The sequence below is a fragment of the Heptranchias perlo genome, chromosome 9 (assembly GCF_035084215.1).
Source record: "Heptranchias perlo isolate sHepPer1 chromosome 9, sHepPer1.hap1, whole genome shotgun sequence".
Taxonomy (NCBI): Eukaryota; Metazoa; Chordata; class Chondrichthyes; order Hexanchiformes; family Hexanchidae; genus Heptranchias; species Heptranchias perlo.
The window spans coordinates 30,756,819-30,828,907 of NC_090333.1; positions in this window are offsets into that span (position 1 = coordinate 30,756,819).

The following is a 72,089-nucleotide window of genomic DNA, read 5'->3' on the forward strand; positions in this document are numbered from 1 at the left end:
TTTATCCCCTTCTATATCTCATGTGAAAACCCTGTAACCAGGAACATTGAGTTGCCATTCTTGCCCCTCTTTAAGCCATGTTTCTGCATTAGCTAAGATATCGTACTGCCACATGTCTATCTGTGCCCTCAGCTCATCTGCCTTATTCACTATACTCCTTGCATTGAGGTATATACCTTTAAGCACTGCTAATCTCCCTTGCTGTTTATTTTCTAACCTTTGTTTCTTCTGCCTTCCTAAGTCACTTACTAATTTTCTGCCTTCTATCTCCAGCTCTGATTCTGTCCCATCTGAATCTACACTTAGGTTCCCATTCCCCCTCCCAAGCTAGTTTAAACCCTCCCTAACAGCATTAGCAAACCTCCCTCCAGGGATATTGGTCCCGGCCCTGTTGAGGTGCAACCCGTCCAGCTTGTACAGGTCCCACCTCCCCCAGAACGGTCCTGTGATGGTGGTGCGTAAGGAATTCCAGGTTATTGGCCCAGCAACAATGAAAGAACGGTGATGTATGTCCAAGTCAGGATGGTGTGAATAACTTGGAGGGCAACTTGGAGGTGATGGGGTTCATGAGATATTACTGTTCCTGTCCTCTTCGGTGATGGAGGTTGCAGGGGAATGAGTAATTAGCAGACCAAAAGTAACATTTAAATACAAGTTAATAACAGCTGGGATTTAAGAGTGCTTCACTGAGAGTCACAACTGGTCGATGAAGGGTTTAAGCAAATTAGATTTAATTTGAACAGAGATTTAAAATAATTAAAACTTTCTAAAGGAATAAGCTTCACAAATGCCAAGACTCAAATTTATCGGTTCTGACAACAAATTACCGAGTCATTATCAGAGCTTTTACCCTTGGGATTCCTGGGGTATTTTGTTTTGACTCACACTCCATTTTTTAATTTAATATTGAAAATAATTGGGTTTAATATTGTTTCCAAATGAGTTACATTTGCTTTATTTCCCCCTCTTGTTTACTTTGGTAACCATAAATGATTTGTTTTCTTTCTACATCTGTGTGCATGAATGTGCAGACTCATCTGTAGAAGTTGGGAGGGGAGCAGATGGTGATTAAGGGTAAGAGAATGAGAGGCCGCCTAGAGATAATTAGCTGACATATTCACAAACTAGTTCAACAACTCTTAATATGCCATTGGGAGCTGAATGAGCAGTTAATGATGCTTTTTTTTTACAGAGATCTGTTTTTTTAAAAAAGGTGATTATAAACATCACATTTCATTGCAAGAATACAATGTGACCAAAACAAAATTTATCTGTAATGTTTGTCTCGTTTTAACCATCAAATGTGAAATTTTTGTAACTCTTATGCTTTTTTAAATAGAAAATTAAATTTGTGCATCGAAAAATAAGGTCATGAAACCGTATTTTAGGCACATTAACACATTTCTAATGTTGGTTTAGCAGATCAGAATTAGAATCACAAAAGCTTGAAACTACATTTTCACAAGAGAATGAAGCTGGGAAATTTGCTAAAAGAGACAAACAAAGCAAAGTTTGACTTTTTAATCTTCAATTTTTCCCCTTTACTCATCTTCTCCGGCATGCAGTGATGTAGTTGGGCTCAGTTACATGGGTGCAGCAGCCTCTGGTACATTATCCAAGCGATTATTGTTTATGTTTGAACTTAGACAATGAGTGCCAGTTTATTATTCAGTCGCAAGGGACGTCTTAGTCTATCCCAGTACCGTCCTTACCTGATGTCCACACACATTCACAGCAGATCACATGATAATGATTAGGAACCGGGTTGCTGGCCAATTATTCCTTCCTTAAGCCTGGGAATACTGAAGCTGAATTTTCTGTATGTGGACATCAGGTCAGGACAGAATGAGGATCAGCTGTGATACCATTGCTGTGTAACCAGCTCAAATTCACTGTCTAAGCTTGCACATGAAAACTGAGTCACTGGGATAAGGTACCAGATGACTGTTGCCTCCCGCACCCCCCCCCCCCAACAGAACTGAGTCCAACATAAGTCACTCTCATTGCTGTCTCAGCTGAGATTCAGCACAGACCAGCAATAGAATCTGGAACTATCCTGTGCGTGCGGCTCAGTAGTGGACCATATGTTGCTGGGCCATGCAAAATCATAATTGCCGAGTTATGCAAGGCAAATGATATCTATATAATTATAAGTTTGATATTTGGCATGCTGCCATTGAGCCGAAAGTGTCCATGGGGCAAAAAAGGGCATTTTTTAGGCTAGTAATAGGAATGGCATAAATGTCCCTTGTCAAAAAAAAGACAATTCACTAAAAGTCACCACTGGTTAAGCAAAGTATGTTAAGTGGCTCCCATTAACTAAAAACTAACTGATCAAAAAACACTATCTGTTAATAAAAAAATGACAGGGCTGGAATTCTGATGGCCCCACTCCATTGGTGGAAGTGTGACGGAATGGGACTTAAGTCTGCCCACTTCAAGGGATACAGCCACATCCCAAATTGTCAGATGCGGTGATTGGCATGTTCAGAGTGGATGCATCAGCGACATCTGCCCTGATGGAGGCCCAGAATGTCAAAGCAGCGCCATGCTGTTGTCCAATGTAGCAGAGGAAGCGCCTAACAGAAAAAAAAAGCTGTACAACTCTTCAGCTCCCAGAAGAACCATTGGACCATCTCTGTAGCAGCAGCAGCAACAGGCATTTACATAGCACATTTAACATGGAAAAACATCCCAAGGTACTTCACAGAGACATAATCAGAAAAGCATGGGTGGCGAGCTAAAGAAGGAGCATCAAAGAGGTGCGTTTTAAGGAGGTTTTTGAAAAGGAAGAGAAGGAGATGCAGATGCGGAGAGATTCAGGCAGGAAATTCTAGAGTGTGAGGCTTAAATGGCTGAAGGCACAGACGTCAATGGTGTGGCAAAGTGAGGGGGCATACACAGGAGGCCAGGGCCAGGGGATTGGACAGTTCTGGGGCAGCATTGCAGGACTGGAGGAGGTTACAGAGATAGGGAGAAGTAAGGCCATGTAGGGATTTATACACAAGGGTGAAACTTTTAAATTGGAGGCACTGGGAGACCGGGAACCAATGTAGGTCAGCAAGGGCAGGACTGATGGGTGAGTGGACTTTCGTGTGTAATAGGATATGGGCAGCAGAGGTTCGGATGAGCTAAAGTTTACAGAGCATTAAGGTTGGGAGGCCAGCCAGTAGACCACTGGAATAGTCACGTCTGGAGGTGACAGAGGCATGGATGAAAGTTTCAGCAGCAGATGGGCTGAGGCAGAGGTGGAGGCAGGTGGTGTTAGGGAGATGAAAGTAGGTGGTGTTTGTGATGGAGAGGATATACTGTTGAAAGGGTGGAACAGAGTGCTGAGGTTGCAATCAATGTGGTTCAAGCTTAGACAGTGGTCAGGGAGGGATCAATTACTTTTTCCCTCTGGCATTTTGCAGCCATTGGCAGGTTCATAACAGAACATATGCCTGCTCTTATTTAGACATGGATTTTGTTGGGCCCATCAGGTGGTGTACAGGATGTAATTTCCCATAGAAGTCCGGGAACTCACCCAGACTTGCCCACTTGATGTAACGGGAGTGGGTAAGAGATTTTCTGTAACTTCCAGACTTCCTTTCCAAGGTACAGAATCTCTGCAGAAATAGGTTCTGCCCTATTCCCTCCTTCACCACCCCCCTCCCCTACCCCATTCCAGTTCTAGTAACAATCCACACAGGTCCCAAGTGGAATTTTGGCCCTTCTTGTTATTAAATAAAGTCAATTCATTTAAATACACCCAACGAGCAATCAGCAAATACCATGATAGCAACCAATCAAATCACTGAGAAAAATATTGCAGCTCCTTAGACTCCACCCCCGCCCTACTATCTACTTTTAAAAAATAATTTTGTAACATAATGAACACCCATATTTCTGCCACTCTGTAACTAACTGCTAGGTACATCTGAAAATTCTCCCTCCTGTGAGGTGAATATATAATCTGTTCATCATCTCCAAAGATTTAACTAAGACCTGAAACTCACAACTGTGCAGAATCATGAACATGAACTTGTGGAACAGTGTGTTAGATTGGCAGACTGGCAGATTGGTGTACTGACTATGTGCCTTAGTAATATTGACTATTGTAATAAAAAGGTTGGGGAACATTTGCATAGAAATAATGATAAGCATGCGCAATATCCTGACCAATGCGAGAGCCAGGCAGGCTGTTCTGGCTGGTGGAGCACGATAGAAAGTTCATCAGCAGCAGATAGAGGGAAGACAAGAAGAGATTCTTACTGTGGATGGAAAAGCACTGCATGAAATGTGCCCTGATTGACAAGTAGTTGTAGCTTGAATGAAATAGAAAACCTTCCGCCAATGAGTGCAGAACTATGGGCAGTTTTATGCTATGGGCTTGCTAGGAATTGGGAACAGATTTACAAACTCACTTCACATAGGGCCCCTCTCTTCTGGATTTTAACACCGGTTTCAGAGGCAAAAGACAGTGTGGAAGCTTGTTATGCCTCCCCATCCAGCAGTGATGAATATTAGCCAGCAGCTCATGGGCGTTTCTTTCATCGAGTATGTATGAATATATATAAATAATAATTTTCATATGACAAGTGAACAAAAGTAAAAAAGGAATCAAAAAGAATACGATACTAGGCAGATGTTAAAAAATTAGTCACACAAGGTTTGAATGCAATGGTTTAACCAACAATCACATGTAGGTGTGCACTATTTGTGATTAATTTATGCCAACAGTTATAAAAACATAGAATCATAGAATTATACAACATTGAAGGAGGCCATTTGGCCCATCGTGCCTGTGTCGGCTCTTTGAGAACACCTTTATCAAATCTCCCCTTAACCTTCTCTGCTCTAAGGAGAACAACTCCAGTTTTGCTAGTCTCTCCACGTAACTGAAGTCTTTCATCCCTGGTATCATTCTAGTAAATCTCCTCTGCACCCTCTCAAAGGCTTTGACATCCTTCCTAAAGTGTGGTGCCCAGAATTGGACACAATGGGGGTGATTTTAAACCCCATGAACAGGTGTGTTGGGGACGGGTAGAAGTTGAAAATTGTTTTTTTTTTAGGTCGCAACCGCAAGATTTTCGGACTTTGCATTCCCAGAAATAAAGCCGGGTTGCGGTCGCGACCCAAAAAACAACTATTTTCAACTCCCACCCGCCCCCAAACCCACCCTTTCTTGGGGTTTAAAATCGCCCCCAACACTCCTACTGGGGCCTAACCAGTGTTATATAAAGGTTTAGCATAACTTCCTTGCTTTTATGCCTCTATTTATAAAGCCAAGGATCCCATATGCCTTTTTAACAGCCTTCTCAACTTGTCCTGCCGTCTTCAAAGACTTGTGTACATACACCCCCAGGTCACTCTGTTCCTGGACCCCCTTTAAATTGTACCATTTTGTTTATATTGCCTCCCCTCATTCTTCCTACCAAAATGAATCAAACAAATCGAGTTTTCTTTATTAGCATGAATTTAGATTTCTACTGAATTGGCTTATTTCATGCTTTATTTGGCTGGAAACTGAAACCAGGAGGAGAGTCAAGCTTTCATTTTGCCGTGGAGTTCAGTGATGAGAGAGCAATATTTAATAGATTTGGCTTTTAGATCAGTGGCTATGGGTTGGTTTGGATGAGACTGGATTGAAGGAAACTAAGTACAGAAACTTTTGCTGTCTCAGTGATGATGAACATCTAGCTGTCCATACAGAAAGGATAAATGAAGTAGCAACAATTTGGTTGCTGCTTTTGTGTCAGTATATCAATGGAACTTGTATTAGCCACATTTTGTATAATGATTAAAGGGTATGCCATCATTGCAACCTATTTCATAAGATGCATTACTATGTTTGTGTCAGTGCACCGTGATGTTATTATGCTGATGATCATTGTTGACAATTGTAAACAATTTTACAACACCTCCCGCCCTCACCATTCAGAATCCTAACACTCTCCCTGCTCCCCCCACCCTCACCATTCAGAATCCTAACACTCTCCCTGCTCCCCCCACCCTCACCATTCAGAATTGTAACACTCTCCCTGCTCCCCCACCCTCACCATTCAGAATCCTAACACTCTCCCTGCTCCCCCCACTCTCACCATTCAGAATCCTAACACTCTCCCCGCTCCCCCCACCCTCACCATTCAGAATCCTAACACTCTCCCTGCTCCCCTCACTCTCACCATTCAGAATCCTAACACTCTCCCTGCTCCCCCCACTCTCACCATTCAGAAGCCTAACACTCTCCCTGCTCCCCCCACTCTCACCATTCGGAATCCTAACATCCTCCCTGCTCCCCCCCACCCTCACCATTCAGAATCCTAACACTCTCCCTGCTCCCCCCACCCTCACCATTCAGAATCCTAACACTCTCCCTGCTCCCCCCACCCTCACCATTCAGAATTGTAACACTCTCCCTGCTCCCCCACCCTCACCATTCAGAATCCTAACACTCTCCCTGCTCCCCCCACTCTCACCATTCAGAATCCTAACACTCTCCCTGCTCCCCCCACCCTCACCATTCAGAATCCTAACACTCTCCCTGCTCCCCCCACCCTCACCATTCGGAATCCTAACACCCTCCCTGCTCCCCCCACCCTCACCATTCAGAATCCTAACACCCTCCCTGCTCCCCCCACCCTCACCATTCAGAATCCTAACACCCTCCCTGCTCCCCCCACCCTCACCATTCAGAATTGTAGCTGTGACTCTGTGGGCAGTGAATTTACTTGTCAAAATCATAGAAAGAGATGTTTCCTCCTGGATATTTAGACATTGCTTAGATTGTAACAGGAAACACCGGTACAAATATAGCGTGTATACAATACATCACTGAGTCAATTGTAGATTATAATTGTGGAAAAATATTTTTAAGTCAACTGAGGAATCTTTAGCAAATTGGCACAACACTCTATGTTCAGAATGCACTGGCTTTCATCATTTTAGCAAAAACTTCAAAAGTACCCATACTTCATAATCCTCTCCTCTAGTCTGTCCCTACACTCAAACTCAGGTATGAATATCAAAACATATAATTCAAGGTTCTAAAATCAGGGCCTGGCTTTTAACTGCCAGTGAGTTTTTGGAGGGAAACCGTGTTGGTGAGTCAATTTTCCACCTCCCTGTGGCAGAATGAGACCCAGCTGGTTTTCTAATGACAGGGTAGGATTGTCAACCCTCCCAGACTGTGAGGGAAGCACCTCACAGGCACTACTGCCCTGGGAGAACGGAGCCCGTTAAATTTCTCACAGCAGCAGCTGCCCCCCTGCTCCATGACATAAGAACATCAGAACACAAGAAATAGGAGCAGGAGGAGGCTATATGGCCCCTCATGCCTGCTCCACCATTCAATCAGATCATAGCTGATCTTTGACCTCAACTCCACTTTCCCGCCCTATCCCCACATCCCTTGATTCCCTTAGAGTCCAAAAATCTATCAATCTCAGTCTTGAATATACTCAACGACTCAGCATCCACAGCCCTCAGGGGTAGAGAATTCCAAAGATTCACAACTCTCTGAGTGAAGAAATGTCTCCTTATCTCGGTCCTAAATGGCCGACATCTTATCCTGAGACTATGCCCCCTAGTTCTAGACTCTCCAGCCAGGGGAAACAGCCTCTCGGCATCTACCCTGTCAAGCCCTCTCAGAATCTTATATGTTTCAATGAGATCCCCTCTCATTCTTCTAAACTCCAGAGAGTATGGGCCCGTTCTACTCAATCTCTCCTCATAGGATAGCCCTCTCGTTCCAGAAATCAATCTAGTGAACCTCCATTGCACCCCCTCTAAAGCAAGTATATCTTTCCTTAGGTAAGGAGCCCAAAACTGTACACAGTACTCCAGATGTGATTGCACCAGAGCCCGATATAATTGCAGCAAGACCTCCTTACTCTCATACTCCAACCCCCTTGCAATAAAGGCTAACATACTATTTTCCTTCCTAATTGCTTGCTGTACCTGCATGTTAACTTGGTGACATCACCTACTGCCACCACAAAGAAGCCGCCAGCTCGGTGACGTCACTCCCAACCCCTCCCTGCACCCCGCCGTGGCAAAAAGCCAAACCCCACTTAGGCTGGAAACGGGACCGGCTGGTGGAGAAACAGTCAGGAATCTGGGGGTGGGGGGGGTCAGAGAGAGAGATGGAGTTGGGAGAGGTGAGGCGATGGGTTGGAAGAGGGTGAACAGAAACTAGGGGTCAGGATATTGGGGCTTGGGTGGGGAAATGGGTGACCATGGATGGGGGAGTGGGGATGGGGTCGGGAGATTGGAGCTTGGGGTGGGGTGGGGGGGGGGGGGAGAGAGTGATGGCGGACCTAGGGTCAGGGGAGAGGGAGACAGGGGTCTGGGGATTGGTGTTTGGCGTACGGAGACTTGGGGGGAGCGAGGGATGCTATAGAATGGGAGTTGAGGGATGGGGTTTAAGAGGGGAGAGAGGGAAACTGGGCACTGGGGGTTGGGAGATTGGGTCTCGGCCGGGGGGAAGAGAGGGAGACTGGGGAATAGGGTGGGCATGGGTCCGAGCATTTCCTGCAGAGCCAGGAGCAACAGCAGCAGCTATGTGGTGACACCGAGAAAGCAGAAGCCATTAAGGGGGTGAGTGAAACCTGGCGACCTTACTTTGCGTAAACACGAAAGATTGTTTCCACAGGTGGGCTAATAGGAACAAGGGAAGAACCAATGGGGAAGGGAGAAGGAAGGTTTTTGAACTGAGGGCTATTAGACAATGGGATGCTTCACCACAAGTGGCTTTGGTTTCCCCTCTTCCCCGCCCTCGGTTTCCCTTCTTTGCCTGCTCACGAGGGGCCACCCGGTTCTTGGAATTTCTCACCCAACAGTTGCTGGCGCAAAATCACGAGTGAAGATACTCAACTACAGGGGACCCTACCTTTAAAAGGTAAATGCAGTGACATTTGCAGATGTCACGTGGTCAGATGTCACATGGTTAGACACCACGTGATCAGGAGTCACGTGATCAATCCTCCATGAATACGACCAACCAGAGTTGGCAACACTATGGCTGGGCTTCATTCAAATCCTGCTGGTCGAGTGCCTGCCCAGAATGGCAGGAAGCATTGGAGAATCACGCAGCCCAGAGGCCGTCCACCGACACCAGGTAGGTGGTGGAATTGGCTTTGGGGGCCGTCTCACAGGGGTCTCACCTTCAGGAACTGGGTGGGGGTGGGGGGAGTCCACGGTAGGGAATGCCTAAGTTTTCCTTGTGGCTCCTCCTGGCCCCACAAGGAAAGTAAAAAAAACTTACCTGTTTGGGCCCCTTCTGGCCCCGACTCTCCTTCCCTGCTGTCTTCACCCAGCAGGAAAGCCGCAATTGGGACTAATTGGATAGCTCTTTCAAAGAGCCAGCACAGGCATGATGGGCCAAATGGCCTCCTCCTGTGCTGTAATTACGTGGCTTTCTGCTTGGGCCATCCAGTTAAATTTGCAGTCGGGTCCTGATGATATTCTTGGGACATTGCACAGTAATATTGCACAGTCCCATTCTTAGGTTATAATCATAGAATCATAGGAAGGTTACAACACGGAAGGAGGCCATTCGGCCCATCGAGTCCACGCCGGCTCTATGCAAGAGCAATCCAGCTAGACCCACTCCTCCGTCCTTTCCCCGTAGCCCTGCAGATTTTTTCCTTTCAAGTGCTTATCCAGTTCCCTTTTGATGGCCATGATTGAATCTGCCTCCACCACCCCCTCGGGCAGTGCAGTCCAGATCCTAATCACTCGCTGTGTAAAAAAGCTTTTCCTCATGTCACCTTTGGTTCTTTTGCCAATCATCTTAAATCTATGTCCTCTGGTCCTTGACCCTTCCACTAATGGGAACAGTTTCTCTTTATCTACTCTGTCCAGACCCTTCATGATTTTGAATACTTCTATCAAATCTCCTCGCAACCGTCTCTGTTCCAAGGAGAACAACCCCAACTTTTAGCCTTTAGCTTTTCTATAAACAGAAGAAATGGATTTTCATTTCAGGTTAGATTTCCTATCTATTCAGCACTGGTTCCATAAATTTACATCAGATCTAGATAATGCAAAGCAGCTTTCATCATCACAGTACCATAGTAGGTACTGCACAGGAGGAGGCCATTCGGCCCATCATGCCTGTGCTGGCTCTTTGAAAGAGTTATCCAATTAGTCCCAATCCCCTGCTCTTTCCCCATAGCCCTGTAATTTTTTTCCCTTCAAGTATTTATCCAATTCCCTTTTGAAAGTTATTATTGAATCTGCTTCCATCACCCTTTCAGACAGCGCCTTCCAAATCATAACAACTCGCTGCTTTGTTTGTTTGAACTGAGCGGAAAAGGATAATAATTGCAACTGTAATGTCAAATGTGCTATCTGTTTAAATTGATAAAACTTACCACAAACTTTGCAATGAAGGCTAGGAACTTGAATTTAAAATTTAAGGTATTGTCCAAACTGCTGAATATTTAGAAATTGTTATGCTGATTAAGTACTTCAAGGTTACCAGTTATTCCACATGTAAACCATCTGATTAATACGATAACACAGAACTGACAGGGCAGGTATTAGGTCAGGTATTGCTCTAATTTATGGTGGGGAGGTGACAGCTATCACAGTGATTGACAGTATTATGGGGCCACTACTATGATTAACAAAGCAGGTAGTTTTGAGTCCTGGGGCGACGGCCTAGAACTTGCTGTTGGTACAGTGTTCATAGGTAAACTGTGGGTTACTAAATGCTTCTGGAAGAACTTACTCCTTCTGGTTTATCCACATTATTGGGTCTGAAAATCTATGGCTGTTCCTGCGTACTCCTGCCGTAACTTTGGCAAAATAATATGCCAGAATGGCCAGAATCTAGGCCGGGACCTACATATATCGGCCTCACATTGGTGGGGGGGTGCGGTTAAACCGTCAAATGCACGAGACGCAACCCTAACCCACCGCACATGTGCCTGTTGCTGTTTTTACGACTGTGGATATAGACTCCGACAGTGAACTTGCGAGTCCAATTTAAAATTGACTGCTGCTGTGCGGGTTTCATGAGGTCAGGAAATCCAGCCGTGAAAGGGAGACGGGAGCTGCCGGCTCCACCAGATAAGTGACTTTTCCAGCATTCCTCATGGGCCAGGAGGAGCAGGAGTGCTCCCCCCACCCCTCAAGGAAGCCTTCGGCCTCCCCACTGCCAATAAAGGCCTCTCTCTTAACCTCCTCCCCCACCCCCCACAAGGTCGTCGACATCCCCCCTGCCACAATGTCTGATCTTCCTCCCCACTGCGATGTCCTCTCTTCCACCCCCTCAAGCCACCGTCACCTACCTTCCACCATCTCGATTACCGGAGATTGTAACCAAGGTTCCCCTGCTGCGGCCTTCTGCCGCTGGCCAGGCTGTCAATTTGGCCAGCTGCTGGATGGGAAATGCACCCAAAAAATGATAATGAGATCCTGCTGTTAAGATCAGCAAGACCTCCGTGTCCCATCCTTTGGCCATTTTCGGCCTCCCCTGCACCTTCCCGGCCTCCCCGTAAGTATCTGGCTCATCAAGTCCCCCACCTTGAAGCAAATTTTCTTCCACCCACCCCTTGCCAAGCCAGGGCTGGGATTGGGACTTTCCCATGTCAGGAATTCTTGTCATCTCGGCCCTTAATGTGACCCAGTGTATGTTCGATGCTGAGACCAGGCATACAGGCCGACCCAGCAGTGGATTCAGGGATTACCTGAGCGTTCTGGCTGGGATCATAGCCTCGATCCATGAAGATTTAGTGCCACTTTAAGTAGTTTTTTTGAAGCAACCCCCTTACAAAGGGTTGCCGGGGACAGCCATACTTTGATTCACGAAGAAGTGGGGAGCTTCCCCGACAACCTCTGCCTGGGTCACCCATTCCAGACTTTCCAACCTTGCTGTAATGGCGGGCACCCTGGTTGCATCCCTAGTGGTGCTAGTGCTCACTAATGGTAGGTTTATGAAGGCACCTTCCCTAACCCTGTGAACTTTAGCAGGGGTAGCCATGGAGGTCCAGGGTGGTCGTATTTTAGCACTTACACTGACATGCACAACCCCATGGATTTTCATGGCCCTGCTCTCGGTTTGTGGGCTAAAATATGGACTCTCTCTCCCACAGAGTGGGCCAGCCAACTAAAAGGGAGCAGTATTAATCCAATAAATCAATTGTGAATTGCATTTAGGAGCCATTTAAGGGTTTCTACAACGGGTGGGCGATCCAATCCGCCGGACTACCACCCAGCTGGTCAAAATTAAAATGTACCCTACCAATTTACAATTGTACGTGTTGACGCAAAAGTGTGACCAAAATTCATGATAACAGGAAATAAGTTTTGTGGGCAGTAAGTGTGTGCCCTACACAAGATTGTTAATATACTACCCACAGGGTCAGCTGTAGCTCAGTGGGTAGCTCTCTTGCTTTTAGGTATAAAGATGTGGGTTCAAGTCCCACTCTAATCTAGGCTGACACTTTAGTGCAGAACTGAGGGAGTGTTGCACTGTTAGAGGTGCCATCTTTCAGATGAGATGTTAAACTGAGGCCCTGTCTGCTCTCTCAGGTGGATGTAAAAGATACCACTATTTGAATAAGAGCTGGGGAGTTCTTCCCTGGCCAACATTTATCCCTCAACCAACATCACTAAAACTGTTACCTGGTCATTATCACATTAATGTTTGTGGGATCTTGCTGTGTGCAAATTGGCTGCTACATTACAACAGTGATTAAACTTCAAAAAGTACTTCATTGGCTGTAACACGCTTTGGGATGTCCTGAGGTTGTAAAAATTGCTGTATAAATGTAAGTCTTTCTTTTTCTTTTAATACATATATAATGGTCTCATGTCACTGTGTTCTCCAGTTGCAGTATATTATAAATATATTAGTATAATAGCTAACATTACCTGTCTCTGTGCTCACCTTGTCTCTGCAGCCCTGATTAGACTCTTCCTCCATTTGACCAAGCTCCAGCTGAACATGACCTTTAGAGGGTGAGAAGCAACAGCATTGGGATTAGTTCATTTTTGTGAGTGGCACTACATGTCACCACAGCTCACCAGAGCATGGCAAGCTTGCCACTGACAACAGCTCTGCTCTCATCATTGCTACCGCTCCCCACTCTTTAACCAACAATAGTGCATTGGTTCTTCAGCTGAGGCTGGAGCCAGGCTAAGGCTGCAAGGCTGAGACTTACTCTTGGGGATTTGGGCTGAGGCTGAAGCTGTGATGGCAGCCAGAGGGGAGGCTATGTGGGTAGTGGCAGAGTCTCAAGGCTGAGAGCACAGAACCAGATTTTGGGTAATGAAGGGCAGGTTTATATTTGCTCCTGCACATGCATGATTTGCAATTGGTGAGTTTGCAACTGTGCATGTAACACAGCTTGTGATTCAGATAATACTGATGGGATGCATGAGCATTACTTTCATCATCTGAGTCCATTGATGTGTTATTGCTTTGTAATACATTTCCACCTATATCTTATGCTATATGTAACATACACAGTGCTCTATTTCTCTCTAAATTCAGGGAAATAAAACTCCCTTTGCAGTTTTGCAGGTGGAACAACAGCATTGCAGTTTGAGTCTGGTGATGGAGTCACCATTGAAGAGCTTACTGCTTTCTGCACTGCTGGTCTTTGTGAATTAATCAGTTTTGTATCCGTTATATAGACTGATGCACGCCGGACTGGATTTTCAAGTAGAAAGGAATCTCAAGGGTCAGATGCTGCTGATCAGCTGCTCTAGCTTTGCTTTTGCAGTTCACAACTTCATCTGAACTCCTTTGATTATCATTTCAAACACAGAGAATATTGGAGAATTCTGAATCAAATTCATTTCTAGAGCGACAGAAAATTGTTCTGTCAAACTGGCATGATAAAAAGTTTGATGCATACAAGAAATGCAATAAGAGCTGTTTCGGTGGAGAATGCTGACTGGTTGTTGTCAGGCTTTCGGAATGAACGGTAGGGAAAGTGGTTGAAAGTCTTTATAAATAGGAATGCATGACAATCAGTCATTAAAGAATAATTACAGAGAAGGAATGTGTTTAATTGTAGTTTGACTAAACTATTCACAAGATAACCCATGCGATAAGCACCTCAAACCTTTAAATTCAAGGTTTTTACGCTACAGGTTATATGACAGGTGGGATAAATTCATGATTTATTAATGGTTGATTAAAGCAATCTAATGATTTTTCTATGTTTGTGTTGTGGATATAAATCACAAGCAATCTAAAAATCAGATCAAAAATGAGTTATATTTGAATATGCAAACCATTTGTATGACACTGCTAAAATAGTGATACTTTTGATAAAGTACTAACCAAGATTAATGTAAAGTCTGTGAAGGACTGCAAATGGATGATGACACACAATCATGTTACTGTATTATAATCATGACTACTATTAGTAATTTGTTATTTTTATCCTAGTGTTTTTTAATAACATCTGCTGCAGTGTGAACATGTAGTGGCAGTCACTATGCTGACATGGAAGTGAAATCTGTTCCAGGAATTGAGCCTATCCAAAACTCCCTATTGAAGCAACAGATACCCCCTTTAATATTGAATTATCATACAAATGCTTGACATTGCTCTTATCATATTCCTCTCTATTTTACTTAGAGGTATTAACCTGATTGTTTTAAAATGGTTATTGCCTTTGTAAAAATAGCAGAGAGAGGAATGTAATGAATGTGTTATGCACTTGTATGATAAATTTGTTCTATAGTAATTTCTAAACTAGTACCAGGCTAGACAGTCATCAATTTTTAAAAATGAAAAACATTGAACTTTCAAAGAGATTTGCATTTACAACAACGTTTAATGATATAAATAATATAAAAACACAAAAAAAATAATTTTGGAAGGTCTTAGGATCATATTGCTTCTGAGGTTCTCATTACTGCCCCAGGGAAAGGGAAAATTTCCCTTTGAATATTTGTCATAAGAAAGCAATACTATCATCAGTCATTTTTTTCTCTTTTAAATTTTTGGTGCAATTTTTTGTACTTATTAAAATGGGCGATGTCAGTGCTGAGCAAAGGAGCATGCTTTCATTTTTTATTCCCAGAGTTGGCATCTCATCGGTCAGTTTTATGAAAAGTCAAAGATGGAGTTACCCGCCTTCTATTCTGCCCCTACAATGTAGCTTAGCCCCAATCTGAGAAGAGCATTAATGTAACATTTCCATTTCTTACACTAGCCATTCCTTTGGTTGTCTGATTGGCATTGACACCTTAGTGCTAGCTGGAGTTGAATTATGGATAGTTTGGCAGCTTTGTGCTGTGGACTTGGATTCAGACGGCTCCAACTCATTTCAGGACTCTTGTGCTGCTGCTATAATGGATTATTGGTCTGAAACTGCAACTGCGCAGTTTGATTTGTATCCGACAACACCCATATGCATGCACAGAGTCCGGCTCCTAAATGGGGAGCTTTGAATGTTTAATACTGTGTGGGGGTGTCACTTTCTCAAAACATTCGAAAAAGCTCTTTAATGTTATGAAGGACCCGTGAGGTTCAGTAGATCCCCGACTTTTTAATCTTGATTTGACACTACACTGCATGTAGTATCAAGCCCAAGCATTGAGAAATGGTCTCCACAAAGCAGTTTCCTACTGGAATCAGATCTGGATCTTCTTTGCAGTGATGCACCTTACAGAGAGGAAAAGAAAAATGTCAGATGCTTTTATATTGCTGTACAGATTTCAGAACAATAGCACTACCCCAGTCTCCTGGTCCATTCTCCTCTATGTTATATTTCTCCCCAGTGCCATTCTCCATTAGAACCTGGGCAGTGGTTTCTAAGGTCCACAAAAAGTGAGTCTCCACAGATGCCAGAACAAGATATGTCTGGCAATTTATCCTTCTAACTGCAGCTGATAGTCAGAGAACCACACATTTGTCATTAACTGTGGCTTTTAATTCCATCATTTACTTCTCCATCTGTGCCAATAGCCAGACCAGGAAGATATTTGACAGAATTTGCTGTTTGCAGGTGAGACTCAGACAAGCAGGATTAAAATGTTGGATTTCTACTAGTGGAAGCCAGCAGAGAAATAGTTAATTAACCAAATATTTTCTTCATCATGTGAAGCATCTGATGATTCATGGCTCAAGATTTATATGGTCTGAGTAACAACAAGATAGCATCTGTATTCGTTGATAACTGCAGGTTTACACATGCAGAAAATTGCCATGAATAAGCAGTACAATTATGTTCTCAGAAGATTTTATTATTGACATGGTTTTTAAAAATCATTCAAATAACTGAATCTTTGATCCCTTCCTTATCTGTTTCCTCCTCACAAGTTAATCTACAGACCACTGCATTGCCATGTTTCTTGCCCACTTTTAAAATAACTACCTGAGACTATTTTCCCAGAGGTTGTCAGAGAATCGCAGGTAAGAAACTAGGTAGCAAGTCTTGGTTGGTATGGTAGAGTGGAGTGGAGAGAGGCAGTTAGTAGGCTCGGAGAAAGGAAAGTAGAATGAGAGAAAAGCAATGACAAGAGGTAAAATAAAAGACAGAGAAAGGCAAAATAATCCCTGGGACTTGAATCCAAAAATCTGAATAGTTTCATAGGAGTGATTCTATGAGCCGCTGCTTCTAATAGGGAACAGCACTCCAGGAAAAAAATTTTGGGAAATCATGGGCATACCGCCCACAATTCTACATCCATTGAAACCAATGGAGAATCGCAGGCTGGACGATTATGGTTTTTCAAAATGCTCTTCCCGCGAGAGCTGCTTACCACTGGGAGTACTGGACCTCAGAGACACTCCTTACTTCTCTACTTTTGGTGCATTTGAAGAACTCATCGAGGAGATGCAGGGAAAATAAGACTAGAAATGACTATTGACGATATCAGCAGGTGAACCTTAATTTGTTCATGTGACATTCCTTTGTCTGCTATTGTCTTTGGTCCCCGCCACAAACTCCATTCCCTAGCCATTGACTCCATCCTCTCCCTGGCCACTGTCTAAGGCTGAACCAGACCGTTCGCAACCTTAGCGTCCTATTTGACTCTGAGATGGCTTCCGACCATATACCCACTCCATCACCAAGACTGCCTACTTCCACCTCCGTAACATTGCCCGTCTCCACCCTTGCCTCAGCTCATCTGCTGCTGAAACCCTCATCCAAGCCTTTGTTAGCTCTAGACTTAACTATTCCAATGCTCTCCTGGCCGGCCTCCCATCTTCCACCCTCCGTAAACTTGAGCTCATCAAAAACTCTGCTGCCCGTAACCTAATTTGCACCAAGTCCCGTTCATCCATCACCCCTGTGCTCGCTGACCTGCATTGGCTTCCGGTCCGGGAATGCCTCGATTTTAAAATTCTCATCCCTGTTTTCAAATCCCTTCATGGCCTCCCCCCTCCCTATCTCTGTAACCTCCTCCAGTCCTACAACCCTCCGAGATCTCTGTGCTCCTCCAATTCTTGCCACTTACACATCCCTGATTTTAATCGCACCACCATTAGCGGCCGTGCCTTCAGCTGGCTAGGCCCTAAGCTCTGGGATTCCCTCCTTAAACCTCTCTACCTTTCTCTCCTCCTTTAAGACGCACTTTAAAACCTACCTCTTTGACCAAGCTTTTGGTCACCTGTCCTAATGTCTCGTTATGTGGCTTGCTGTCAAATGTTGTTTGATAATCACTCCCGTGAAGCGCCTTGGGACATTTTACCAAGTTAAAGGCAGTATATGAATGCAAGTTTATTTTAATGGAGGCGATAAGCCATTTAAAATAAACAGGTTACACCTATATTGAAACAACATACCTAGGAATCTGTTAAGTGTGTGTCCACTAATAACATCAACACTAATTTCTACACATTTATATCATTGGGTTCAAAGACATAAGAAACAAAAACAAAGAAAATGTCATTAGGCAGCTGACAGTTAGATACCTCGAAGGGCAATGATTTCATTGTCGAATGATTGTGGTAAAATTGTAAATGCATTTATCATTTTATTACAAATAGCAAATAGAGGAAATGTGTCCTCCTCATTGGGAAGCCCTAAGCCTATCAATGCATGCAATATGACACATTGGGGTCAATTTTAACTGGGGGCATGTCCGAGGTCGGCAGGGTTGTGGGATGGGAGACAAACTGCCACGGGGAGCTCGGTGGGGCCATTTCAACTCCTTGACCTCATTTAAATCCAGGACAGTCTCTTGCCTAAAACTTGGCGGAAGTGACGTCAGGGCCGGCGGGCGGGAGCAAACGTCAGGACGGGAGCCCGAGGACACCAGAGACCCAAGTGAAGTGTCCCCAGCATAAAGTTAACGCTCAGCAGAGTGTTCAGCTGCTGATGCCGACGGAGGGAGGGAGAGGCAAGGCCTAGGCCGGGGAGGCCCAAGGACACCGTACGGGGCTCGGAGTAGCATTCTTGCTCCTCCTGGCCCACATGAATGCCACAGAAAAGTCATTTTTAAAACTTACCTTGGCCTCATTTCCACGACTCTCGCCATGGTTCGACTGCCACGATTGCCCCATGCAGGCCTCCCGAATCTGGAAATTCAAATGCCGCCACAGTGCCAATGATGTCATCGGGCCATGGCTTTTCAATGTAAAGTAGGACCCCAACTGCCGGGGACAGGTGGCACTCCCGTGCCTGAATTAACGCAAGTAAAAATGTTGGGGGAGGGTAGGAACGTCTTGAGAATATGGTGCGAACCCCCTTCCACCATCTTAACCCCCTTGCCCGCACCGTTCCCACCAGGTGGGGAGGCTTCTAAAATCTACCCCATCATCTTAGTGTTGTCTTTTGTGAATAGACCTAGTAGCCTGTGGATTTTGTTGCCTGACACTGTTTAATTAGTGAGTAATTAATGGAGCCAACTCAGCATCTGTTCAAAATGATTAATGTTTTCCAAAGAATACAGTCAGAAGTTTCGGCCCCTCCCTGATCCTGGATTAGAAAAAAAAGATGCAAAATCGCCTCTCAATCCAAAGCAATGAATGGAGAGACTTGGTTCACCAATAAAAATAACTTATGGGGCTTCATTTTAGCACCCGCTATCTGGTGCGTTCCTGGAGGAGGGGCTCTGAAAATCGGGGAATCCCGGAGCAGGTCGGGAGCCCGGCTCCAACCCGCCCACTTCCGGGTTCCCCACAGACGCGCCAACATGCACGCGCAGCCCCCGCATGTGGGACTCCCGCAGGCAATTAAAGCCGGCGGGGTGCCACTTGACAATATTTATCTAGCTATTTCAGGTCATTAACTGACCTGATTAAGGGATTATGTGAGGAGGGGTGGGATTTTACAGACAACTGGGACTGTTTCCCATACTGGGGGAAACACTCCCAGTTGAAATGGACGTGTTGCAGCCATCAGCCTGTGGCAGCTGCAAAGGTCCATTTGACAGGTGGGGGGGGGAGACCCTCACCCATTGCAGGAGGCCACTCTGTCACTTGGGACAAAGTTTGGCCTCCACCACCCTCCACCTGACAAGAAAATTCACCAACTTGCACACTTACCCCGGGGTCCGGAGACATGTACCTACCTTGCGGACCCCCTCAGATGTACATCTTCTGGACGGGGGCCGCCGTAGCTGCAGTCATGCCCTCCTCAGAGGGCGAACAGCATCACCAGCCTCACCAGCCTCGCCGGCCACGCCGTCCACCTCTGACACGTGGAGCTCCACAACACAGTGCTGTGACACATCCACCTGCACAGCAGGAGGGAGGACAACTGCAGAGAGAGATGCGTCGCAGAGGGCACGACCCTTGCCGCAGGGTCCACAGACTGAGGCTCAGCTTCCTGGACCTCTCTGAGCAGCAGTGCACACGGAGGCTCAGAGTCACTCGACATGTAGTCGTGGACATCTGCAGCCTCCTTCATGCCGAGCTGCTCCCTGTTGGCCCGAGCACCATCTTCTTACCTGTCGCTGTCAAAGTCACCACTGCCCTCAACAACTTCTCCTCCGTATCCTTCCAGGGTGCCACCGGGGACATCGCCGACGTCTCTCAGTCGTCTGCACAAAAGAGCCCTGCAAATACACCTACACCCACTCTGCAGTGACACAATGGGTGGCATCAGGTGTGGGTCTTCATTGTGATCCTCAGGAAAGGGCATTATTGCACAAACCAGACAAGATTCGCAAAGACGTGGCAGTAGTGGTGACAATATAATATGTAATGTGAGTTGGTCAGAAATTCAATATAAGTAAAAACCATGACAAACCCTCAAACACCCTTGTGCATCCCCTTCATGCTCACGACACGTTTGCCTTACGCTTCCTACTGCACATATGATATGCATGCCCTGTGGCTGCAGCACAGGTAGTGGCAGGTTGAGTGAGGCTGACTGTGAAAGAGATGCACGAAAGGGTGAGTATGAGATAGAGCCATGAGATTGTATGAGGATTGGGTTGAGTGGTAGTGGCGGGATGAGTACTGGCGAGGTGAGTAAGTGCAGGTAAGATGAGGATGAGCTTTGAGTGGGTGTGAGGGGTGATGTAACAGAGTAGTGTTGGCAGTGCAGAAGGAGATGTGGGGTGGGGGTGGTGATGTGGCAGATGGAGTGTAGGGGAATGAGTAAGTGTACTCACTTTGGCTGACCTACTTGGGTCATTGGAGCGCCTCCTGCACTGTATGCAGGTGGGCGATATGTTTCTGGTGCAGGTGACCCCCTCTGCCACCTCGAGCCAGGCCTTCCTGGTGGCAGAGGCAGGCCGCTTCCTCCCGCCCGCCGGGGGGAAGATCTCTGTCCTCCCCCTCCTCCTCACCCCATCTAATGATACCTGGAGTGAGGCATCATTAAACTGGGAGCAGCCTTCCCCCTGGGCTGCTCCCTGGTGTAATTTTTGCTATTTGTTGCAGCATCTGTCAGTGGAGGACTGCCCCTTTAAATAGAGCTCCTCCAGCTGACAGAGCTTACTGCGCATGCGCAGCCCGCCCGACGCGCAGATCAGCAGTGGGGAACCCGGAAGACCAGATAAGTGGATCCAATTAGGCTGCGATCCCGCGCGGGGCAGACTGATTTCACCGGGCGCGTTACCCAGGCGCCCAGTAGCCCCCCCGCCGTGAACCCGCAGCATTGGTAACATCGAGCCCATGGTGTATGCCACTATTTTCTTTCTTCAATTTCCCAAGTCTCTGCCAAGGATATTCTGTAACTGGTTGATAGGAAGCGCACAAGATTGGTACAGAATTAACCTCTTAATTTGCCTGCTTCCCTCTGGGGAAGTTAACCTGGTTCTTGTGTTACACCGTCTGAGCTTGCTACGGTTGGGAACTCACTATAAATGGAACTGCAGAGACAAATCCACATCCTATGGCTCTGCAGTTTAATAATTTAGTTCACCAACATACTAAGCCTCCTCCTGTGGCCTGTTTTGAAGTGACGATAAATGGTGTGTTGGACAACTAAAAACACGAAAACTGATGGTTTCTTTTGTGCATTATTCCGTACGAAACAGCTCTTAGATTGGGGCTGTAAAATGATCATGCATTCCAAATAATTAAAATCCTTGCTATAGTGCATTATATATTAAATGTGTATGTTCAAACATTAAGTCTGTCCATTGATGAAAAAAAAATCAAATGACATGCTTTTTTGATTTGCTCACATAAGCAACGTAACCATACTGATTTATTAAACTTAGCAGGCCACCTATGACTGCAGTGAAACTGTTTCGAAGGCAGCCAAAAGCAATGCAGCACCACCAAACACTTCTTAGCAGAAGTCAGAAATCAGTTGTAGAAGTCGGAAGATCGGCCAAAAAATGTCCAGAAGTTAACCAGCAGTTTAAAAGGACAAACGAACCTGTATGTAGTGGATAAGCCCTTTAAATAGTGCTGCTGAAAGATCCTTGCTGACTGTTAGTGTCCCAAATTGCTGAGCGAATTTATCACCTGCCGAATCAGGTGCTGGAACAGACCAATTTCACAAATGGATCCTACAACAAGTGTATAGGAAATCTTATTTAAAAATTTGAATGAGCTTTTTAAATGATTCCGGCACGCGGCCTGGAGGCCTACCGAGCAGCCCAAACCAATATGGTGGGCAATGCACTTCCGGAGCGGAATGAACACGGCACGTCAACTCCCATATTGTATGCGTAGGCGCCCATTTTATGCCTGTAAAAGGGGCATGGCACCAACAAATATCTAGGCCACAGTCTCTAAGTACTGGGTTGACATCCAGCAGGATACTCACATCTGGACAGAGCGACCACTGGCTCAGTGCTACTATTCACACCTCTGAGTCAGAAGGGTTGCAATCCGGCCCCACTCCAGACAGCCCTGGCAAGCAGAGACTAGAGCGCTGGCTCTGAGTACTTGATTGATGACCAACGTGGGTACTTGCATTCAATGGGTCCAATTGTAAAAGATAGGTGAAGCTCTTTAGTCTTGGTTACAGCCCTAGGTGACGTAGAAGAAGGTACTCCAAAAAAAAACCATGAGGGAGGCAGTGAAAGACCATCTCAGCTACTATTCCCCAGAAAGTGGCTCAAGAATCTCATGTTTAAGATGTGAGGAAGGATCTGCCCTAGAGCAGAACACAGATAGTCTAGGGTGTTTGTCCCATTTAAATTCTGTTTTAGAACTTCAATATAATTCCCTCCTTATACTCCTAATAGGTTGGCAGAATACTTAAGGAGATGCCTTTGCATTGACACAAGTTATAAAAACTGTCCCCAAAATTAGAACTTGGATTGGGAAGCTAATATTAACCACAGGACCGTCTGCCAAGATAATAACAACCTACACCTTTTTAATATTAAATTCTTTACTGAGGTACGTCAATTAATATAATTACACTCATATTATTCGTAAATACAAGCATGTCTGAAAAGTACATACAGCTTACTTCATGCTTGAGTGTATTTTTCAATAAACATACAAATAAGATGTATAACATAAAATGGTGAATCAATTCAAAATTTTGCTTTTAAAAATATTGTTACCCAGTGGGTGCAAAAACTTTTTAGTGTGAGGTTTGACACTTCATTTTGAACACCAAATAGCCCATATTGATTGAAATATATGATGCACCAGTTGAAGTGATTTTGTGTGGTGAGATTCAGTCACCTGGCCACATATGGTCCAATGCTGCCATGGAGCATAAGTTTCTTCAGCCTTCGATAAAAGGGATTGAAGTTCCTTTCACTGTTCACCTTTGATTCTTGAGTTGACCAGGAACAAACAATGATAGTGCTGGGAAAGTCCACAGCCTGGATCCTCTCAGTCTACCAGATGAAGAGATTAGCACAGGCAAACTTTGAAGGCAAGGAAGTAAGGAAATGTTTTTATCAAAATAGTGCCAAAATGAACATCCTGTTTCAAATTATTCCAAATTTACAGTTGTCCAATTAGATAAATTGATTTAATTCATCCTTTTGTATTCATTAAGTTAAAAGATATGATTTGGGATGAAACACTTTCGTAGTCCATGGTCCCTCTAATTGTAACAATCCTAAGTGAAACAAGCTTGGGTAGTCTAAATAACTACTTATAATTCACTACTAATTAACAGCCTCACTCAGAGATGATAGGGTGGTTAACATGGGAAATGGAAATGCCACACTGGTGAAGTTTGAATTGTCTTCTGAAGTTGATTGGAGGTTTGAGACACATTGGTGAGGCAGAGTAAATGGAGCTTTACCCTGAATTGAAACCATACAGTACTTGCCCATGGAGTTTTATGGTAATGTTAGCTACAGAAAGTGTAGAAGTGTTTCAACTCTAATCATATCTTTTAACTTAATGAATACTAAAGGATTTTCCAAAAACTGTAACAAAAAAGGGTAAAGTTTTACCAGTTGGTACAAAGATTGATTAGAATGTGTACAGTAGGGTAGTGGTTATGTTACTGGTCTAGTAATCCGGAGGATCTGGACTAATAATCTAGGGAACATGAGTAAAAATACCACCATGGTGGTTTCAGAATTTGAATTCAGTTTTTAAAATCTGGAAATAAAAAGCTGGTATTGGTAAGAGTGACCATGAAGCTGTCAGATTGTCGTAAAAACCCAACTGCCACAACGGAACTATGATATCCTAGCTATTACTGAAACATGGCTTAAAGAGGGGCAGGAATGGCAGATCAACATTCCTGATTACAGGGTTTTCAGACGAGTTAGAGAGGGGGATAAAAAGGGGGGGGGGGTTGGCGGCAATATTGGTTAAAGAAACAATTACGGCTGTAAGGAGGGATGGTATGTTAGAAGGATCATCAAATGAGGCTATATGGGTTGAGCTAAAGAACAAAAAAGGGGCAGTCACACTACTGGGAGTGTACTATAGACCGCCAAACAGTCAGAGGGAGATAGAAGAACAAATAAGAAGGCAAATTTCTGAGAAGTGCAAAAACAGTAGGGCAGTAATAGTAGGGGATTTCAACTACCCTAATATTAACTGGGATACAATCAGTGTAAAAGGTATAGAGGGCACAGAATTCTTAAATTGCATTCAAGGGAACCTTTTTAGCCGGTACGTAGCAAGCCCACCAAGAGTCGGGGCAGTTCTGGATTTAGTTTTAGGAAATGAAGCTGGGCAGGTGGAAGGAGTATCAGTGGGAGAGCATTTTGGTGGTAGTGATCATAATTCAGTTAGATTTAGCATAGTTATGGAAAAGGACAAAGATAGAACAGGTGTAAAAGTTCTAAATTGGTGAAAGGACAATTTTACTAAGCTAAGAAATGATTTAGCAAAAGTGAATTGGAAAAAGCTACTTGAAGGTAAGTCATTGTCAGAGCAGTGGGAGGCATTCAAAGGTGAGATTCAAGGGGTTCAGAGTAAACATGTTCCCACAAAGAAAAAGCGTGGGAGTGTCAAATCTAGAGTCCCCTGGATGACAAGGAGCATACAGGGTAAGATAAGGAAAAAAAATGGAAGCTTATGTCAGACACTGAGGGGGTGATTTTAAACCCCAAGAACGGGTGGGTTGGGCGCCGGTGGGAGTTGAAAATAGTTGTTTTTTGGGTCGCGACCGCAACCCGGCTTAATTTCCAGGTTTAACGTCGATGCATAAAAGTACAGGCTTCCCACTGGAAATGCGAAGTCCGAAAATTTTGCGGTTGCAACCCAAAAAAACAAATATTTTGAACTCCCACCCACCCCCAACCCACCCGTTCTTGAGGTTTAAAATCACCACCTGGGAGCTCAATACTGCAGAAAGCCTAGAGGAGTATACAAAGTACAGGGGTGAAATTAAAAAGGAAATTAGGAAAGCAAAGAGAGGGCATGAAAAAATACTGACAAGTAAAATTAAGGAAAACCCAAAAATGTTTTGTAAATACATAAACAGCAAGAGGATAACTAAGGAAAGAGTAGGACCTATTAGAGACCAAAAAGATAACCTATGTGTGGAGGCAGAATATGTGGGTGTGGTTCTTAATGAATACTTTGTGTCTGCCTTCACAAAAGAGGGGGACAGTGCAGAGATTGTAGTTAAGGAGGGGGAGTAATATTGGATGGGATAAACATAGTGAGAGAGGAAGTATTAAGGGGTTTAGCATCTTTGAAAGAAAGTAAATCGCCAGGCCCAGATGAAATGTATCCCAGGCTGTTAAGAGAAGCAAGGGAGGAAGTATCAGAAGCTCTGACCATCATTTTCCAATCCTCCCTAGCTACAGGCGTGGTGCCGGAGGATTGGATGGCTGGTAGCATTGTACCGTTGTTTAAAAAGAGAGAAAAGGATAATTACAATTAATAATAGTAATTACAGGCCAGTCAGTCTAAAGTCTAAAGTTTAAGGGAAGATTAAGGGAAGTTGTGGAACAGATTGCCGGCATCAGTGGTGGAATAAGAAACCTTAATGGGTTTCAAGAGGGAACTAGGTGGGTTCTTTTCAACAAATGGGATTCAGGGTTATTAGAAATGTACCACGGGAATACTGTGGATAGGTGGGCTAGATGGACCAATGGTCTTCTCTTGCCTGAAACTGTTATTATGTTACTATAGACAGCCAGATTATGGGAGTAAATCTCCTAGCAAAAAGTACAGAAAGGGATGATGCAGACATTGTAGTTAAGGAGGAGGAGTGTGAAATATTGGATGGGATAAACTTAGTGAGAGAGGAATATTAAGGGGATTAGCATCTTTGAAACTTAGATGAATCACCAGGACCAGGCTGTTAAAAGAAGCAAGGGAGGAAAAAGTGGAGGCTCTGACCATCATTTTCCAATCCTCACTGGCTACAGGCGGGTGCTGGAGGATTGGAGGACTGCTAACGTTGTTTCAAAAGGGAGCGAGGGATAGACTGAGTAATTACAGGCCAGTCAGTCTAACCGCGGTGGTGGGCAAATTATTGGAATCAATTCTAAGGGACAGGATAAACTGTCACTTCGAAAGGCACAGATTAATCAAGGACAGCCAGCATGGATTTGTTAAGGGAAGGTCGTGTCTGACTAACTTGATTGAATTTTTTGAGCAGGTAACAAGGCAGGTGGATGAGGGTAACGCATTTGATGTAGTCTACATGAATTTTAGCAAGGCTTTAGACAAGCTCCCACATGGCAGGCTGGTCAAAAAAGTAAAAGCCCATGGGATCCAAGGGAAAATGGCTAATTGGATCCAAAATTGGCTCAGTGGCAAGAAGCAAAGAGTAATAGCTGACGGGTATTTTTAGAACTGGAAGGCTTTTTCCAGTGGGGTTCTGCAAGGCTCAGTTCTAGGTCCCTTGCTTTTTGTGGTATATATTAATGATTTGGACTTGAATGTGGGGAGTTTGATCAAGAAGTTTGCAGCTGATACAAAAATTGGCTGTGTGGTTGATAGTGAGGAGGAAAGCTGTAGTCTGTAGGAAGATATCAATGAACTGATCAGGTGGGCAGAAAAGTGGCAAATGGAATTCAATCCAGAGAAGTGTGAGGTAATACATTTGGGGAGGGCAAACAAGGCAAGAGAGTACACAATAAAAGGGAGGATACTGAGAGGTGTAGAGGAACAAAGGGACCATGGAGTGCATGTCCACAGGTCCCTGAAGGTAGTAGGACAGGTAGATAAGGTGGTTAAAAAGGCATATGGGATACATTGCTTTATTAGCCGAGGCATAGAATATAAGAGCAGGGAGGTTATGCTAGAACTGTATAAAACACTGGTTAGGCCACAGCTTGAGTACTGCATACAGTTCTGGTCACCACATTACAGGAAAGATGTGATTGCACTAGAGAGGGTACAGAGAAGATTTATGAGGATGTTGCCAGGGCTGGAGAATTTTAGCTATGAGAAAAGATTGGATAGGCTGGGGTTTTTTCTTTGGAACAAAGGAGGCTGAGGGGAGATTTAATTGAGGTATATAAAATTATGATGGGACAAGATAGAGGGGATAGGGAGGATCTATTTCCCTTAGCAGAGGGGTCAGTGACCAGGGGCATAGATTCAAAGTAATTGGTAGAAGGATTAGAGGGGAGCTGAGGAGTAATTTTTTCACCCAGAGGGCGGTGGGTGTCTGGAGCTCACTTCCTGAAAGGGTAGCAGAGGCAGAAACCCTCAATTCATTTGAAAAATACATGGATGTGCACTTGAAGTGCCGTAACCTACAGGGCTATGGACCAAATGCAGGAAAGTGGAATTAAACTGGATAGCTCTTTTTTGGCCGGTGTGGACACGATGGGCCGAATGGCCTCCTTCTGTGCTGTAACTTTCTATGATTCTATGATTCTATGATTCTAATGTCCTTTAGTGAAGGAAACCTGCCATTCTTACCCAGTCTGGCCTATATGTGACTCCAGTCCCACTGCAACGTGGTTGACACTTAACTGCCGACTGAAGTGAGCTAGCAAGCTATTCAGTTGTATCAAACCGTTAGAAAGAAAGCTAAGAATAAAACTGGACAAACCACTCGGCTGTGACCTAAGCATCAACTCAGGACATGACAAAGTAACACCCAGCCCAATCGACCCTGCAAAGTCTTCCACACTAACACCTGGGGACTAGTGCCAAAGTCGAGAAAATTGTCCCATAAACGGGTCAAGCAACAGCCTAGCATAGTTTTACTCACAGAATCACACCTCTCAGCCAACGCCCTAGACTCCTCCATCATCATCCCTGACTATATCTTATCCCACTAACAGACCCACCAGAGGAGGGGGCACGGTGGTATACAGTCAGGTGGGAGTGGCCCTGGAAGTTCTCAACATTGACTCCGTACCTCGTGATGTTTCATGGCTTCAAGTCAAACGTGGGCAGGGAAACCTCCTTGCTGATTATCATCTATCGCCCTCCTGCAGCTGATGAATCAGTACTCCTCCATGTTGAACACCACTTGGAGGAAGCACAAAGGGTAGCAACGACGTCAATGTCCATTACCAAGAGTGGCTTGGTAGTGCCACCACTGACTGAGCTGGCCGAGTCCTGAAGGGCCTACCTGGCAGACTGGGCGTGCGGCAGGTGCTGAGAGAACCAACACTAGGGAATAGCCTACTTGACCTCACCCACACCAATCCACCTGTTGCAGATGCATCTGTCCATGATAGCATTGGTAGGTACAACAGTCCTTGTGGAGACCAAGTTCCATTTTCACACTGAGGATACCCTCCGTCATGGCACGTGGCACTTCCACCATGCTAAGTGGGATAGATTAAGGACAGATTTGGCAGCTCAAAACTGGGCATCCATAAAGTGCAACTCGAAAAGGATTCTTCGGCAGAACCTCCCAAACCCATGACCTCCACCACCTGGAAGGACAAGGGCAGAAGGTGTGTGGGAACGCCATCACCTCCAACTTCCCTTCCAAGTCACACACCATCCTGACTTAGACATATATCACCGTTCCTTCATTGTCACTAGTTCAAAATCCTGGAACTCCCTACCTAACAGCAATGTTGGAGTACCTTCATTACATGGACTGCAGTGGTTCAAGAAGAAGGCTCACCACCACCTTCTCAAGGGCAACTAGGGATGAGTAATAAATGCCGGCCTTGCCGCTGATGCCCTCATCCCTAAGAATGACAAAAAAGGTAGTCTGCTTCCTAGATTGAACAAAGCACACAGTAAGAATGTAAACATTAAACAGATGGCTCAGTTTATCAGCAGTTTGTATTACTCATAGACACGCCTGCATTATCTACTACTGGGAGGGCTGTAGGGATTTCTGTACTTTCCAGATCTAATAGTCAGTAGTTTTTCTCTGTTCTTTTCCTTTAATGCATGCTTTAAATATTTGTCTTTAGAGAAGTTAGTCTTTAATAGACATTTCTAGATCAAAGCTATTTGCAGCCAGAGCAAAATTGTTAAACAACCACAAATTAATTGTGAAATGCATATCTACATTTATAAAAAGTAGAAAATTGTAAAATAGCGTGAATAATGAAACTTCTAACAAATAAATCTGGAAAAACACCAAAAAAGTAATGAATGAATGCAATTAATGACAAAGCAGTTAATCCTTTAACCCAGTAGAGTATCTTTGGATGTCTCCCACCTTACTGCTGTTACAAGTTTGGTCGTGCAATACACTTCTATTAACAGTAGATTTGATTTTTTTTTCAAAAATATACTTTATTCATAAAATTTGTAAAGGTACAAGCAATACAATTCAAGTTATACTTCAAACAATACAATACAGGTCATACAATTTGTAACGGTACATACAGTACAATTCAAAGGTCCCAATACAATCAATACAGTTTCGCACGATACATTGTACATACAGTTCATGACACCCTAGGTTGCCTCATTGCATTACAGTCATTACAGATTACAGATACAGTACATTGCGTTGCATACATTTGTCATTTGACATTCAGCCTGAGGGGGTTTTTACTCTGATTCCAGCCCCTCGGTATACAATGGTGGGAGGGCCCTAAACTATTGCCTTTCCCCATATAGCCTTTGCAACGGGCGCACCCAGCTTCAGTGCGTCCCTCAGCACATAGTCCTGGACCTTGCAATGTGCCAGTCTGCAACACTCAGTCAAGGATAGCTCCTTGCACTGGAAGACCAGCAAGTTTCGGGCAGACCAAAGGGCTCGAGTCGATGGTCTTCCGGCAGCAGTTGATGTTTGTCTCAGTGTGTGTCCCTGGGAACAGTCCGTAGAGCAAAGAGTCCTGTGTTATGGAGCTGCTAGGGATGAACGTGGGCAAATACCACTATATTTCTCTCCAGACCTTCTTTGCAAAGGCACATTCCAGAAGGAGATGGGTGACGGTCTCAACCCCACCGCAACCTCCATAGATCTGATTTTTTTTTGCCACCGTTACACTTAAGAGGAGGAAACTCAATGCTTAATTTTCACTTACGACACCAACAATTGTCCCCATTACAAATGCAATAACTTTGTATTTGCTACGGTGTAAAAATGACTTTCCTTTCCCCAACTGCTAGCCCTCACTCTGTACAGCCTTGCATATTCAGATTGCAAGGTTGTACAGAAACAAAAGTCTCATCCTGCCATGACGGTCATCTTACAGCAAAGGTAAAAATAGCATCAGGCTCAGACCAGAGCTAAGCCCCTAAATATCCATAACAGCAACAGTGATCACAATGTCTTTTCACCTCTACACTTTTCACATAGTAAAAGAATAAATAAGAGCCAAAGTTAAATAAATGATATGTGAAAAACACAATGTAAACGGTATCAGATGAATAAGTATTAGAATCAGAAACTGTACATTCTCCCCTCCCTTCATCCCACCATTGGCAGCCATGCCTTCAGCTGTCAAGGCCTCACACTTTGGAATCCCCCCAAATCCCTGTATCTCTCCATATTCCTCACCTCCTTGAAGACGCTTGTAAAAAGCTTCCTTTTTGACCAAGTCGTCCCTCCTAACATCTTCTTTGGCTTGACATCCATTTTTGTCTGATTACGCCTCTGTGAAGCATCTTGGGACATTTTTCTATGTCAAAAACACTATACAACTGCAGCTAGGAGGAGAAGTGGTGGTAGCAGTAGCAATAGTACTTGAGGTTGTCCCCACTCTCCCACCTGGCAGGTCACCAGAGGACTTCAAGAATGACTGACTTGCACTGTGTGGATCAGGACAGCCAGCTGTACACCAGTACAGTTAATAGATTGACTATAGACCAACCTGTTGAATCAACTATGTCCAGATATTTACATACTTCAGTCAAGGCTGCTACATCTGGGAAGTGGTATAACTCAGACTACACACATCACGAATACATTCTGTACCCTGAGTTCTTGGAGTACACTTGGTTTCCTGCTATCTCAAATTGTGTGGCACAAGGGCATGATTTAAGGGGAGAACTCTTGACTCTTGTGACTATGGCTGATGTGGCAATTTATTTTAATTGGCTCCTCACATTACATCAGTCTTTTGAGAGATAGCCCTGTGAAGGAACCTGAAAGTGGGCTGATGTCTCTGTGCATTTCTTTCCCATTGTGTTGTGTGCTTTGGACGTTGAATCCCTGATGGCAGATTGCTTACCTTCTTTTTCCTCTATCTTTTCCAAAGCATTCTTTATTTGCTGATCAGCTATTGGGGTGTAGATGAATCATCAGTGCAGATATGAATGTAGATGTTATGAATTGTGATTTTTTTTTAACATGCATCATCCAACGATGATATTTTCAAAAGATCGGGGAGTTCAAATTTTCGGGCTACTCCTGGTTATAATTTAGCAAAAAGGCCAATGCGTATAAAACAGGAAATCCTGTTTTGTACTCACGATGATTTTTCACTAAATTTATTAACAGGAGGAATTTCCCCGTTTGCCTTAAAAAAAATAGTGATCTTCTAAGGGCAAGTTTAGGGCAGAAGTCAGGAAGTATTTTTTTATACAGTGAGTGATCAAGAGTTTGAACAGGTTGCCAGGAAAATGAGATTGAGGCCAGGATACTGAACTCTTTTAAGAAACATCTATAATCGGAATGCAGTGGGGTCTGTTTTTTGGAAGGATGAAATCAAATAGGCCAAAGGGCTGTCTTTATCCAAAATGAATTTGGTCTTGTCAGGAATTCAGATATGTGAGTACAATAAACATTATGTATGTGATCCAATACACATCCAATTCAGGTTTGCCTGCAATATTATCACTATTCACCCTAATGCAATCCTTCATAATCTTGAAGACCTCTATTGGTCACCTCTCAACCTTCTCAGGTTGAGTGAAAAAAGTCCCAACGTCTCAAGTCTCTCTTCATAACTGTAAAGCCCCCGGGCCTTGTAACTTCATAGTGAATCTATGCAGTACATTTTCCATTGCTTTTATGTCCTTCCTACAAAGGTGTGGCCAAAACTGTACACAGCACTCGGGAAAACTAAACCTACATGCGGCCTAACAGGCGATCCTTCTCCCGGCTCCACATTCAGTTAAGTATATTTTTAAAACTTACTCTGTTGGACTGGTTTTCCCGAGTGCAGAGAAAAAAGGTCATAAAAGCTGCAAGATTGTCATACAATTCCAACTAGTTCACCATCCTACAGGGAAGGGAACTTGGGTTGGTCTTCATGTGACTCTAAACCACACTGTATGATTGACTCTTAATGCCCTCTAAAGTGTCCTCGCAAGCCACACAGTTATTAGAATAATTATGAATGGGCAATAAATTTGAGCATTCCAGTGTCTCTCACATCGTAAAAACAAATTTTAAAAACCTATCTTTTAGAAATCTGTACTGTCTGGCCATGATTAATTCATGTTTCTCCAAATGATTAGTAATTTCCTCCTATTTTATAGACTCTAGTAGTTTACCAACAACTGAAGTAAGAATAACTGGCCTATAATTTTCTGTCACGTTGCAGAGAAGTTTGGAAAATGACCCCTAGCTTCCCTTAAGGTCCACCAAAATTGTCTTACTGTTGCCAGCAAGTACAATTCAACAGCACCTCCCAAACCCACGACCTCTACCACCTAGAAGGACAAGGGCAGCAAGCACATGGGAACAACACCACCTGCACGTTCCCCTCCAAGTCACACACCATCCCGACCTGGAAATATATCGTCGTTCCTTCATTGTCGCTGGGTCAAAATCCTGGAACTCCCTACCTTCACCACACAGACTGCAGCAGTTTAAGAAGGCGGCTCACTGCCACATTCTCAAGGGTAATTAGAGATGGGCAATAAATGCTGGTCTTGCCAGCGATGCCCACATCCCATGAACGAATAAAAAAAATGTTGTCCTTTCATTTTAAAATAACAATATTTATTGTTTTTTTGCTGAATATTGAGATGACTAATGAGTTGAGCTGTTAATAACTGACAGTTGAATGATGAAATGGGTTGACAAACACTGTCCTTTCATCTCTAGAACTAGGGTTCAAATCCATCTTAGGTTGATTAAAATCAACCTTTCTCTCTGACAGGTCTAATGGTGAAATGAGTTTGAGCACTCTCAGCCCAGTTCCAAGTGGGCACAACTCTTGATAGGGGAAGAGTAAAGGGAATTTTACTCAGCAATGGGCTTGTGTTTTACTTCTTCTAGCTGTACTTGACAGTAATACAGGGGGCAGCAGCGTTCCTTTGCCCATGATTCATGTCTCTCAACCTTAAAGAGTTGTAAACAATTTTACAACACCAAGTTATAGTCCAGCAATTTTATTTTAAATTCACAAGCTTTCGGAGATTTTCTCCTTCCTCAGGCAAATGTTTCAAGAGCTCCTTGAAGCCTACGCATTTATACATATTGAACAATACATGGTGTTTACAGACTGCCCCTGCAACTGCCCGTTGCCAAGGCAATCACCGTGTTCAGACAGAGAGGTGTCACCTGCAGAACCCCCGAATACACATTCAACAAAAAAACAAACAGGGAAAAAAAACAGAGAAAAAAAAACACAGAGAGAGGCAGAAACATCCGGAAGGCAGAGAGAGCCAGCAAATGACCCATTATATTAAAAACAGATAACATTTGTTAACCAGCGAACAAATGTTATCTGTTTTTAATATAATGGGTCATTTGCTGGCTCTCTCTGCCTTCCGGATGTTTCTGCCTCTCTCTGTTTTTTTTTTCTCTGTTTTTTTTCCCTGTTTGTTTTTTTGTTGAATGTGTATTCGGGGGTTCTGCAGGTGACACCTCTCTGTCTGAACACGGTGATTGCCTTGGCAACGGGCAGTTGCAGGGGCAGTCTGTAAACACCATGTATTGTTCAATATGTATAAATGCGTAGGCTTCAAGGAGCTCTTGAAACATTTGCCTGAGGAAGGAGAAAATCTCCGAAAGCTTGTGAATTTAAAATAAAATTGCTGGACTATAACTTGGTGTTGTAAAATTGTTTACAATTGTCAACCCCAGTCCATCACCGGCATCTCCACATCAACCTTAAAGAGAACAAAGATTCACCAAAAAAATATACATTTAAGAAAAATGATACCGTTGATCCCACAATCTCTCCTATCCCTGCTATCTGAGCTTCTAGCTGTCAGAGAAATGAACGTTAGTAAAGGAACCACAGGAAAATGACATGGCTGCCACCAGTAGGAATGGTTTAAGCAGAGAACATGCAATTGTTATGAAACAGTTTTCTTGCTCCTCCAACAATTTCTTCAATGACCAGGGAAACGCCAAATAGCTAACTGATACTGAAATCATTTCACTACCTGTAATGGGGACTAGGAGGTCTTTAGTCACTTGTGTTAGTGGCAACCATACTTTGTGCTGTCTCTTTCATCTTCCCTAGTGTTAAAACACCTCACACTGTAAATGAGACATTTTCAACAGGATGAGAATGGGAATCTAAATAGAACAGTTTTTATTCGTTGCAGCAGCGCCATACTATAAAAGTCATACCAGTATACAGCATCATTGGACTCAGTCTGTGACTGCGAGACCCAATATTGATGTCGGGTCTGTTAAATGAAATTATAATATCAAGTGGGTCCAGAGAGCGAAAGTGAGTCAGATAAAGCTATGAGTATCAAAAACACAGAGGCTAGAACAGAGAAAAATTTATACAGGAGAGGAACAACCTGGAAAAAAGTCAAGAAGCAGCTGAAAAAACTCAGTCACTGTTAGCCAGGATTCCCAGCTTTGAGGTGGGGGAGGGCAGCAAGGCACTCCAACAGTGGCACTCATGTCCCATAAATGATCAGATATAATCCATTGCTGCACATTCCACACTTGTGTGGCTTATGGAAGGATGAACTCACTCATGCCACTTACAAACTGGCAAGCTGCTTTGCCGAAACTTTACCCCACATTGCACGTGGAATGTTCCAGCTTTTGTAAATCGACATATAAATGAAGTTTGAAAAAAAAATGTATGCTTCAACTGCAGTTTGTTCACCTGCTGAGAGATGGAGTTATTTTTAAACCTTATCCTAGTGACAATGAAGAACTGCCTCAATGTACAAAAAAAGTTACGTAGGAACTGTTATCCCGAGGGATGAATTAAAGACTTGCAGAAAGGGTGTGGTGTGCCAATCACATTTGTTTTATTAAAATAAAAATGAAAGCAACAGTATCCATTTTAATTCAGCAGAGAGTCAAAGGCCATTCCTCATTTCATCAAACTACTGCAACTGCCAGGTGATATTTATCTAATGTGTCAGTCTCTGTTAATGAGGGTCCAGGACCGTCGTCTAGGTTTCATCTCCAGCTGATGAGGACATATTGTTTCTCCTTTTGTAAATAGACATTTCTTTTAAAGATAGCTCCTTTGTTTATCCCTTTGCCAAGGTTCTGCAGCTGCACCCTAATTAGAAGTGAGACCAGGATGCTTTCGGGCTTGTTACTGTTTTGAACTTCTCCCACTTGCAAGATAATTTGCACTGGGGAAGGTTCCGTTTTGCTTCAGTGAACTTTGCAGGTCAAACCAAACACTTCCCCTTCCCCTTGCCCACCAAGCCAAACGTCCTCCAGGCCCCGAATCTGTGCTTTTCTCTAGTTTTGCTCCGACTTTCCATCATGGCCTCTCTGAATGCATCTTTCCCAAGAAACCTACCTCCTGCTCCCTTGATCCCCATTCCCACTAAACTGCAGACAATCCAACTTCCCTTCCTGGCCCCCATGCCAGCTGAGATTGTAGTCTCTCCCCAGGTACCGTCCCTGCTCCCTTTCAAAACTGACACCATCAACTCCCTCTTCAAATAAACCACTCTTGACCCCCTGTTCTTGCAAACTACCACTACATCTTTAATCTCCCTTTCCTCTCGAAAGTCCTTGAATATATTGTCTCTTCCCAAGTCAATGTCTATCTTTCACCCAATGACATATTTGAATCTCTCCAATCAGGTTTCCGTCCCTGCCACAGCACTGAAACTGCCTAAATCAAAGTCACAACTGACATCCTCTGCAACTACTGTGCATTATCCCGCCTCATCTTCCTTGACCTTTCTGCAGCCATTGACACAGTTGACCAGAGTATCCTCTACTAACACCTCTCCTTTGTTGTCCAACTCAGTGGGCCTGCCCTTTCTTGGTTCCACTCTTACTTATCTGACTGTAGCCAGAAAATCTCCAGCAATGGCTTTTCTTTCACCCCACACTGTTACCTCTGGAGTCCCCTAAGGATCAATTCTTGACCCTCATCTATATGCTGCCCCTTGGCGACATCATCCACAGACATGGAGTCAGCTTTCACGTGTACACTGATGATACACAGTTCTACCCCTCCACCACTGCTCTTGACCCCTCCACTGCATCTGTGTTGTCAGACTGCTTATCTGATACCCAGTTTTGGATGAGCTGCAATTTCCTCCATTTAAACATTGGGAAGACTGAAGCCATTGTCTTTGGCCTCTGCCACAAACTCCGTACCCTTGACACTGATTCAATCCCCCTCCGTGGCCATTATCTCAGGGTGAACTAGACTATTCACAATCTCGCTGCCCTTTCAACCCTGAACTGAGCTTCCGACCCTGTATCCGATCCATCGTAAAGACTGTCTACTTCAAACTTAGCGAAAGGCGATAGAGAGTAGGGATAATGGGTAAGTATTCACATTGACAGGATGTGATTAGTGGAGTCCCGCAGGGATCTGTCTTGGGGCCTCAATTATTCACAATATTTATTAACGACTTAGATGAAGGCATAGAAAGTCTCATATCTAAGTTTGCCGATGACACAAAGATTGGTGGCATTGTAAGCAGTGTAGATGAAAACATAAAATTACAAAGGGATATTGATAGATTAGGTGAATTGGCAAAACTGTGGCAAATGGAATTCAATGTAGGCAAATGTGAGGTCATACACTTTGGATCAAAAAAGGATAGAACAGGGTACTTTCTAAATGGTAAAAAGTTAAAAACAGTGGATGTCCAAAGGGACTTAAGGGTTCAGGTACATAGATCATTGAAGTGTCATGAACAGGTGCAGAAAATAATCAATAAGGCTAATGGAATGCTGGCCTTTATATCTAGAGGACTAGAGTACAAGGGGGCAGAAGTTATGCTGCAGCTATACAAAACCCTGGCTAGACCGCACCTGGAGTACTGTGAGCAGTTCTGGGCACCGCACCTTCGGAAGGACATATTGGCCTTGGAGGGAGTGCAGCGTAGGTTTACTAGAATGATACCCGGACTTCAAGGGTTAAGTTACGAGGAGAGATTACACAAATTGGGGTTGTATTCTCTAGAGGGTTAGAAGGTTAAGGGGTGATCTGATCGAAGTTTATAAGATATTAAGGGGAACGGATAGGGTGGATAGAGAGAAACTATTTCCGCTGGTTGGGGATTCTAGGAGTAGGGGGCACAGTCTAAAAATTAGAGCCAGACCTTTCAGGAGTGAGATTAGAAAACATTTCTACACACAAAGGTGTGGTAGAAGTTTGGAACTCTCTTCCGCAAACGGCATTTGATACTAGCTCAATTGCTAAATTTAAATCTGAGATAGATAGCTTTTTGGCAACCAAAGGTATTAAGAGATATGGGCCAAAGGCAGGTATATGGAGTTAGATCACAGATCAGCCATGATCTTATCAAATGGCAGAGCAGGCACGAGGGGCTGAATGGCCTACTCCTGTTCCTATGTTCCTATGTTCCTAACTCCGTAACATTGCCCACCTCCAAGCCTGCCTCAGCTCACCTGCTGCTGAAATCCTCATCTATGCCTTTATCACCTCCAGACTCAACTATACTAATGCTATCCTGGCTGGCCTCCCATTCTCCAGCCTCCGTAAACTTCAGCTCATCCAAAACTCTGCTGCCTGTATCCTATTCCGCAACAAGTTCCATTCACCCACAAGCTTTCTTTGCTGACCTAGATTGACTCCCAGTCCCACAATGCCTCCAATTTAAAATTCTCATCCACATGTTCAAATCCCTTCACAGCTCCTCCTCCTCTGTATCTTTGTAACCTCCTGCAGCCCTATAACTTCCGCCCCCCCAGCCAAGAGTTTCTCTAACTCTGGCTTTTCGTGCATCCACCACTCTCTCCGTCCCATTATTGGTTGCCATGTCTCCAGACATCTAGGCCCCACACCATGGAATCTCCTCCCTAAACCCCTTTGACTTTCTACCTCCCCATCTTCCATTAAAACCTTTGGTAAAGTGAGTGGAATCTTACAACACCAGGTTATAGTCCAACTGTTTTATTTGAAAATCACAAGCTTTCGGAGGCTTTCTCCTTCGTCAGGTGAGCTCCTTCGCTCACCTGACAAAGGAGAAAGCCTCCGAAAGTTTGTGATTTTCAAATAAAACAGTTGGACTATAACCTGGTGTTGTAAGATTCCTTACATTTGTCAACCCCAGTCCATCACCGGCATCTCCACATCATGGTAAAGTGAGAACCATGAATCTTTGAAGAGCGGGAATGCAAAAGAAGAGGTGATCCAAACAGCTAAAAACAAAAAAAAAGTTGAAAACATCTTAAAACAGAGACTGATGAGACTGGAGTTTTCAACTTTTGCAAACATTCTTTTAGTGCCAATCTTCAAAGAGGCCACCAAGATGATGTAAAAGGTAACACAACCTGCAAATTTCAGATCCATGACAACTAATCACAGGCCGCATCACCATGGGATGTTGAGAATGGGGTGTGGGGAAATTTTTTATGTCCCAGAAAATAAAATGCTAAGCTCGTCCTAGCACCACAGACACAAAACTAAATAAATGGTTTATTTATTGATCAATGGTTTATTACAATTTTACTTAAAAGCTTTTCATGTTTGCCATGTAAAAGAACCCCTCATAGCTTTTTAAAAGGAGAGTGGATACTGCATGGGAAGTAAAGGAATTACAGGATCAATGTTCATTAACGAAGCAAGATGACCTCTTGGCCTGGATTGGGCCTGAGGTGGGAGCTCAGCAAAGGGGCAGGAAAAGGGCAAGAAATCATATGTGTCATCAGCCCTTAATGATCTGCTTACTAGGTTTAAAGGTGTGTGACCACTTAAAGGTAAGTGGCAAAATTCTTTTTCAGCCTTTCCATAGGCTATATGGGACAATAGAAGTGGATGATGTGGATGCAGAAGAAAATGAAACTGTGGGCAAGTAATGAAGATACCACTGCATGAGAAGTATTAGCCCATTTAGTAATAGTGAGGCTATTACACTTCTTTTGCATTTGCTCCCACAGCCTCTGGTCATGGGAGATGACATTCACTTTCTCCTCCCATGCATTGTGGACAGCTGTACAGAATCGAGGGTGCTGCTCAGCCCCTGAAAATACAACTCTCCTTTGTTGCAATTGGCCCAGCAGCACCTCAAGAGCTGCATCTTCAATAGGTGCTGTCCTATTACATCCTCTTCTTTGTTCCATTATGTGAACAAGAAAAAGTGTAAATGCTCCTGTTGCATGATCCTTTACATTTTCTGTGTTGATGTTCAAAATTTCTGCTGCTAAAGCACATTCTGGTCTCCTTTAAATAGCAGCAGCCCTTTAAAAATTGGTCTGGCTCCGCGCAGAACTGAAAAGTCTACAATAACACTTTGCAAAAATGTTGAACATCAACACAACTGTATTGTACTTATGAGAGAGCAGAGGATCTTGGAACAGAAGCATTTACATGTGATTTAAAGGATTTTCATATATATTATTACAGTACGTAATATACTAGAATGATATTAGCTAAGAATGTGGTTTGACAAAATAATGTTACATGCTGGATCAGTGGAGTCAGGGGAGTTGTCAGGCTCCTGATCCAGAAGGTAGAATATTAATGCTTCCCTTCTAATTCCCATGTGAATTCTTCTCTCCTCTTCCTCAGCATATTAGCTTTGGGGATTGCTGTTTTTAACTACACATCAAGAACAACAACTTGCATTTATGTAAGACGCATGCCAAAGTGCTTCACAAATAGGCATAAGGAAAATGATACAGAAAAATACAAGTTTCACTTTGTGGTTAAGAGATGAACTGAAAATTCAGGTGGTTGTTGCTTATACAAGGGTTTAAAAGGGTTTAACAAAAAAACAATCTTGAATTAATACCCCTGCATTAAAAGGCTTGGTGGTGAACTTTCATATAACATACAAAAGCAAACATTATGCTGTGGGTGTTAACAATATTTCATAACTGTGGTAATGCTTTGCTCGCTAACAAAAGACAAAATTCATCACATTTCATGAGACTTCAAGACATCAATTGAGGTAAAAAGAGGTTATCTTATTGGTGGCAGTGAATTATAAAAGACCAAGTCAGATTGCATTTCTTGGACAAGTTATAGGTATGAGCACTGAGCTCAGTGCAAGGACACAGCTTTGCGTAACTCCCAGCAGATTGGGTCACTGTCGGGGTGGGAGATGGGGAGGTGGATTTATGGTGTATGTATGTTGCAGCATGTCGGGATGGGACAGGCTTTATAGTCCAGTTGTTTTTTTCTTAACATTTTTTGTATGTTCGTAAAGAGATTAAGAATGAAAAGTAAATGATGATTGTAGCCGTGAAATAAAAACAGTAAATGCTGGAAATACTCAGCAGGTCAGGCAGCATTTGTGGAGAGAGAAACGGAGTTAACGTTTCAGGTCGATGACTTTTTGTCAGAACTGGAAGAAGTTTGAGATTTAACAGTTTTTAAGCAAGTACAGAGCCGGGGAATGGGAGGTGGGGTGAGGGGGAGGAAAGAACAAAAGGGAAGGACCGGAGTGATTAAATGACTAAAGGGATGATAGTGCAAGACAAAAGAGGGTGGTAATGGGACAAGTAAAGAAGCAAAAGATGGGTCTAGAGAAGCTGTAAATGGCAATAGCAGAACCATTACCAGCACCTGCTGTCTGAAAAAATGGGAGCAGTGGTTATGATCTGAAGTTATTGAAATCAATGTTGAATGTTGTTTCTTTCTCCACAGATGCTGCCTGACCTATAGAATCATAGAAAAGAATCATAGAATCTTACAGCACAGAAGGAGGCCATTTGGCCTGTCATGCCTGTGCCGGCTCTTTGAAAGAGCTGTCCAATTTAGTCCCACTGCCCAGCTTTTTCCCCATAACCCTGCAAATTAGTCCTCCTCAAGTACATGTCCAAATGTCTTTTGAAAGACCTGCTGAGTATTTCCAGCATTTTCTGTTTTTACTTCAGATTTCCAGCATCTGCAGTATTTTGCTTTTGTTATAGTAGCCGTGAGTTTGACGAGGCCTCCAACCTCCACCTCCCCCAATTCCTCTATTACTTCCATGTTTTGAGGGCCCTATCCTTATAAGGAATGAAGGTTCATATTTTCGGTGAACTCTCCCTCCCAGAGTTTGCATGTGCTGCCACCTATTATGTGCCGCCTTTTCCTGCAAGCAGATACAAAAGAGGCCGATGTTGGAAAGAGAAATTTGAGAGATGTGTGCCATCCAGGCAGCTAGCCATCTTACTAAGTCTGTGAACATGGCACAAGCAGATGCTTTGTGTTCTCAGTGTGCTTGGTATTTGTTGCTTGCTTTAAATCACAATACATGGGATCAAAGTAGGGAGGACTGGTGGATGCCAATCAACATATAAATATTTCATTTTATATCTTCTCTGATAACATGGTTACTTAAAGGAATACAGTTCCCCTTTAAAATTTATCCTTAGATTGGATGATAACTTGAACCATTATCTGGGATACCATTTCCCATCTGAAAAGCCTTCAGGAAAGTCACGGTTCTTGATCTTGAGGTCAGCGCTATGTAATGTAATACAATATGCAGCACATTACAAATATATCATATATACATGGCGGGATGGTACTAAAACACATCACTAGATTGGTCAAGTTGCCTAACTGCAGAACACCAAAGGTCATTTTGATTGTCAATTGAATAGAAGAGAGCAATCATTTTATCATTCTTCAACAGTGGACAAGGTTGAACATGGACATTAGCAGCTAAGAAATCAAGCTGCCCATACTCACCTAACTAATGGCAATGTTCCCACATTAGAGTCAGGCTTTTGCTTAGACTACAATTTTCTCCTGTATTTCATTCATGTTTATCCACACGCTTTTTCCACACAGGAATGAAAACACAGTAAGAAAACTACGGAAACACTCCAATCAGCAATTTATCCTCAACAAGAAGCCCAGGTGTGAACATCTGCAGGTGTCGGGATTTGTGGGGTGATTCCATGAACCAGTATTCCCAGGGACATGACACTCACAGGTTTTGGGATTTGTGGGGTGATTCCATGATCCAGTATTCCCAGGGACATGACACTCACAGGTGTCAGGATTTGTGGGGTGATTCCATGAACCAATATTCCCAGGGGACATGGCACTCACAGGTGCTACATGTCTGTAAATCACAGGCCCACAGCATGTGATTTTCCTTCCAATTACTTTTAATTTTAATGGGTGGAAAATCATTCATTCTGATGGACAAAAAATCATGGCTGCATGTCTGTGATTCTTTGAGTTGTGCGCCTTTGCAGGATTGGATTGTGGGATCATGTGTTGTAACATGCATGCTGCTGGCGTGCTTTGCCAAATCATTGTTTCTTGTTTGTGTAATTTTCTACATATCAGGATTTGCTGAGAAATTGTATAAATTAAGTATTTTAGTCAGTAAATTGGACCTGTCAAATATTTTGTATCTAGAATCATAAAATCATAGAATCTTTCAGCACAGAAGGAGGCCATTACGTCCATCGTGCTTGTGCCGGCTCTTTGAAAGATGTGTCCAATTTAGTCCCACATCTCTGCTTTTTCCCCATAAACCTACTCTTCAAGTACATGTCCAATTGCTTTTTGAAAGTTCCTATGGAATCTGCATCCATCACCTTTTCAGGTAGTGCGTTCCAGATCTTAACAATCCTCTATGTGCAGAAATGTCTCCTCATTTCCCCTGTAGTTCTTTTCCCAATTATTTTAAATCTATGACCTCTGGTTACTGACTCACTTGCCAGAGAAACAGCTTCTCCCTAGTTACATAAGAACATAAGCAATAGGAGCAGGAGTAGGCCACACAGCCCCTCGAGCCTGCTCCACCATTCAATAAGATCACGGCTGATCGTCAACCTCAACTCCACTTTCCTGCCCTATCCCCATATCCCTTGATTCCCTTAGTGTCCAAAAATCGATTGATCTCAATCTTGAATATACTCAGTGACTGAGCATCCACAGTCCTCTGGGGTAGAAAATTCCAAAGATTCACAACTCTCTGAGTGAAGAAATTTTTCCTCATCTCTATCCTAAATGGCTGACCTCTTATCTTGAGACTATGCCCCCTAGTTCTAGACTCTCCAGCCAGGGAAAACAGCCTCTCAGCATTTACCCTGTCAAGCTCTTTAAGAATTTTATATGTTTCAATGAGATCACCTCTCGTTCTTTTAAACTCCAGAGAATATAGGCCCATTTTACTCAATCTCTCCTCACAGGACAACCCTCTCATCCTGGGAATCAATCTAGTGAACCTCGGTTGCACCCCCTCGAAGGCAAGTATATCTTTCCTTAGGTAAAGAGCCCAAAACTGTACTCAGTACTCCAGGTGTGATCTCACCAGAGCCCTATATAATTGCAGGAAGATCTCCCTACTCTTATATTCCAACCCCCTTGCAATAAAGGCTAACATACCATTTCCTATCCTAATTGCTGTACCTGCATGTTAACTTTCTGTGATTTGTGTACAAGGTCACCAAATCCCTCTGAATACCAATATTTCTTAGTCTCTCACCTTTTAAAAAATATTCTGCTTTTCTATTCTTCCTACTAAAGTGGATAATTTCACATTTCCCCATGCTATACTCCATCCGCCACCTTCTTGCCCACTCACTTAACCCGTCTATATCCCTTTGCAGCCTCTTTGCATCCTCCTCACAGCTTACTTCCCCACCTAGCTTTGTATCGTCAGCGAACTTGGATACATCACACCCGGTCCCCTCATCTGAGTCATTGATATACATTGTAAACAGCTGAAGCCCAAGCACTGATCTTTGCGGCACCCCACTAGTTATAACTTGCCAACCCGTTTATTCTCTGTTTTCTGTCCGTTAACCAATCCTCAATCCATATTACCCCCAATCCCATGAACCCTAATCTTGTGTAACAACCTCTTATCGAATGCCTTTTGAAAATCCAAATATACTACATCCACTGATTCCCTTTTATCTACCCTGTTAGTTACAACCTCAATAAACTCTAATAAATTTGTTAAACACGATTTCCCTTTCATAAAACTGTGTTGACTCTGCCTAATCATATGATTTTCAAAGTGCCCTGTTACTATGTCCTTGTAATACATTCTAGCATTTTCCCCACTACTGATGTCAGGCTATCTGACCCATAGTTCCCTGTTTTCTCTCTCCCTCCTTTCTTGAATAGCGGGATTACATTTGCCATCTTTCAATCCACGGGGACCGTTCTAGAATCTAGGGAATTCTGGAAGGTCAAAACCAATGTGTCCACTATCTCTGCAGCCATCTCTTTTAAAGCCCATCAGGTCCAGGGGATTTGCTGGTTTTTAGTCCCATTCATTTCTCCAGTACTTTTTCTTTACTAATCTTTATTCCTTTAAGTTCCTCACTGTCAATAGACTTGATCTATCAAACCCTCTATCAAGAATGTGTTTATATCACGCTTAAATATAAATGGAAATATGCTACTCAGAATTAAAATACCCTTGGTTAACCCGTGAATGTAATGTATACTGCTTCTTTAAATAACTAGAGAGTAATGGGGACTGTCATTACCTTTCATGTTGTTAGGAAAGCATTTTCCAAAAGTTGATCAACACACAACACAAATTGGGTGGGAATTTCCTCAGGGCTACTCTTGTTCCACCATTGTAACTTTGGCAGATACCCCCATTTACACGCAGCTGAAGAAGTCCTGAGGAAATTCACCACTTATATCTTTAATGCCACTTGTATGTATCTCATGGCCCTTGCACTCTCCAGTAAGAAAGAACTTTCATTTATATAGTGCCTTTCACGACCTCAGGACATCCCAAAGCGTTTTACAGCCAATGAAATACTTTTTGAAGCGTAGTCACTGTTGTAATGTAGGAAGCACAGGAGCCAATTTGTGCACAGCAAGGTCACACAAACAGGAATGAGATAATGACCAAATATTCTGGGTTTTTTTAGCGATGTTGGTTGAGAGATAAATATTGGCCAGGATACCGGGAAGAACTCCCCTGGTCTTCTTTGAATAGTGCCATGGGATCTTTTACATCCACCTGAGAGGGCAGATGGGGCCTTGGTTTAACATCTCATCTGAAAGACAACAATGAGAAATGCTTTTGAAACCCTGCCTACTCCCTGTCTGGGGAATGTGATTTTAACACTGAGAAATGATAGGTTGTGTGAACAAAACAGAAAAGATTTACTCTGTGGAAAAATCCTGAAGCTCAGACTATACAGAAACATTGAGAAAATTCTGTTTAAAAAAAGGTGTACTCTAGTTGGACCCAATTAAAGCCATCCTTTATTTCTCTGGGCCATTATTGAAGAAACAGCTTATTCAATTTCTTTAATGACATGTTATGTATAGGATCACACACCATATATTGCCAATGATTATTGGAAATGTTATCAAGTGTTGCAGACCTGTTATCCCACCGAGTCAGGGTATGTCTTGGGGCTGGGTTGTGAGTCACTAATTAATGGTGTCTATCTACATTTGCAGTGCGAACGGTTTGACAAGATCCTGTCTGGCCTGGCGTATCAAGCAATTTGAAACCATTAGAAAGCATCTTGTACTAATACTGTACAAGAATATATGGTTAGTAAATTCACACACTATGTACATACATTTTCTTGAATTCTTGTTTACTTGTTGAAAGGCATATTTGTCTTTACCTGTAAGTTCAATATGCATACTTAGCATTTTAAAGATAAAAGAGAACAATACTTTAAGGAGGTGAAGTACTCTTAATCTAAAGTACATTCTTCTGAAAGACTGCAGAAAAAAGTTGTTGAGAATATTCCCTAACAGGATCATTTGTATCTTGTTGGTAAAAAAGCAGCTTTCTGAACAACTGATGTGGGTCTCCTTACAAATATTTATGTTTCACTTTCAATAGCAAAGCACATAGGGAAATAATCCTCTGATACTACTTTCAATTTTTTACAGCTCAAAAACATTCCTTCAGTTTATCTGATCACTTGATGTAAGAGACTCAGGATTGTGGCTTTAGGATATAGGAACAGGAGTAGGCCATTCAGCCCCTCGGGCTTGCCCTGCCATTCAATTAGATCATGCAGATCTGCACTTCAATTCCATTTTTCCATCTTTGTTCCATATCCCTTGATACCCTTACCTAATTAAAAATCTGTGAGAGTTGGGTTTTAACTGAGTGCCTTACTCTTTCAATTCAAAGAACCTGCAAGTAGGCGAGGGCTAATAAGTATGAGAAGCAAATTCAAAGGGAACATTCCATTAGTAGGAAAATAAGAAGGAAAAAATGCATTGCCAAGTCATTCATTTTTCACAGTTAGGAGCTCAGAGGAAGGCACTGGACAAGACAACTCAAAACAACCTGCTACAAATCCTTCATTATGAACAACAAGCACCATTCTTCCCTGAAGATTCGCAACGACTCAGACAGGCACTGACAGTGAAAATTTTCAGCACTAGGCCTACAAAAACAAACTCATCATTCAGTGGTTTAAGTGCAGGAACAGATATGCCTCATTAAACTCCCTGTGTCAATCCTCTGACAAACCAGAGAATTATGAATTGACCTTTACTAATTAAATGGAGTAAATATTTAAATATCCAAGGGAAACCCGAGCCATGTTCTGCTTGTTGTTACTGCTAATTCTTTCAGCTTCCACTTTATAAGTGAACCAGACCATCACAAGGCCATTTAGACCCCTATGGAATCTCATATAATTAGCAGCTGATAGGTTAAGTGCCTTCACATCACCTTGTTTGGTGCTAATGGCCTAGGACCAGACAACCTCATAATAAAGCACAGAATGACAATAGTTGTCAGTTTACTAGCAAGGTATAAATTGTTTGTTTAAAACTAGAAATAGTGAATGTGTTTTACCAGGGTTGCCAGATCAGTTAGCTCTCACTATTAGTGGAAGGTAAAGCTAAAAGATTTCTGCTACTACAAGTATTTGTCGTAGCACACTGAATCTGGACCGACAACACAGAGGTCACAAGTGTAGGTCTCTTTTATTTATTTTTATACAGATATTTTCACAGAGTAAACTCAAGTTAGCTAACATCACTAGTTTACATTGGGGCCCAGGCTGTAGAGTAACAATATTAATCATAGCAATGTTCATTCACACACTTATTTTTCAAGATAATTTCATTGACAGTTGTTTATTTCCCTGCACCAGGTCTGTTTTTCCCTTTTAAGAAAGTAAAATTCTCTTGTTACCCGGCAGCGTTGTGGTTCCCCAGCTTGGCTTTCCCAAAAGATGGTCATGGGTTCAATTCCTAGGGCTGCCTGTCACTCACACCCAGTTTTGGCAGTTAGGCTAAGTGAATGTTTTCAGCTACTGGACAAAGCAATACAGCTTCCTTTCTTGAAAGGTGGAAATTCTTACTGCAGGAAAAAAAACTTTAAAATAACCAACATTATTTTTGAAGAGTTGGAATGGATAGTACGATCTTCGTTTAGGAATTCCCGTACAGATATTGCACTTTTTTTTCTCCCTTTGATTTTCCCCCTTTAGCATTTCTAATCTGAGTGCTGAATATTGTTGGGGACAGTTCTACAGGGGGCAGTGGGCATTTTGTACTTTGCCATTATGGCCATTCTTCATGTGTGGCTCAGACCGTGAAGGGCTGATTTTCCTACCAACTACCCACCCCACCCCACCTCCACACCAGCACAAATCAAGTTTTTTTAACATTTTTAGTTGATTTTCCAGGCTCAGCTCATTTGAATGTGTTGGAGGAGTGCTGGGCCTAAATCAGGACATGGCTAGGCTCATTAGAATAATATGCAGGTGAGTTGTGGCCCCAGAGGCAGTTTTAAAGTCACAGGTGCGGGGGTGGGTAGCAAGATTGGTGAGATTACTGGGACACCGTCCGAGGACCTAAGCTGAGACTGAGACGGGGGGAAACAATCGGGAGGGGACAGGGGGAGGTCCGAGCGTTGGCCAGCAGCAGCCCGCAGAGCACTCCCGGCTCCACAATCGGGTAAGTATTTTTTTAAACTTACCTTTTTGGTGGCGGTCTCCTGCGTGCAGAACAAGCCAATTTCCAGTTCAGGTCCTAAAACAGGCGTTAGGCCCATTATTAGCATATTCAAGGGGACGCATGCCTTTTTTAGGTGACCACCAAACCAATATGGCGTTGGACATGTTTCCGTGCTATTCGAACGTGGGAGGTTGGCCCCCTGACACGTGAGTGCAACAAGTTCCAATTTCAACCCGCCCCTTACATCTTCCTTATACACGTGTGAGAAAGTGCATTGACATGGTGTTGACAAACTCCCATGCTGCTGGTTATTTGTTGGATAATCTTGAGACCAGTAATGGCTAATCCTTTTCTTCCTAATGCAAATCTGCAAAGCATTATCACTAAACCTGGCCTTTCTGTGCATTGCTCTCTCTGTTGCATTTCAAATTTGCTCACTCCACAACTGTACTTACTCACTGTGCACTATTCAGAATCTTTACGCTTCAAATCGTGGTGATTAAAGAGTGATTAAATAACTTTTTTTGGCAGTTGTGATCAGATCAGCTACTCTGTTGTGTCAGTCACTAGCAGTTCAAAGATAACTTATCAGAGTGAATTCTGCGATGCTTTCTGCCTTTGGCAGTATTAGTAACAAACACATTTTATATTTTGTAAAATTCCATTGTATGCTATTTTAACAGGGGTACCAACGGACTTATTTAAAATTGGCTAAGGCCTTAAAATAGCAGACAGAGGGATTTGATGCAAATGTGTTAATACTGTTAATATCATAAAGCATGTTTTTAATCCCCTTGTTTGTTATCTACCTACAGCATCTCTGTGGAAGCTCTTCGCATCACAGACTGACTTTACCTGTTTTCCATCAGCTGGAAAGATTGATGTGTGGTCCCATTGTTCAGTGGCCTTCCCCCTTTACACACTAGACATCGGTGGTGTTAAAAAACATACCAGCTCCCTGCTTCTTGTTCAGGGGACAAAAACTGTCCTTGTGCTGGCTTCCTCAAAGGTCAAAAGTACATAGCGTGAGGTTCTCCAGGTCTTCTTTCCACGGAAGGAGACAACTTGGGGAGAGCAATTCCTTACCCATTCACCTTCACATGGATCAGTAACATAACTTGGCTTTCTCATGCTCATGCAAGACTGTGTGAGCAGATGTCTTGTTCTGGATCAAAAGAAAGATATATTCAACCAATATTTGAAGCCCATAAGTGTTATGATTGACCTCAATTGAAGGCAGGCTGAAGATGTCCTCATGAGACATTCTAACACATGATGAGGTATCAGCCAATCACCCCCTTATAGCTGAGCATCAATGTCAATGAAGCATTGTCCACTATAGAATAGCTACATGTACTCTTTGAAGCTGGGAAAGAAATGAGGTAACAAACATCAACAAAACACCAACAACATGCATTTGTTTGGCTCTCCTTGCTTTGGAAAAAATAATGGCCGAAATAGTGATATCATAACAATGGAATAACAATGAAAGCTGATTCATGGGCACAGAGTCCACAATAATGGTGTTATGCAGCTACCAACAGTGCTCCTACTTAGAATAAATGGTACATTAGACTACAGCATTGCACATAACTACCATTCACGAGACAGGATAAGAGTCCCAGACAAAGCATCACAGCATAACTGCAACACGCACAATTGCTTGAAAGCTGGCTATCGAATCTTCCCAAAAGGTTGCCGACGTCTTGCAAAATCATTTGGCATCAGTCTGTGGCCTAAAAAGATGCCTAGTCTTTCCCTCCAGAGGCAGCATTTATATCTGCCAGAGGGAGTGTTACAGCCTTCAGAAATGCTGCGTAAAATCACCACTTTTGATGGGTCTCAGTACCTCCGATGGCATTCTCACTTGCTTTACACGACTACTGGCAAAGTCAGGGCTGCTGTTGGTGGCAACACTGTAATGTAAATGGGGTGGTTTCACTCTGCCTCCAAACTGTTAAAAAGATTGCTGATAGAAAATCAAGAAAATCACAGACGGGAATGGAAAATAAATGCACCAATCCATAAATTAGTGGTGATAATGAGTGATTTCATTGAGCAAAAATCTAACCAGTGCAGAGACAAAACAACCAGTAGTCTGCTAAAATCACCATAAACCTAGGCCCCCTCACCATCATTGATAAAAATGGAATATAGGCACCAAACTGGGGATTTATTTAAACTATTCCAAGTTTTTTGCTCAGTAAAGTCAAATAAAGAGGTATCTTGGATTAATTAATTCTTGTGGGATATCTTTCCGTAGACTGCCGTTTATTCGGATCATTAATTAGATCAGACATGTATTTGTCTGTAGACCGGTGATGTTTAATTGTATGCACCAATGCAGGTGTGTTCTCCTGCCACATGTTGGAAGAAACAGAAGGTTCTAACATTTTGAGACAACGGGCCCGGTATTAGGAGGGAGGCGGGTTGGCAGCGGAGGGTCGACTGGGCGCGTCGGTAACGCCCCAGTGAAATCAGGGTGCTCCGCACGCGACTGCAGCCTAATTGAAGGCACTCACACATGCTTCCGGGTTTCCCACATCACAGGCTGTCAGCAGGAGGACCCCTATTTAAAGGGGCAGTCCTCCAATGCTCCTCCTGCAGCAAACAACCAATTTGGCAGCATGGAACAGCCCAGAGGCAAGGCTGCTCCAAGGTTCTCAGACTCCTCACTCCAGGTGCTGCTCAATGGGGTCAGGAGGAGGAGGGAAACGTTTTTCCCAGCGGACGGAAGGAAAAGGCCTGCCTCTGCCACCAAGAAGGTCTGGCTCGAGGTGGCAGAGGAGATCACCAGCAGCAGTAACATCTCCTGAACCTGGGACCAGTGCAGGAAGCGCTTTAATGACCTAACCAGGTCAGCCAAAATGAGTATACTTACGCATTCTCCCACACTCCGTCTTCCACATCATCTCCACCACCATAATACTCTTTCTGCACTGCCACCACAATGCTCTCGCATCACTCCTCACATCCACTCAACCATCATCCTCACCTTGCCTGCACCTACTCACTGCCCCAGTTCCCATTTGAACACTACCACGCAACCCAATCCTCATACAATCTCATGGCTATGTCTCACACACACCCTCCCATGCATCTCCCTCACGGTCACCTCCACCCACACCAATGCATGCAGCAGGTCAATATGCAACCATCACTCAATCATGCCTCTCTGTGTTTTGCCTTGATAGGAGAAGAGATGCCAGAAGGCCCAGGAGAGGGATGATGGCGAAAGGGAACATGGAAGTGGGGACGCCACTCAAAGCGCCTCCACGTCTCACCCGTTGCCCCCCCTCAACCAGTACCCGCAGTGCTGCCTCCTCTCCAGGTGCTCGAGTCTGCCCTTGCACAGGTACAGGCGGAGCAGTCTTTGGAGGAGTCCTCATGGGCACCGAAGCCCAGAGGGCATCCGCGCAAAGCATCTCATTGGTCAGGGCATGGACAAGAGCAACCTGCCACTACCTCTGCTGAAGCCACAGGGGTAGCACCACCTAGGGGTTCAGTAAATGTAAGGCAAAGGTTTTGTAAACACAAAATGGATGCACAAGCGTGTAAGACAGAATGTCATGTTTTTGTTTGTTTTGCAAAAAAACATAAAAATTTGTTATCACCACTACTGCCACTTCTTTGCAAATCTTGTCTGGTTTGTGCAATAATACCCTTTCCTGAGGATCACCATGAAGACCCACACCTGATGACACCCATTGTGTCACTGCAGAGTGGGTGTAGGTGTATTTGCAGGGCTCTTTTGTGCAGACGACTGAGAGATGCCGGTGATGTCCCCGGTGGCACCCTGGAAGGATGAGGAGGAGAAGTTGTTGAGGGCAGTGGTGACTTTGACAGCAACAGGTAAGAAGATGGAGCTCGGGCCAGCCGGGTGCAGCTCGGCATGAAGGAGGCTGCAGATGTCCAAGACTACATGTCGAGTGACTCTGAGCCTCCATATGCACTGCTCCTCAGAGAGGTCCAGGAAGCTGAGCCTCAGTCTGTAGACCCTGTGGCGAGGGTAGTGCCCTCTGCAATGCATCTCTCTCTGCGGTTGCTCTCCCTCCTGCTGTGCAGGTGGATGTGTCACAGCACTGTGTTGTGGAGCTCCACATGTCAGAGGTGGACGGCGAGGCCGGTGATGCTGTTCGTCCTCCAAGGAGGTCATGACTGCAGCTACGGCGGCTCCCATCCGGAAGATGTACGTTTGAGGGGGTCTGCAAGGTAGGTACATGTGTCTGCACACCGGGGTTGAGGTTGCAAGTTGGTGAATTTTATTGTTAGGAGGAGGGTGGTGGAGGCCAAACTTTGTCCAAAGTGACAGAGTGGTCTCTTGCAATGAGTGAGGGTCTCCCCCCCCTACCCCCGCCTGTCAAATGGACCTATGCTGCTGCCACAGGCTGGTGGCTGCAACACGTCCATTTCAACTGGGAGTGTTTCCCCCAGTACGGGAAACAGTCCCAGTTGTTTGCAAAATCCCACCCCTCCTAAAATATCCTCCAAATCAGGGGCTCGAATTTAGCAGGCCTGCGGGTTCCCAGCGGGTGGTCCTCCGGGAGCGTGGAAAACGCGGACGGGTAATTGTGTGCGTCCCCCACGCGATCGCGGGATAATTGGACCCATTATGGCCTGCTTCCGGGTTCTGCGCTCCCCAGCTGCGTGCCGGCCGGCTGCGCATGCGCAGTACCGTCGACGCGATGTAGGAGCTCCAGTTAAAGGGGCAGTCTCCCAAAGCCCCTCCTGCTGCAAGCAAGAGGTCTGGGAGAATGGCTCAACAAAGGGGAAAGGCTGCGCCCCGTTTTTCAGATCTGGCACTGCAGCTGATGCTGGAGGGCGTGAGGAGGAGGAGGGAAACACTCTTCCCTGAGGATGGGCGCAAGTTCCCTGCCGCCGCAACCAGGAAGGCATGGGCAGAGGTGGCGGCGGAGGTGAGCAGCAGGGGCAACACCCCAAGGACTTGGGAGCAGTGCCGCAAGCGCTTCAATGACCTGACTAGGTCTGGCAAGGTGAGTACACCAACGCACCCTCCCACATCCCGTCCCCACCATCACGCCAAGCAGATCACAACCCCCTCCTGCACAGCCACCACTGCGCTCCATCAGCAATCCTCACAGCCACTCATTCACCATCCTCGCCGTGCACGCAAGTACCCACCGTCCCTGACCCCACCCGAACACTACCACACACCCCAATCCCCATGCAATGGGATGGGCACGTGGCCCACGCTTCCTCCCATCCGTTCCGCGCCACGCTCAACCCAACCACACCGATGCTCGATGCGTCTCACGATGCAAGACGCACCCACTCATACATCTGTGTTTTGTCTTCACAGGAGAAGAGGAGCAAGAACAACCGCGAAAGGGCACGCACCGGAGGTGGGCCGCCGCAAGTGGTGGAGCTCACCGACGCAGAGGTGGAGGCGCTCGACCTCGCCCGCACGCGACATTGCCTGTCGGTGGCCGATGGCGAGTGTGTCGCTGCCGAAACGGCCGGTAAGGGAAAGCTGACACTCAACACCCATGATCGCGAGTGACCGTATCATCACCTGCCATCAGGCGCACTGTCAAGTTGGTCCACATGCCTCAAAGTGCCCTCTGTTCTCTTGCAGGTCCGTCTTTGGGTCAAGCGAGCGTGGAGGGCCAACCATCCACCAGCGCAGAGACACGCACCTCGGTGGGTCCCCCTCGCCAACTAGTTGGGGTAGCACTTGGTGAGTCACTGCGCACGAGTGAGCATGAGCAGACCCTGGTGGCAGGGGCAGCCGCGGAGGGTCCGCGACGGAGGGAGCACTCATCTCCAGGCTCTGCTCAGCCGGACCCAGATGCTGAACCCAGGGGGCCACCAGAGAAAAGGAGAGTCGTCGAGGGCCACCAGCTAATTGCTGAGGTGCTGGCAGAGGTGCCGCGCGCATTGTCCACAATAGCGCAGGCGATGGAGGAGTCCACCTCCTGCATGTGGGCATTGGTGGCGCAGGCACAGGAGGGTACCGGCGACACAGTGTCGCGGGTAGGTGCGGGACTGTCTGCGGTGGAGGACAGGCTGGCCTCCCTCGAGCGTCACGCACAGCTCCACTTCGAGTCCTTGCAGGCCCTCACAACGTCTGTACGGATTCAGGGTGAGCAACATTTCGACGCCACCAACAGGCTGAGGGATACACTAGGGGTGGCCTTGCAAGGCCTCACACATGCCATCCAAACTGCCGTCCAGCAGGGTGGAAGGGGTGATGTGGGCCGAGGCCAAGAGAGGGATGATGGTGACCGGGGACATGGAAGCGGGGACGCCTCTCAAGGCGTCCCCACGTCCCACCCGTCGCCCACCTCTCAACCAGCACCCGCAATGGTGCCTCCTCTCCAGGTGGCCGAGTCTGCCCCTGCCCCGGTGCAGGAGGAGCAGTCTGTGGAGGTGCCCTCACGGGCACCGAAACCCAGGGGCCGTCCGCCAAAAGCATCTACCCGGTCAAGGCAAGAAGACGAGCAACCTGCCACTACCTCTGCTGGAGCCACAGGGGTAGCACCACGTAGGGGTTCCCGGAGAAGAATTCCAAAGGCCTTATAATCACAAAGGGAATACACCAGGGTGTTTATTATTTTGTACTTTGTTTCTTAAATGATGTCACATTCCAGATATTAAATAGTCTATTCTCACCACTCCTGCCACCTCTCGTCCATTCTTCCGCGGCTTGTGCAATAGTTGCGTTCCGTGGAGGCCATCATGACGGCGAACACCTGCTGCCACCCATTGGGCACACTGCTGTGGGTGCAGGATTACTGGCAGCACTCTTCAGTGGAGGGGGCTGGTATGGCCGCTCGCATGTGCAGGTGAGGAGATGCGAGCGCATCGCAGTGTCTGACTCTAGGAGAACCGTTGACGTATGAGTGCCTCCCTGGCCCGGCGACCATCCCGGTGAGTCGCGGCTCGGCGCATGGGTCGTCCAACATCCTCGGGCGCGTCCTCCTCCTCCGCCTCCTCCTCCTCCGCCTCCTCCTCCTCCTCCTCCTCCTCGCCCTCGCCTTCCTCAATGTGGGTGGCGGGTGTGGATGGGGCCTCCTCCAGCGGCACCCCTCTCTGTTGGGCCATGTTGTGCAGGGCACAGCAGACAACTATGATTCGTCCCACTCTGAATGGTGTGTATTGGAGCGCTCCCCCAGAACGATCAAGGCACCTGAAGCGCATCTTGAGAAGCCCTATGGTCTGCTCAATTGTAAACCTGGTAGCAGTGTGGCTGTCATTGTACCGACGCTCCGGCTCGGTGATGGGGTTCCTCAGAGGTGTCATGAGCCACGTGTGGAGGGGATACCCCTTGTCGCCGAGGAGCCAGCCGTTGCCGGCGTTGGGTGCCTGCAGGATGGGCGGGACGGCGGACTCCCTGAGGACGAAAGCATCGTGGCAGCTGCCGGGGTATCTGGCGCACACGTGTAGGAATCTCTGGCGGTGGTCACAGATGAGCTGGGCGTTCATGGAGTGATACCCCTTCCTGTTGATGAACAGCCCTGGCTCATGCGGAGGTGCCCGTATTGCGATGTGGGTGCAGTCGATTACACCCTGCACCCGTGGGAAGCCGGCCATGGCATGGAATCCAACCGCCCTCTCCATCTGGCTGCGCTCGTCCATGGCGAAGTTGATGTAGTGGGAGGCCCTGCGGAACAACCCATCGGTGACCTGCCTTATGCACTTGTGTGCAGAGGACTGACAGACCTCGGTGATGTCCCCGGTGGCACCCTGGAAGGAACCGGATGCGAAGAAGTTGAGGGCAGTGGTGACTTTGACGGCGACAGGTAAGAAGATGCTGCTTGGTCCATCAGGGAGCAGCTCGTCGTTAAGGAGGCTGCAGATGTCGGCGACTACCTGGCGATTGACTCTGAGCCTCCGTATGCACTGCTCCTCGGAGAGGTCCATGAAGCTGAGCCTCGCTCTGTACACCCTGTGCGGAGGGTAGTGCCTCCTGCGACGCATCTCTCTCTGCGGTTGCCCTCCCTCCTGCTGTGCAGGTGGGTGTGCCGCAGCACCGTGTTGGGGGGCCCCACCTCTCCGAGGCGGACGGCGTGGACTGCGAGGCTGCTGGGGCTGGTCATCCTGTTCGTCCTCCGACGATGTCAACGCACCACCCATCTGGCAGGTGTTGGTCTGAGGGGTTGTGCAGGGTAGGTGGGTGGGTCCTCGGACTGGGGCTGCGGTTTCGTGTCGGTCTGTCCTCTGGCTTGGCGGGGGTTGGTGGAGGGCAGGGGTTGCCCTATGTGACGCGGTGGCCTCCTGCGTGGGTGAGGGCGCTCCCCCGTGGAGCGCACCTTGGCACCTGCCACAGGCTGCTGGCTGCAACACACCTGGTTTGAAGGGTCCTGTTTCCCCCAGTGTGGGAAACTGACTGCTTTGAACGTAAAATCCCACACTTCCTCTTTTGACAGCTGCTTCAGCTCATTAACTGACCACAACGAGCAAGTTAAGTACACTCAAGTGGAACCCCGCTGGCTTTAATTGCCTGCGGGATTCCCACCAGCGGGGCTTGCGCGCGCAGCCCCGCACGTCAGCGCGGTACCCGGAAGTGGCCGGGATTTCGTCCGAATCCGGTCATGTGATCGGAGATCGGGATTTTCGGGGCCCCCCCGCTGGAAACCCGCAGGTAACCCGACCCTAAAATCGAGCCCCAGGTCTCCTAACGACCTGAAGTATCAAATTAATTGATTTAAGTGGGATCCCGCCGGCTTTAATTGCCGACAGGAGTCCCGTATGCGGGGGCTGCGCACGCATCTAAGCGCGTCATTGGGGAATCCGGAAGTGGGTGGGTTGGAACCGGGCTCCGCACCCGCCCCGGAAATCCCCAATTTTTGTATCCCCCCCACCCTGCCACGAACGCACCCGCTCGGACATCCGAAAATCGAGCCCAAAGTGTTGATGCTCTTCAAGTTGAGCGATTTTATCACTGGGGAATGTAATACTTCTCCATTACAAACAATCCAGGGTTGATATTTACTCCTCCCCACCCTCCCCCCCACCACTACACCGACGACGGGCAGGACAGGATCCGGGGTGGGGAGGTGGTTAAAAATTAAAAATCGGGGAATGTGTTCCCAACCCGCCATGTACACACCTGCCACCCATCTTGGAAAGGCAGGACACTTCATTATAATATTTAAATCAGGCTCCCACGGTGCATTTGGGAGCCTGATTTAAATTTAACAGCTGGTGTGTGGGTTTCCCAGCGTTTGGGAAACCCGTCCGCAAAATAGAAGTGAGAGCAGGAATGCTCCGCCTGGCCCCTCAAGGAAGCCTTCGGCCTCCTTCTGCTGATCATAGTGTCTCCTCACTGTCGCGATTGGCGACAACCCCCCCCCCACTAAGCCCTACCCTTTCTCTCCCTCCTGATTGCCGGGCTCTGAGCGGCCCCCCTCCCCCGCCAAGCCCCGATCCCGAGCCCTGACCTTTCCCTCCCTCGCTCCCGATTGCTGGACTCTGACGTCGCCCCACCCCACCCTGCACCATGACCTGATCTCTCCTGATTGCCGGGGACCACTGGGGACTGCTGTCCGGCTGCCAGGTGGGAAACAGAATTAAAAAATGATAATGAGGTCTTGCCATTAATATCGGCAGGACCTCTGTGTCTGGGCTTTCCTGGTTTCCCCCACACTACAGCACTCCCCCGGTCCCTCCCCGCCTCCCCGTAAGTATCGGGGCCCTGAGTATCAGTATTAACTCCCCTAGGTCAGATTTAGTATATCCAACTGCAAAGTTAAGCTCCCTCTTCCCTGCCTCAACCTCAGTAATGGACTTGCTACTACACCAATATGACTTCTCTATTTTCCATACCAACTATCTTTGTGACCTAATCAATAATGGCAATTTAATATTAAATTGGGGGCAGGTTTGTGCTGTGGGTCTCTGCCCACTGGGAACTGGGCTGAGAATTCCCAAAACTCATTTCATATTGGACTTTAATAGCCAGCAGAGTTAAAGGAGATCTTCATCCCATCAGTTTGAGTTGCATTCAAAATCAAGTCACAGAGATGAAAAGCAGACGAACCTACTGTGCTATCAAGGCCCCGAGTACAAGCATACGCTGTTTAATAAGGAGAAAGGACGTCCTCTTAGCACTAGACTCTTAGATGTACCATTAGGATCAGGTTGAAACGGCGTGCAGCAATTCCTTTTTAGAATTGAGGTTTGAAAGATCCCTCCAAAAGAAAGACCGGTGAGAATAGGAGCATTTTTTAGATTTGATTTTAACTCCGGGTGGGAATGTGGCAAAGTGAGTGGCGTGCCTGTCCGGGTTCGGTTCATTTTAATGGCCGAGCCTTATTAACATGCCACCTGTCTACTCCCCTACCAAATCGGCAAGGAAGTCGGTGGGAAGTGGCTACCCAGCCATTAAAATCAGGCAGCAGAAGACCACCACAGGGGACTTGCAGGAACGGTTAACTGGCACAGGGTAAGTCTTCCAGGATCTAAATCCCGGTTGTGGGAATGGGGAGGAAGCCCGGAGCAGGGGAGGCCCAAGGTTTCCTTTCAGGGCCTGGAGGCGGGCTCCTGCTCCTCTTAGCCCACAAGGAAACTAAAAAAAAAAGTGTACTTTGCTGGTCCACTTCTGGCTGTAGCTGCTGTTCACGACAGGTTTTGCTCCCCCACTTCAGGCCTCAGGTTAAAATGGCACCAGAGTTCGATCAACATATTTAAAGAGCACCCCGCCTGCAATTTGAATTTGCAGTATGGTGGATCTGGGCAGGAAAGGAATGGGTAAGTCCCCCATTCCATTTTAGCAGCCTCCCACCTGGTTATATCGAGCCCTTTGTTTATTTATATATTGGTTAACTAAATTGAAATTGTGCTGCATTCTAGGTTTCTCTGAATCACTGGTCCAGAGACAATCACCTCCCACAAGTACCAGCATGCTACTGGCTGCCCTGCTGCATACTCCTCCGTGCAGCTTGATAAACTTAATTACATCACTGTAAGTTCCTCAGGCAGTGAAACAGATTTCTAAAACACATTTATGCTGTGTAGCTAAAGTCATGTTTGTTAAAAAATGGAATTTTATTATTTGGCATAGGACAAAAAAATCAGCTTTTGTCATAGGGATTAACATACATTTAGCTCAATTCTTAATAATCATTCAGTATGTGGTAACTAATTCTGGATCAACAACAATACTTTATCCATAAATATTACGTTAAATAATCCATAAAATGAACAGTGGGAGTTCCATATAAAAGGGATTGTAAAACCTTTATTCAGTTCCAATGATTACTCTATGGGAGCGATTTTAACCCTATACATCTGGCAGAAACCAGTATGATGGGCAGTTAAAAATTGCCAGGTTTACTTACCCACCCTCGAGCTGCCGGGGGCTGACTGGTTGCGATTTTATCCGGCTCCACTGAGCAGAATGACACCCGCCCAAAGAGGTGGGGTCCTTTTTAACGTCATCAGGTCTCGACTACAATATTAACTCGCAGGCCTGAGCGGGAAGCCGCAGTGAGTTTCTTGTCACACCAACCTAGTGGGGGAGTGGATCGGGGTCAAAAAAAGGCCCAAAAAGGTAAGTTATTAAAAACTTTCTGTACTTTCTTCGTGGAATCAGGAGGAGCAGGAGTGCTCATTCAGGCCCCATAAGGAAAGCCTAGGCCTCTACTCACGTGGAATCGCACGCCACCCCCCCCCCCCACTCCGATCGGCAGACTCCAGCGGCACACTCTGGCAGCTAATCCCGCCACTTATCAGGATTCGGCAGGCAATCTCTGGACCGTGCAATTTTCTACGACTTCCCACCCGCACCGGGAGGAAGTTGGTCAGGGAGATTTAAATGGGGCCCGGGAGTTAAAATATTCTGGGCCTCATTTCAGGAGCAGCGGGTGAGTATCTAACTCATACTGCTGCTCACCCTCTAAAAACGAGCTCTGTGTTAAAATTGGCCGAATGTTCCTGAGATCAATCCAGCCAGTTTATCAGCCAACTGTCTAAATTTCACAGTAATGGTTTCAATGACATTTCCTGTAAATCCAGACAGGTCAGGTTAGGTTCCATGCCATGACAATAACCTTGAAATGGAACACTTTTGTGGCACTAAGAATAGAAATTCACAGCCAGGTACATAAAATAGATTTTCATCACCATGGAGAAAGGCTGGAAAGCTGATCTTCCTTTTAAATGTGTTGTAGTGACAGTGGACCTGGCCTCTTTCACCTTCCTTTTGTTTCCTTGGGAAACATTCTCTTGATAGGAAAACTGATTGAACTTAACCATTTATTCCTCTATAATTAAAGAACTTTCTTCAGGAAAGTTAATTCAAGCCACAAAAAAGATCCAACGCCGTTTTGGGTTTTATAAATATGGGCACAGAATATAAGAGTAGTGATCAATTTTACAAAAACAATTGGTTAGGTCACAGTTAGAATACAGTTTGGAGTTTGGGGGTCCCGTTAGAGAAAGGACATTGAAGCTATAGAGAGCATATAGCATAAACTCACCAGGATGATGCCAGGAATAGCAAACTATGTTTCAGAGGTGAGACTTTAGATATCAGATTTATTTCCACAGCAGCAGAGAAGGCCAAGGGGACATTTAATTTTTAAAATTATGAATGGCTTTGATACAGTGATTAGGGAATGAGTGTTTCCTCTGGTTGGGGAATCAGTGATGAGAGGTCAATTTAATATTGTCACTAAGAGTGTGAAGAGAGAGGTTTGGGGATTTTTATGCAGAGAGTTGGAGCACAGAATGTTTTGTCACAGGGAGTGGTTGAGGCAGAGACCATTGCACGCTTGAGGGAAAATTAGATAAATATTTGAAGCAAGCAAGATACAGGGCTATGGGAAGGGAATGAGCCAGTGGGATTAATTTTGGATTGTTTTAGTAGAGTCAACATAGACACAATAGGCCAAATGGCCTACTTCTGTGCTGTAAACTGCTATGATTCTATCTCAGATGGATCAAAGTATCTTCTCTCTGTTGATTATAGGATAACATGTTTCAGTTTAGGATTTTTAAAGCTGTCTTCTCTCTCAAAAGTCTACATAGCCATACCTTGACTCCTTACATTACAGAAGCTGCACCTTTTTATACTTTGCCCTTTCAATGTTGCGTACCTAAGGGCCTAACAATTACCCCACTTATTACCACACAGACCATAAGTTTATAGACTAAAGGAAATAAACAACACCAACTTGCATTCATATAGCACCTTTAAAGTAGAAGATCATCCCAAAGTGCTTCACAGAGACATGATCAGACATAAATGGATGCCAAGCCAAAGAAGGAGATATGAGAAGTGGTGACCAATACCTCGGTCAAAGAGATGGGTTTTAAGAAGGGTCTTAAAGGGGGAGAAGGAGTTAGAGAGGCAGAGGGATTTAAGGAGGGAATACATGTTATAAAAAATAATGGGAGTAATTTTCACCATCACCATCTGGGCAGTAGTCTGGCAGAGCGGAATGCCTGCCCATTGTAGAACCCGCCAAATGGGATGAAAATCAGGTGGGTTCCAAAATGGCCAAATGCTATTTTCTCACAGATTCCATTTTGTGGGGTTGTCCACCCTTTACAAAGGCTGCTAACTTTTTAATCATCTATTTTGAGTTTTTAAAAAGACACATATATTTTTGGCCTCATAATTTGTGTCCCTTTGTTTTTGAGCAGCAGCCCTTTAAGGGGTGCGAGCTCCCGATATTCTGTACAGCCCCTTTATCATGCAACCCATGCAAGGCTCAAACTATGCAGGGAACGTGTTCAAATGAGATTCATAAGCTCGCCTTACAGCATCCAATGTGATTGGCTCATCACTCTAATGGTACGTGATTTTTAGCTAGCCCAGTGTCTTTTTAGCTGGGATAACTGAATTAGCTTTATAAACACTTTACATGTCTGCATCAAGCATGCACACATTCACAATGGAACAAACCATTTCTTTCTGCTTCAAAAGGAACAATGCTGCTAATTAAATCAAGCAAACAAACAAAATTGATCCTTTGATAAAAGGTACACATTGAGTGTTTAAGTAAATCAAATAAGCAATTCAAACTTGCAGAGTAAATCTGAGCAGTCTCAATCAGCCATTCATAGGCACATGTTTTAAAGAACTAATTCATAACTCAACGCTAATGGACAATTTCACTCATGAAACACACAAGAATGGCTAGTATAGGAAATGCAGAAATTCACATTGGAGCAGTCGTGGATATTCTGAGGCCAGGGCTCATGGCACTTTACTGGGAATTGCACAAAGAGAACTTTACTTTCCATGTAATCTTTGCAGTGTCTGATTACTCAATGCTGGTGCTGCAGGTTAAAATTGGAAAAGCATTTGATTTCCTAACAACACCTTTATGAGCATAAGATTTGCTCCCCAAAACAATGAAATGCATTTAAAACCCTTTTCTTTTGTAAAACTCTTGGACAGACTTATGGGGAAATAAATTAATGTAACATGACAGAATCGGGAATTCCCCTTATTTGAAATAAGCACTGTAAGAAATTCAGGGGATTCAAAGAATCACCAGTTGTAAAGAGTTATGGATCCACCTGTGCATTTAATGATTTTACAAATGAGGTGCTCCTAAGTGTACTGAAATCTACAGACTTGCATTTCATTGGGATTTCTTTTTTGGTGGGGGTGCATTATTTTGGTCATGAGCAAGATTATTTGTTTTTCAATGTGCATTTGCAAAACATTGTGTGTACCCTATGTTGTTGCCTGCAGTACATTGAGTACAATAGTGTTCTGCTTTCTTTGAAGTTTAACAAAAGTTACCAAAATGTGAAAAACAAATGCCCGGTAATAACACATGCTGCAGCAGATGTAGCATTTCCCATATAACTGGATAGAGTACTGCTGCGCCAGGGACTCAGATGAAAAGAAAAACCATGAATGCTGGAAATCTGAAATGAAGATGGAAAATGCTGGGAATGCTCATCAGTTCCTGCAGTGGGCGGAAGTTTCGGGCCCATGTCTGGCCTTGCCATGACCCTGTCCCATGTTCAAGGACAGGATCACTTATATATTGAGGGCAGATGCTCGCACCAGTACTAGTGCCACTGGAATGCCCACCCTTCTGACTTGGTGGGATTTCAGAATCAAAGGGGTAGGCAAAGGCTAGCATAGCCACAGATGCAAGATGAATATTCAACTTCCTTCTACTTCCTTGATGGTCAGCCCAGTACTCAAATGGAAACTGATCTCTCGGGGATTGATTGCGGTTGAAATATGGCATTGCTGGGAGGGGGGGGGGGTGCAGAGGAAGAACCTACCCCTCTCTGCAATTCATCAGAAGTTCTCACCAGAAAAGGGCAGAAATAGGTTGGTTAGATTACACATTACAGGGCTGAGACTTGGATTCACTTTGTGCCAGAAGAATACTTAGAAAAGAAAGAGCTTGCTTTTATTTAGTGCCTTTCATGACCTCAGGATGTCTTAAAGCGCTTTATAGCCAATGAAGTACTTTTGAAGTGTTGAAACTGTTGTAATGTAGGAAACAGCCAATTTGCGCTCAGCAAGGTCCCACAAACAGAAATGAGATAAATGACCTGATAATCTGTTTTAGTGATGTTGGTTGAGGGATTAATGTTGACCACAACACCGAGGAGAACTCCCCTGCTCTTCTTTGAACAGTGCACGGGATCTTTTACATCTACCTGAGAGGGCAGATGAGGCCTCAGTTTAACGTAGCATGCTAACATCCACTTTAAATGTGCACCCTTCTTCTTTGTTTTCACCTAATTAGAACAACTGTCGCAGTGCCGTTACTTCATAAATTGACATGCTGACAGCATCATCTGGAACTTTATGGGACTCCTTCACAATACACATTCCTCACAGAACAAGCGTGAAGTTAACCCATCATGTATTTTAGCATACCAGCGTCTACTTTTCTTGAACTAAATCCAAATTGGATTATTTTTTTTTAAGTACAGTCGCTGCTCAGTAATACTTATTGGCCTCCTATATTGCTAATTGCTTACGTTTTCCCCAATAATAAAGAATCCATATAAAACATTATAGTCTTTATGGCACACCTTTCACTGTAACAGTGACATACCACGACCTGTGACTTAACACCCATAACACATGGCTTCCTACACAGTAAGAAAACCTCTACCTTTGCCAGACCAGGTACAATGCGCAACTTGTAATTTACATCCACGGTTTATGTTTCCCTACATAAAAGAATCTTTCTAACCCTTTCCCCAAAAGTATCATAACCTGTTTTCTGTATGCATCCCAAAGAAAAATGTGAGGGCAGGGGAAAGGTGTGTTATGCTCTATGGGACAGTGTGCAGCTATTAAGGGGCAGCTTTAGTTGCCTGAGCTTTGTCTTTATTGAACACTGTCGCCTTTTCAGCAGAAGACGAGTAGTTTGATCCAAAACTCTCATGAACTGAAGGTATTATGGAACGTTGAGGTTTATAGTTGCGAAAAGCAGTCTCAGAGAAAAAGGTGGTAATCCATCAATAACCTTCCACAAAGAAGCTTCCGTGCTGCAGTCTGTTTTTAATACACTTTAATGAAGCCCACAGACAATGCAAGTCATTTACCCTCAGGCTACTGGTGCCTTTTAAACTCTCAGAGCTTTAAATGGCTATTTTATCCGCTGGTGAACAATAACAGCCAGGACAGCACGTCTCTTTGAACACTGGATGTTATAATGCTTCACCTAGACCCAGACAGTAGTAAGTCTGCGATTTAAAAAGGGCCTCACCAACTCATGTAGCTTTAGCTGAGATAAAATGTTTCAGTTTTGTCAAATTAAAATCATCACAATTTTTTAAAAATAAGATCTTACCTAAATAAAGCAAATCGGAAAACAAAAAAACCCAGAAAATAACTAAATGCTTAACATCAGGATTGCATTTAGGAATATATTGGTAAAGGATTTTTAAAAAAATGTTGTCCAACACCTGCAAGGTTTCTGAGAGATGATAATACAGTACAGAATACATACTGGGTTATAATTATATTGTATAAAAACAGAAAATGCTATAGAAGCTCAGCAAGTGAGGCAGCATCTGTGGAGAAAGAAACAGAGTTAACGTTTCAGGTCGAAGACCTTTCGTCAAATGTACTGCGTTTGGATGATGGGTGATCCCTGTGGGAGTTTAGTGGAGCTGCAGGTTGTAAGGAACTGCTTCATTGTGGAGGAGTACGAAGCTTCCACTAACGGTGGTAATTCCAGAGTGCACCAAGAAATGTGGGCCCCCTATTTACTACGATATGATTCTGTAGGGGTTATATTGATGGCCATGACTGCACTGTGCACACTGATGCACAAAGAGCAATTTATTCAGCAGCATGTAGTGGTGTTTTGCAGTGTTCTAAAATGTTCATGGAATCATTGAAATGGTTTTCTGTCATGTTATGTGCTTTTGTACTGCAATGCAACCAGGACCGTGGAGAGGAAGTAGCTTTACATGGTGAGATAAGATTAACAATACAATTTGTGGAGCAGCAGCAATGACAACAACATCAATAAAATGGTTAAAGTGGTGCCCGGCCTTGCCGCAACCACAGCCCTGGCGGAATCAAAGTTAAACGAAAAAATGATTATTATTTTTCTAAATTTCCACATATTGTGGCAAGTCACCACTTATATGTTTTACCTATTTGTCATTATGGAAGACGTCCACTCGCTATCTATTGCCCTGTAAGGTGCTCTGAACTATCTCTTTGTATGTGGTGAGCACTATAGAAATGTAAGTCATTGTTTGGATGATATGGCAAAGCAAGTTATGTAGCCCTATCTCTGTTTAAATAGTAAATAGTGTCAATCCCTTGAGTACATTGTCCCATTCCTGCCTTTGTGACATGGCACACAGCTTGCGTCTGCCATTAAAGGGAGATAGACTAAGACGCAATGTTTCCATGTTGGACAATTGTGTTTTGCCATGTAAAGTAAAGGAGATAGACTCCGTGGAGAAGGAGAAAAAAACTACCCAGAGAAATACTCTGGAGCTTACTAAAGTAACAATAGTGGTGTGCTACAAACTGCCATCTCAGAATAAGAGGGAGGGTAGAATTGTTATGAAGAGGAAAAGAGGAAAACAGGAAGGTTAAATTAATAAAGGATTTCAGACAACCGAATATAAATTCGAATCACCCAAGTGTCTGAGTCAAACTGGTAAATGTAATTCATGATTGCTTTGTGTCTCAATGGAGCCCATTTTCATCTTCAGGTTTAAATTAGTTCTAAGTGGTTTAAAACTGGGGCTAATCCCACCCAAAAGGACAAAATGCAACTGGCACTCAATTCTCTGCTGTAAGCTAATTTGAATAGTTATTCACAACTCCAGATGCAAACTCAGATGAGTCTAAGGAAGACAATAGCTGTGGGAGAGAAACAGTGCATGTAACAAAAATTTAAAGGGATGGGAACAATTAAAGGGGATGTCACACTGTGCGGGGTGGAGGGGGAAATTCGGCAAACTTTTGGAAAACCTAAAAGATACTTCAATTTCACTGCATCCTTTGCCTAGGCCAAAGGGACAGGTGATTAAGAAGCTGCAAGCCAAATGAAAAGAAAGGAAACCTCTGTGAAAGTGTGAGGGTGCAGACAAGTAACAGAGCAGCCCAGCACCCGAACAAGTGTTTGATGGCTGCTGAGGTTGAGGCGGTTTGTTGTCCGATGGTTGTAACACTCCATGGCACCATTTCCATATCCACCCAGAATGAATCTAAAGTCCCCTCATTGCAACATCTAATTTGCTCAAATTATTCCAGAGTTTTTGCCTCCACGACTCTATAAGGAAGTCCATTCCAGGTGTCGATCACTCTTTGTGGCAGAAGAACTTCCAGACATCAGTCCTAAACGTACCTTTAACTAGTTTGAACCCATGGCCCCTTGTCCCTCTCTCGCCATTTCATTTAAAATAATTTTTTTCAAATTACCTTTACCATGCCATTTAAAAGCGTTAATTTTGGGTAGGCTAGTTGTGGGTGAGGGGCGTAATATCCAGGGTATCGACGAGGGAAAATTGTTTGTTAACACCTCAGTTGAGGACAAGTGTAATATTATCAATGGTATATTGAGCAGCATGCAGGACAGATACCTTGGTAAAATTATCAAGTGTATATTAAATCACCTCTCAGACGCCTCCTGTGCAATCTGACCATCCACTGGTCCCTATGTTCCTTCTTCTTCTCTTTAGACAAGAGTGCTCCTCCCATCCTCCCGGAGGAGCATTCCTATTTCCTGCCCTGGGTTTGGAGGTATCAAATAGTCCAGGATGATCCACTGCTTCTGGATCTATTGGGGAGGGGGATGTCTGTGGAGTGCAGCAGGATAGGGTTCAGCATTGGAGATGTGAGATGGATAAATATTCTGGAGTTGTGCTTGATTACCTTTGGGAGTCAGTGGGTATTTATGCAGAACTTCTCTCAAGAAACTAAACAGTTGAGATAGAATTTATCCATCTCAACTAAACAGTTGAGATAGAATTCATGATAAGGTAGACTGTACAGTCTGGAGAAGAGCAGGTCTGATTGGCTGAATGGTCTTCTCTCTACCCAAACTTTTAGACTCAGAAGCTAAAGAACCATTATATTCCACATGTCATTTGATTACCTGAATGTATACTTCTCCTTGAAATCTTCAATCCTCTCCTAAGCAAATATTAATCCCAAAACAATGCTTCCATATGGCAAATTTTGTTTCTGTGTTAGGTGAGTCCAATAACCTCTACACTGTGGAAACTGTCTTACTTAGACCAGAACCATCATCCCCACTCCTCTTCTCATTCAACAGGGATATTATTATAACATTTTATAATCTATCATAGACAAGTAGCACAGAGGCACAAAAAGAATGGGCTCATATAGCATCATAGAATCATGGAATGGTTACAGCACAGAAGGTGGCCATTCGGCCCATTGAGCCCATGCCAGCTCTCTGTAAGAGCAATCCAGTTAGTCCCATTCCCCCGCCCTTTCCCCATAGCACTGCAATTTTTTTCCCTTCAAGTACTTATCCAATTCTCTTTTGAAAGCCACGATTGAATCTGCCTCCACCACCCGTTCAGGCAGTGCAGTCCAGATCATTACCACTCGCTGTGTAAAAAAGTTTTCCTCATGTCGCCTTTGCTTCTTTTGCCTATCACCTTAAATCTGTGTCCTCTAGTTCTCAACCCTTCCACCAATGGCAACAGTTTCTAGACCCCTCATGATTTTGTACACCTCTATCAAATCTCCTCTCAACCTTCTCTGCTCCAAGGAGAACAACCCCAGTTTCTCCAGTCTATCCATATAACGGAAGTCCCTCATCCGTGAAACCACTTTAGTAAATCTTTTCTGCACCCTTTCTAAGGCCTTCACATCCTTCCTAAAGTGCGGTGCCCAGAATTGGACACAATACTCCAGTTGTGACCGAACCAATGTTTTATAAAGGTTCATCATAACCTCCTTGCTTTTGTACTCTATGCTACTATTTATAAAGCCCAAGCTCCCGTATGCTTTCTTAACCGCTGTCTCAACCTGCCCTGCCACCTTCAGTGACCTGTGCACATATACCCCCAGATCTCTCTGTTCCTGCACCCCCTTTAGAATTGTACTCTTTAGTTTATATTTCCTCTCCTCGTTCTTCCTACCAAAATGTATCACCTCACATTTCTCTGTTAAATTTCACCTGCCATGTGTCCACCCATTCCACCAGCCTGTATATGTCCTCTTGAAATGTCATCTTGTGAGGTGATGCATTTTGGTTGATCGAATCGGGCCAGGACCTACTCCGTTAATGGTAGGGCGTTGGGGAGAGTTATAGAACAAAGAGATCTCGGTGTACAGGTTCATAGCTCCTTGAAAGTGGAGTCACAGGTGGATAGGGTGGTGAAGAAGGCATTCAGCATGCTTGGTTTCATTGGTCAGAACATTGAATACAGGAGTTGGGATGTCTTGTTGAAGTTGTACAAGACATTAGTAAGGCCACACTTGGAATACTGTGTACAGTTCTGGTCACCCTATTGTAGAAAGGATGTTATTAAACTAGAAAGAGTGCAGAAAAGATTTACTAGGATGCTACCGGGACTTGATGGTTTGACTTATAGGGAGAGGTTGGATAGACTGAGACTTTTTTCCCTGGAGAGTAGGAGGTTTAGGGGTGATCTTATAGAAGTCTATAAAATAATGAGGGGCATAGATAAGGTAGATAGTCAAAATCTTTTCCCAAAGGTAGGGGAGTCTATAACGAGGGGACATAGATTTAAGGTGAGAGGGGAGAGATACAAAAGGGTCCAGAGGGGCAATTTTTTCACTCAAAGGGTGGTGAGTGTCTGGAACGAGCTGCCAGAGGCAGTAGTAGAGGCGGGTACAATTTTGTCTTTTAAAAAGCATTTGGACAGTTACATGGGTAAGATGGGTATAGAGGGATATGGGCCAAGTGCAGGAAATTGGGACTAGCTTAGTGGTATAAACTGGGCGACATGGACATGTTGGGCCGAAGGGCCTGTTTCCATGTTGTAAACTTCTATGATTCTATAATTCTATTACTTTCCTCCTCACTGTTTACTACACTTCCAAGTTTTGTGTGATCTGCAAATTTTGAAATTGTGGCCTGTTCATCCAAGTCCAAGTCATTAATATATATCAAAAAATGCAGTGGTCCTAGTACAGACCCTTGGGGAACATCACTGTATACCTTCCTCCAGTCCAAAAAACAACTGTTCACCACTGCTGTCTGTTTCTTGTCACCTGGCCAATTTTGAATCCATGCTGCCACTGCCACCTTTATTCCATGGGCTTCAATTTTGCTGACAAGCCTATTATGTTGCACTTTATTAAACACCTTTTGAAGGTCCAGTCCAAAAAACAAGCGTTCACCACTACCATATCGCCCTGTAATGAACACAGCTGCCGAAACAACTTCTTAAAGAGTGATTTAGCAGTAAACATTTCAACCACAACAATCTGATAGTACAACTATTAACTGGGACATCGTTATTTTTCTGAAGAGGCTGCCAATAATGATCTTTTTTTGTACAGCAAGCTGTGACTCTGTACTTGTGCAGGGACTTTCTTTACCAACAAGAGGGCACATAATGACAGTGGCTCCTCCGCACATTGGGTGTTATTCAACAGCAACAATTCATTTGCTTTAACAGCTCTAGCTTCAGCTATCTATGAAAATGATCACCTTAATTTACTCTTGTCCTGCAAAATCATTTCTATTCTTATATTTTACAAGGGAATGTACAAGATACATACAACAACTTGCATTTATATAGCATGTTTTATCTAGAAAAATGCCACAAAATGCTTCACAGAGATGTGATGAGACAAAAATGGATGGCTGAGCGAAAGATGGAGAGATTAGGAAGGGTGATCAAAAGGTTGGTCAAAGAGGTGGTTTTTAAGGAGGGTGTTAAAGGAGGAGAGGGAGGTGGAGAAGCAGAGGGATTTAAGGAGGGAATTCCAGAGTGTGGGGCTGACACGACTGAAGGCACGGCTGCCAATGGTTGGCAAAGGGAAGGGGGGAGGCAGACAGCCAGAATCAGAGGAACAAAGCCTTTTGATGTTGGTGGGGGGGGGGGGGTTGTAGGGCTGGAGGATGCTTAAGAGATAGGGAGGGGCAAATCAATAAAAGGATTAAAATGTGAGGATGAGAATTTTAAATTGGAGGCATTGGGGGATTGGGAGTTAATGTAGGTCAGTGGGCACAGGGTTAACAGGTGAGCAGGATTAGGTGCGGGATAGGATACGGGCAGCAAGGTTCTGGATGAGCTGAAGTGTATGGAGTGCGGAGGATGGCAGTTCAGCCAGAAGAGCATTGGATTACTTTATTACTGTATTATTGTGCAATTCTACTATATGTTAAAGAAAGAAGAAAGAACGTATTTATCATCTTTCACAACCTCAGGATGTCCCAAAGTACTTCACAGCCAATGAGGTACTTTTGACGTGTAGTCACTGTTGTAGGGAAAAATGGCAGCCAATTTGTGAACAGCAAGGTCCCACAACAGTAAGAGATAATGGCCAGATAATCCGTTGGTTTTTTTGGTAGTGTTGGTTGAGGGATAATTGCTATCCAGAATATTGGGAGAACTCCCCTGTTCTTCTTTAAATAGGGTAATGGGATCTTTTATATTCACCTAAGAGAGCAGACAGGGCTTCAGTTTAATGTCTATCTCTGCTCTCCAACCAGAACACGGTTGGAAACTGTTTGCCCTTTGCCAAGGTGTTCCCTGTTGGAGTTGCTCGTTATTGGATGGGCTTGCTTTCTTCTGCTGGCTTGAAGAAGTTATTCCAATTGAGCTGATGACGATGACAGCTTCTCTCTCCATGCAATGTTGCTGGTGTTTCCGTGATGCTGAAGTCCAGTATTTGAACCCATGTTAGACACCATTTTAGCAGATAACCAATAAGCAGTAACCAAGGAAGTAAGGAACACAAAACAATCAAAAAATACTCACATACTCTGCTTTTCATCTTACCATTTTACCAACAAACACACAAAAAGGTTAACGTACACATTCATACGCCATGCGAATATGAGTACTGAGATTACATGCCTAACGACAGTTTATTACTCATTTTTTATTTATCAAGAAAAATGCATTTAGCCACATATGGATTCCCAATTAGCCACATGTGGCTAATAGCTGATGTAATGGACAACACTGTCCGAGAACCACCACTCTAGTCACTGGACCAAGTTTGTCAAACATGACCTCTGTCTCCTGAAGCCACCTTGGAGGTCCCCTAAAATTCCTGTATGTTCTAAATCCTCATTAATAGCATCCTTTATAGTGCTTTATATCTTTCCCAGCTTAGGGTCAATAGTCTATAGATTCCACGGATTTGACTTTAACCCCTTTTCTGAATAAAGGGAACACGTACTTTTCTCCAATCTGTGGCACAATCCCGTTCTCAATAA